Source organism: Pleurodeles waltl, chromosome 4_2, assembly GCF_031143425.1.
Source record: "Pleurodeles waltl isolate 20211129_DDA chromosome 4_2, aPleWal1.hap1.20221129, whole genome shotgun sequence".
Classification (NCBI taxonomy): domain Eukaryota; kingdom Metazoa; phylum Chordata; class Amphibia; order Caudata; family Salamandridae; genus Pleurodeles; species Pleurodeles waltl.
This window is the reverse complement of record NC_090443.1, coordinates 449,679,957-449,752,045: the sequence shown is the minus strand read 5'-3', so window position 1 is coordinate 449,752,045 and position 72,089 is coordinate 449,679,957. Positions and strand designations below refer to the sequence as shown.

At 43.7% G+C, this 72,089-nt stretch overlaps 1 protein-coding gene across 1 annotated transcript; it reads left to right on the top strand.

Moving 5' to 3' along the window:
- The first annotated feature begins 18,171 nt into the window (after positions 1–18,171).
- LOC138292906 (uncharacterized) lies at positions 18,172–55,616 on the top strand. The gene is made up of 3 exons (XM_069231779.1): positions 18,172–18,297; positions 42,616–43,728; positions 50,579–55,616. The coding sequence occupies exons 2-3, from the start codon at positions 42,697–42,699 to the stop codon at positions 50,594–50,596; spliced, it is 1,050 nt and encodes a 349-aa protein (XP_069087880.1). The 5' UTR covers positions 18,172–18,297; positions 42,616–42,696; the 3' UTR covers positions 50,597–55,616.
- The last annotated feature ends 16,473 nt before the right edge of the window (positions 55,617–72,089 follow it).

The window sequence follows — 72,089 nt, the reverse complement described above, 5'->3', positions numbered from 1 at the left end:
ATGACGTATGCGTGCCTTCCACTAATGAAAGCAAGCAGATTCTAACAGGCAAGCCCACTAACCAATGAAAGACACTAACGTGACATGGACGGGGCTCCGAGCCCTTTTCTAATTCCTAAAGCATCTCACTAGCGATACACATGCGCAAGCGCATGCGACGCAGGCTCGACCCTAAAAATAGTATATATATTTATTTAAATAGACACCAAAACAACAAAAATCTGATGAAGGGATTTTTGCAAGGTTTGATTTTTGCAAGGTTTTCATAAATAACCACAATTCACTCAAAATATTTAGAAATCACTCCTTTTTACTTTAGCAGGACACTATCAGCCTCAAATGTGAGAGTCTGGGCCAAAGTCAAAGTTTTAGGCTGACAGCGATGGAGTGCAGGTTGGATGCAGGGGCCAGTTGTTGCTTTGCACCTGGAACCTCTTCTGGTTCTTTTTCTTGTTGACAGACTCTTCATTGGGGTCCTCCATAACTTGAGTCCGGCATTGGGTTCGAGGTTGGTGGACAGGAGAAGTCATGCAGTCCAGTGGAAACCTTAGTTCTCAATGAGGGTTTGAGGCTACCTATGAACCAGCAAAGTATCTGTAGTTATTGAGCCTCTGATTCTGTGCCAAAATAAACAATTTTTAGTTTTAAGCTCACAAGTTGCAGCTCTGTTGGGAAAAAGTGTACTTTAGCACCAGCCAAGAGTCCAGGACCAGGAAGGCACCTATTGGGGGCTAGAACTCGATCTCACAGGCTGCAGTAGTTGAGTTGAGTGCAAGTCCAATGATAAGTAGTTAGATGGGCACCTTGCAGGGGCAGGATTTCTTCAGTCTTTGTGTCCCTGAAGCTCAACAGGAAGCTAGCCTACTACGCTTTGGGGTCCACTCACAGGTCCTTGGCACAAGTGGGGGCAGGTTGAGCCTAAAGGGTCTCTCTCTCAAAAAAGTCAATAACAGGAGCAGACCTTCTATTTCTGAAGTCCTGTCTTGGTTCAACATGTACAGTCTTTCTTGGTGCAGCCTTCCTTTCTAAGGTCCACAGGTTCAGCTGGTGCAGTCCTTCTATTTTTTCTAAATCCATTTCTGGTGATGGTAGCAGATTGGTGCCACTTTAGAGTTTGTGCATGGGGAGGACTCCCTAAACAATGGTTAACAAATTCCCCTCAGCATCCCTACCCATTCTTACATCCCTTATTGGGGGACAGGCACTAAACAATGCCAAAGTGAATCTTTGGCCAAATCCAGGATCTCAGATCCTTTCATCCTAGGGTCAGAGCTATGGGCACACCCCTGAAATGTGTTCAGTGTAATGAGCAGCTCCTCCTGGGAACCGGTTCTGGAACATATTTTCTCCTCTGGAAGAGATGCCAGCCTGTCTACCCACACAAAGGAGAGGGCAAGTTAAAGCATGACTCTCATTTGCTAGTGGCAGAAGGTTGAACCTAGGAAGCTTGGCCATCTGCAGTCACAGCCCTCTGGTCATCCTGTCAGGAGGAGGTCACACCGCCTTCCACCAACGGGCCTTGTGTTCCCCTTTCCTGGGAGCCATTCCACCTCCTGGCACTAGGGCAACAGGATGTCTTGGGTGGCAACTGCTGTAGTGAATCAGAAATGGCTACTAGAACTTTGGGAACAAGAAAGCTGTGACTTTCTAAAGACGCCTTTATATTAAACGTTACCTTAATTCTGACTTCAGCAATAAGTTGTGCTTAATATAACAATTATTTTAATACTTGAAGTACTATATTTGGGGGTCTCAAATGAAAGTTAGCACTTTGATGTCGGCCTAGTATGACCCCAAGCTAACCAATGCGACTACCAGCCTTGCAACAGTGAAAATGTTAAGGGCAAGTTTTCCTTGTGAAGACATGTAAAACATAAAAAAGCATGCCCTTCTTTTTCATATGCAGCACCCTGCCTTATGGAACCGTTGTTGCAACATATTATGGGCTACTAAGGCCTTACCTTTGTTTGGCCTATAAATATTAAAAGGGAAGGTTTGTACTTCGCAAAAATATTTATTTTATCAGCAGTTTAAATGTTGTTCAACTAGGATGCAGTGGCAGTCTTAGAGCTATGTTTTCACTTTGTCACTGCAGTGGTGGACCAATTAAGTGGTACAGGCCACTAGTAACATACATTTAACTTATCAGTCCTAGGTACACTTTGCACCATATACTTGTAGGCAAGTGAAAAATGCCAATAAGGTAACAGCCAATTGCACATACATTTTGAGTGTCAGGTCACATCTTTGAGGCCTGATCAGCAGGGCTCAGTGTGAGTCGAAAACCAGCAGCATCTAGTAAAACTAGGGGAAAATGTGAGGGGTCACCCTGCCAAAGGGCACTTTCTCACAGTGTGCATGAGTGAAAATAAGAGCGTGAGAAGGAGCGAGTGAGAATAATAGAGTGAGTGTCAGTGTAAATGAGTGAGAGTGGAACTGTGAATGTGTGAGTGCAAATGTATGACAATGAATCAGAATGAATGTGAGTGAGAATATGAATGAATGAGTAAATGCAAATAAACTTGAATGAAGGAGAGTGTGCGATTAAGTGTATTACCCTTGAAAGTTTGTTGCTGGCCCTGGCATATTGAAAGTAATCTTGGCTTGTGGAGGCACCCATGACAAAAAGATGGCATACTGGAGGTAATTCTTGGCAAAAGTGGCCCTCATGCAAATAAGCTGATGCCTACAAACTAGAGGTAATAGTTGGCATAAGGGGCACTTGTAATATAATGATGGAATATTGGAGATAATTTTTGCCGGCTGGGCATCATTGGCAAAATGTTGGCACTGGCACACTAGAGGTAATTCTTGGCAAATGGGATTAACATGGCAAAATGCTGACTCAGGTATATTTGAGGTAATTGTGCTTCAAAATGCACTATATGACCACAAGAAGTCGGGCTTGCTTACTTTGTTGGTTAGCTATAATTGGGGGCAAGTATTAAGTCACAACAATTTCAAAGATCACCGGCAGCTACTGTTTGGGAATGGACATCCGCAGTAGAAATCCTCCCTGTATGAATCACAACTGCACACCATGATCTATACAAAGCACAAGCAGCCAAGTATTTGTCCAATGCTGAATCTATAAATATGCAGTAATCTAACATATACTGTGCTATCTGGTGCTATTTCAATTACAAACTCCGCCTCATTTTCATATAATGGTTTTTGAAATCTGTTATGCTGTGGAGAAAATACCCCCATATGATTGCGTTGGTGCATGCATGTGTAATGGTATGTGCATGCATGCACCTGCCAGCATAATGATGTAGTCAGCATTATCTCTCTTTTTTTTATTTACCTATCCAAGATTGCAGGTGCCACTTGGAATGGTAATTAAAAACAAGCATTTGCAATGCAATGAGTCTCGCATTTGCTCGAGTTAGAGCTATTAACATTGTAAATTCCTAACCGGACTTTACTTGCCACTTAAATTGAAACTGAAAAGTAAAACAGTTGACATAAGCGAACCGATTTAAAGCACTACATCCCCCATGAGCATAAAGGAGAGACACAAAATGAAAACAAAGTTTGCTTGCAGTCAAACTTACCAACGAAAGTGCAAATATCCATGTAACAGCATTGGCATCCAAGACGGTGACAAAACCGCACCAAAGAGGGACAAATGGAAAGCATCTACCAATGATAACAAAGAACTATTGAAAGGCAAGCCCATGAACGAGTGATAGTGATGGGCGTGAGCTGGGTGTGGTTAAAAGTCCACATAAATAACAACATGTTTGAAAAGCAGCGCTTGTGTGCTGCTTTGCTCAACCTAAAAATGAAAACATGTCCCCTCAAAAGTACTTTGTGCATTGCAGAGTGTCTAAGCAGAAAATGGCAGCTACAGGGGCATCCAAGAATAAACAACACACATTTTTTTATAGTTCAGGGCAACAGAGAAGCGGGGTGTGGGGGTAACAGGGAGTGGGCGAGAGGGGGAAGCAACCAGAAATGAGCGAGAGGGGAGAAGCAACAGGGGATGCGGGGCAAGCAGAATACAAGGAAAAGAGCAGCACAGAGGTCAAGAGTTGTGGTGTAAATGTAAAAAATGTAAATTAGCACTTGTATAGCGCACTACTCACCCGTTAGGGTCTCAAGGCACTGTACTCATACCGCTATGGAACCCCTCCTGGCTTTTCCCTGTGAGGCGCCCACTCCTGAGCACCCCCAGGGTGAAGCCAGGCATCCAAGCGCCGTTGTGGAGATTAAGCAAGCTATTGCCCAGAGTTGCAGAGAGGGACCCATGAATTAGATTAGGCACTGAGGCAAGAATTATCTGGTCAAGGGGAATTGAGCCCAAGACCTGCCGAAGCAGGACTTGAACCCTGGTCTTGAGCCAGATCTCTGCTTCAGGGTCTGCCGCTCTAACCATTGAGCCACACTTCTCCACATGGTGGGCATGTGGCAGGGGGACAAATGCACTACAGAGAAAGAAAAAAGTAGTTGCCTACAGGTAAGCAGTAGAAGGATACAAGTCAGACAGTCAAAGGGATAGTAAAGAGGATATGCTCCAGCGGAAGGACAAACACAAGCAGGACAAGAAGGGTCAAGGCGAGCCACAGAATAAGAAGCAAATGGAAGTGACAATAATCCAACCAACAGAAAGCAAATGGGTGAGTTCAAAGCCCACTGTAATTTCTAAGTAGGCCAACAATAGGTATTTCACAAACAGACAGCTTGCGTTGTCTTGTAGTAGAGACATGAAAATGTACTCTGTAACATGCTTTGCTGTTCACTAGTGCCACGTCAGTATTATATCAAATATCTGGAAAAATGCACTCTTTGACGTCCCAAGCACCTCAACACTTTCTGGCAAATGAGGGTCTGTGCTAATAGAAGGATCCTGGCTAAGGGGTGAGGGCAGACATGCCATATACCTGCTACCCCTAATCAGTGGCCTGTGTGTGTCCAGCTGGGCAGCTGTGAAATTTGAAGAAATGATTGGTGATTCTGGAAATTGCACACTTGTATGGGCCGACGGTGGGGGTGGGACCCAGGGCCAATTTTCACATTGTGTGATGTAATGTGCTTCAACTTATTACACTTGTATGAGAGGCGCTGTAAAACAAATGAAATGCACACGAGAGAGGGGCAGTGGAGAGATGAGGGGGACTGTTGCAGAAGACAGTGAGGGAATCATAGAAGGGCCCCAACAAAGAGTCTTCTATCCTGGAGCACTGTAAGGTTATCATTTACTATGCTTTAAAACCTAATACAATTGAATATAGAATGAAAAAATGTTTGGTAGGATGCACTTGGGAGGAGAACTCATCCAATCCCCTCCCCACCCCCTCACAATGGCTGGTCTGACAACATTTGCCAGGGCTGTCCTGTGTTCACAATCTGGCCCTGGTGGGACAGTCATACTCATACTCACAAGACAGGAATCACTTGAGCTATCACACATGACAAAACATGAGAGGACTTCTGTGAGGAGAGAAGGAGGTCAGCTGCATTTTACAGACAGATCACGATTAAGCAATGTGACGGACTGAGGCCTACACCCGGGGCGGAAGAGGGGAGGCGAGGGGTTGATATTGTTTTAATTTCCTCCAGGATCCTTACATGTGCTTCAAAATTGTCTTATTTTCCACAAAATACTCGGATGTGTATTAATATACAGTGGTGGAAACAAGATGGAAGAAACAAAGTATTTAGCAGCGGCGTGGCAGGGAGTTTTGGCGCTTGGAAGTTGACGCTTTGCGAACGGTCTCCTCCCCCGCGCCCGCCCCCCCATCCCCCCCACCCCCACACATATCCACAGATCCTCTGCCACATTCTTACTATTTGAGGGTCTCTCGGCTACATACGACATCTCGATGAGATACGGAAATCGCTGTTCAACCGCACGTCACATATTCAAATCCAGCACGACAGGGACAGTCTTTTATCTTCCGTAGGTGGATAAAATATCCTTCTCATAAAGGTATTATGTGCAACTAAAAAATACTTCAGCTTGCATCGTGCACTGGATAAAAAGTCACTATAAATGTTAAATTTTCGTATACCTCTGGGGATTTTTGGCCATTAAATACCCACATCTTGTCTTTTAAAGTGGTATGGAGGCAAGTAACCTATGAGGCCGGAAGGGTATGATTTAAACAGCAAGTAGCAATGGAAGAATAACGGAATAATGGGGCAGAGGTTTTTAACAGCTACTAACGCCCGGTGCTCCTTCATTATCTTTAGCAGTTTTCTACCTTTCCAATGTTCTTATTAATTCATTATTACCGCATTCTACGCAAAGCAATCTTTAGATTTCGCAATCCATTTGCATCTATTTGAGTCCCGGTATTAACTAAAGTTCTTTTCTTAATTTGTATTTCTGTGGAAAGGTGAAATAGGAGAAAGAAGCTCATAGGGAAGACTGAAAGAAAGAACACATGGGGGATGAGTATTAGGGGACAAACATGGGAGTATCAAGGGCTGGAATGCAAGCAATGGAAACGGGCCCCATAGCCAAACCATCTGGCCAATATTAAAGGACAGGCATAACAGGGGTAACTTACACCTCTGGGCACCAGCTCTATTGCATCTTTTGCCCTAATGTTAGCTAATCCCTACTTAGGGATACCACAGACCCTCATTTGACTTTTCAATCTCCTCCGATTCTCTAGCACACTTTACTTTCAGCTCTTTCCTCCCATTTACAGTCGCCTCCATATTCCTTCCCAGTCTACCGCTCTCTCCCCTACTCTCTCCCTCATCTCGATATTCTTTCTCCTTTCCTTGCACCACTGTAACCTTGTAAAGAAATGCCTCTTTTTGCACGATCACCCAAAAAGGTTTGCATTGTTGCTGCTGGTTTTTCGACTCTCAGAGTGCATTGAGGCCTGTTAACCAGACCTCAGTGCCAGTGCTTTTGAGTCCTTAAAATTATATGTTTGGCTACACCCAATTGGTATAAGTTAATTTACTTAGAAGTCCCTAGTATATGGTACTAGCGGTACCCAAGGCCTGCAAGTTAAAGTGTCACACCTTGGCTGTAGCAAATATTGTGTCACCCTGGATGCAATAATGTGAAACCATACCTCCCAGCCTGTCACTGCAGACTAGCAGAGCAGTTTTAACTGTTAACTTGACTTTGCCATCCTCCCTTTTTAATATATGTTAACCTCTAAAGCTGGCCTATTACATTCTAAGGCAGGGTGATGTATATTTAAAATAAGGACATGTAGTTTTATATGATGCAACAGTAGAGAACTCAAATTGTTGCCTTTTCTGCATAAAAGCTAGTAGCCCTATTGGTGAGTGCTGGGTGACACAATAACTCAGCTATGCTATCTTCAGAATGGGTCTACTAAAGTTGGTAATTCAAGGTATCAAATTAATAGTCACATTAAACTTGCCTTGATGCCCAAGTCAAATATAATTTGGGCTTGTTCACATTTTTGAGTAAAAAGCTGGGATTTATGTTTTGTTAAAAAATCTATAGTTCTGAAAGCTTCTGGTAGATTTTGTTCATTTTGGTGTCTAAAAATCTATCAAATATAATCTATTTTCATAAATTGGTGTCAGATTTATTTTATGTTGCATAGCTTTCTTATTCTGTCGTTTTGCTACTTCTACCTGCTTTATACTTGTTCCTTTGTTTAAGCTTGACAGCTCGAAGCCACAGCTACCCAGGGTTGAGCCAAATATTAGCAAACAAACCTTGCTGGAACCAATTTGGTTTTGTGAGTGTATTCCACAGTGAGGTCACACAACTACACCATATAATACACCACAGTGTCTCACAATGGACTATTTTTTCCTCTTCTTTGCTATCACCCCAACATCCCAATGATCCTTTCTCCTTGCTCTAGTAGCTATGTACTACTGTTCCCTCTCAACAGCCTCTCTTTAATCTGATTGTCCTCAATCCCTTTCCTTTCTTTTTCTGTCACTTGCTTCCCTCTCTCCTATCTCCTTCCCCCACCTCTCATTGACAAGTGCATTTCTGCCTCCCTTCTCTGTCTCTTCCCTGCCCCCTTCTACTTAGGCTTATCTTCTTTCTTCCTTCCCTCATTTCCTGCCACCTTTCTCTCACTTTTCTTGACCCTGCTACATTTCTCTCTCTTTTTTCTCCCTTTCTTTATTTCTTACTCATCATCCCACCACATATTCTTTCCTCTTTTTCTTATAGTTTTCTCACCACTATAGTGTGCATTTTCCTTTTCTCTCTTTGCCGTCCCGATTTCTGCCCCGACCTTACTCCTCCATTAAATCACTACACTCCCTCTATTTCTCTTTCATATGTTCATGTTCCCTTTTTCTCTTTCCTCCCATCTTTTTATTATTTCTATTCTTCCAATGTTTACTCCTTCCTATTCTGTCCCCTCTGAGCTTCTAGTATCTGTATATTCCTCTTTTCTATCATGGTCTGTCTTTTGTATCCCCTTTGTTCCTTTCCTAACTCTTCCTACATCTTCCCTCCCTTTTCTCTCTCATGTTTCTATCACTTCTCTTCTATATCAACCTTCCTGGGCCCCATTCTCTTTTTGTCATATCCTAGCATCTCCACCTTCTCCTCTATTGCCTTCCTCTTCTATTAAGGCCCTCTTATTTTCACCTTCCTTGACTTCTTTCCTTTCTCTTCTATCACTCCTTCTTTTATTCTATATTTCATTCCTTTCATCTCTTCCTCTCTCGCTTGTCTATCGTCTTTCTCTTTTTTTTACTTTTATGTGTTCCCATCTGCTTTTTCCTCCTCTTCACCAATTTTTCATTAAGTCTTTCTGTTTCCTTTTTAATCTACAACTACACTCTTTTCTAATATCTCCCTGTCTCTGCCCGAGGCTGTTTCTCTCTGTCTCGCGCCCTCTCTCCTTCCTCACCTGTCCGTAAGGGAGTAATGACAAAACAAAAGGCTGATTTTTTAAGCAGAAGCGTTCTCCAAAGACTAAGAATCGCACTAGAAGGCTACAGGGTAGGAAGGCTTGGAATGGTGAATGCATGTAATATATGCTCAGCAGAAGAAGCGGAAATGAAAAACAAGAATTCCCAAATTAACAGAAGCACATTAGTAGAGTATGCAAGGTAAAACAGCAGACTGGATGGCCCAGCGGCTTTATATTTTGCATGTTGTGTTTTTGTGTAACAGTGGTGCTGTTAAAGAGTAATATTTATGAGACAACTTAATCTTCTAGAAAATAACGAGGATTGCAAGAGCTAATGACTTTGCCAATGTCTTTTAGACACGATGTAGAGCAGTGCAAGGGCGTTGCAGCATGGTAAAAAGCTATTTTAGAAAAGCGCCATGGTGCAACAATTGCTGACAGCATCATAGCGCTTTTATTTCTTATGGCAGGTGGTGGCTGAGTAACACAGGGAATGGGAGAGTGACGGGTAGGAGGGGAAGATGCAACACAGACAAGATGGGGAGGAACGTGGAGGATGCAACATGGGGATGGGAGAGGGAACAAGCAATGCAGGACAGCAGGGGGTTGTGGATGAGAGGGGAAGAGGAACACAGACCCCAGGGATTGAGGGTGGCAGGGCGGAAATGAAAAAATAAGAAGTATTAACTCTAGCAGAGCATGATCAGCGAAAGTACAGCAGTCAAGCTGAGCCAATCAGGCCTTGGTCCATGCTCCAGCCGAAAGAAGAAGTGAAGCCAGCACATGCAGCCCAAGTAGAAGAGAGCAAATAAAAAAGAAGGTGAATCTAAAGAATGGTCAGCTAATGATTGGCTGCAAGCCCCTTGTGTGTATACAATTCCTCTTGCAGTACATGCGCTGTTGCAGGCGAGACCTAAAAGTAAAAAGGTCAATTTAGCCTTTGCAGTTTTTACTCTGTCCTGGAGGGTGGCAGAGGACATTCCCTTTGCCTGAAATTCATGTGACTAGTATATTTTGAGTTCACCACCAGCTCAGCTGTGATCTCTGTGCATTCACAGAAGGTACTGCCATGGTGGCTTCCGTGAAGGCACTGAATGGTTGAAGAGTGGTGGCCTTGGTTTAGGTGGCTGCATGGGCGGCATACCAACCTTATTTGATTTTCAGAAACAAAGTCGCAAAGTGAGAGGTCACTTTTCGGTTCATGACAGAAAGAAAATACCTCAGACTATCTGCTCCAAATAGGCCGGACTGAACGTACCAGACTTCAGGTGTATCCCCAGGGGCTAGAAGGGTGAGGGGTTGCTTTTGTTACTGAGTGCTGGTTTTGTAGCAGCACAGCAGTTTTACAAGCGCTATGAGAGTTCTTTGTGTAGCCAACAGTTTTCAAGCAACAATAAAAGTGCCAAGATAACTCTGGTGAATTATGTACCTGCTGTAGAGAGATGGCTTTTATCTAGTGGAAACGTTGACTCATGTCAGGTAGCACAGAGGGTTAATATGCCTGCTGCAAAGAATGTGTACTCTGCAGATCGCACACCAGTATTTTATGTACATAGTTCAATGGGATACTGCTTTGCCACAAAACTCCTTTTGTTACTGTGCAGTTCATAAATTTATAATCATAATGTAGCACAGTAAACTATGAACTGCCATCAGAGAGCTGCATGCAAACTCCAAGGTACAGGTTAGAAAGTTATTTTTTTTTCTCAGCCTTTGATTATCATAATTTTGCTAAAAGGGTTTGTTTGGGTAGGAACATTATTTATTGGTAAAGTCAACCCTAACCACTGTGTTACATTCTTAATCCTGAGATTATGCTTCCCCAGACAAAGCATTCTTAAAAAATTCCTACTGCGTGGAAAACTTGTGAACCCTATACCATGTAGTCCCCTTTGTCAACATTTTCTATACATTTATACATTGAGTTACACACATTTATTGTCCCTGTATGTCTGTGTGTAATGTAAAGTGCTCCAACATCCTACTCTGGTAAGAGAGGCACTATGAAATAAATGAAATACATGTGAGGGAAGGCTATGGTGAGATGAGAGGCACTGTTAGAGGGTGATGGTGACAAAATGATTAAAGAACCCCAATAAAGATTGCTGTATACTGGTGCACTGTAAGGTCATCATTCACTATGCTTTAAAAACTAATAAATTGAATATATAATAAAAAATATGTTGTAGAATGCACAGTTTTTTTCCATTTTCCCCAAATTTTCTAGAGGGGGGACCTCCCAAGCCCAATTGTAGCTGTCAGACTCACTCACTATTTACCCTATGGGGGCTGGTCTGACATGATTTGTAAGGCCTGCTTTGGGTTCCCAGTCTGGCCCTGGGTGGATGATCTGATGCCCTTACTCCGACGGCCCCTTCTCCACTGTGGTCATCAGAGTAAGCTTCCCGATGCCAGAGCCAGCAGCTGCACAACCATCAGAAAACTGACCATCTGCCAGACTCAGAATAGACAGGGCAGACCAAGGGTTTGGTGAGCGAGTACCCCATCATGTTTATGACTGAATACTCTGTCCACCAATCTCTAAAGGAAGCCCTAAAACAGGGGCCTTCAACTAGGGACGGGCTCCCCTAGGGGGGCCTCAAGTGATCCAAGGGGCGTCACCAGGTTCTGGCCAAAAGAAGCATTATCCTAATAACATGGCATTGTTTTAAGATGATAAAACATGAGCAGCAGTAAACTGCTCTGTAATGGGCCATCACTAACATGGACCCAGTGTGTGTCAAACAGGAGGGCCTGCAAATACTCTTCCAAATCCCCACCCCCACTTCTAATGATCACACTGTGGATACTTTTACACGTTAGTAAGGCCTGCCTGAACAGAATAGTATTTTTGGCATAGTGAATTTGATTGCATTTTTAAAACAGTAACAGAACTTAACTTCAATTTTTAAATAAGTATAGACATATATAAGCATTGCCAATTTAATAAAATAATTGTGAAAAAATCGGAGGGGGCCCTGATGATTATTTTTTCACTGGGGGGCATTAAAAAGTTTGAAGACCACTGTCCTAAGACATATAGGGGCATATTTACAAGCCCCTTGCACCGCTTAGTGCTGCTGTAGCATAATTTTCTCACGCTACAACATATCTACAAAGTGGCGCAATGCTACCGTTGCACCACTCTGTAAACCTTGGCACCACAATATACCTGCGCCAGGTGTGATGCATGCAAGGGAGGCCCAAAAAACGATGCAGTGAAATTTAAAAAATGTCACCGAGCCATTCTAGTGTCATTTTTTACCGCCTGCCAAGGGCAGGCTGGGCAGTTTCCTAGGGGCCTCCCTGAGCTTTGATGGACTAGCATCAAAATGTTCTGTGCTAGTCCAGCAAAGTGCCACAATAGTGTCAAAAATGTTGACGCTATTTTGCTAACGTGTGACATGGTGTCATTAGGGGGGGTCCATGGCGATGTACGGAAATTGTCGCTTCCGAGCCTGTGTGCCAGTTCCTTGTATATATGCCCCATAGTTTCATACCCAGTAAAGGCCTTTTTCACTTTCCCAATTGTCTAGTCCTGGTACTGTTGACCATTCTTGGTCTCCAGATTGACACTTGTTTTCTAAGTCAAGTTTACCTGAGACAGAAACTGTCTCTGTCAAGTAAGCAGCAGAGTAAAGCATCATTAAAGTGTTGGCTACCAGTACATACAGTCTAGTGGCAGATATTGGGATCAGTTTAGAAAAGGGGTCTGTTTGAACCAATTCTGATATACAATCCTGACTTCTTCACCTGTGTAATTCTGGTCAAATTGCTCTATCCCTCAGTGCCTCAGTTCCTATAGGGGCTGATAATTACAAATATGCTAATGTACAGCATTAGGTACTGCATAAAGATAAAAACATTAACAAATTTTACTTTATTAATGTATCATCTTCAAGAAATGGAATGTAAATTTCTCATTTTTCCATATTTTGGAAAAGTAATGTGTTTTTGCATGCAACACCGTGAGGAAAATGAATATTTGTTTCCTGAATTAATTGTGGAATTAGAATTTTGAATACACATTCAACACACAAAAAAGATATATCTTTTTCTCCTAGTGCTAATTTATTTTGACACGGATTTAATGATGTCACGGGACATTACGTTAAATATGAGTACCTTTTTTTCACCGATATTACTTTTTCCATCAAATGTCCAGGCATTCCAGAGAGACTTGGCCAATTCCACTACATTCTCGGGTGCTTTAAATAGCGCGGTGGTGGTTTAATTGAATGTTGTTACAGGAGGGCAGCAACAAACCTCCAGAACTCACACGGCCCGTTAGGATGACAGACTCCATAGTTTCTAATTACACAGCACTGCAGCTCACTGGGAGCAGCAACCCTCCCCACATCGAGCCTCCGACTTGGGAGTAGCAATGCCTGCCTGGGGCTGGTCCTCTCTCGTACGTGGAAGCCTCCACGATCCCAATCCACGTGGCGCAGAGCAAATAGAACATGCACGCCCCAGGCAGGCACTCAAAAAATATTAAAAGTAAGCGGCTATCAAACTGCAGGCAGTGCAAGGCCTGCTGGCCCCCTTGCACCTCTGGGCCCAGTGCCCAGAACCACTGATATTTAAACTCCTGGACCGAGTGCAGAAATCTGGTAAAATGTCGCAGTTTTAAAACACTATCTCTTGACGACTTCTATGATTTTCAGGTCACAGGCTCGATCCCCGGGTAAGGCGACTCAGGCGTCCCTGTGTTTCTAAGACACATCGCAGAAGTGGCCGGACATTGCCCGCTGTTCATTTTTCTTGTTTTAATTATCAAGCCCTAGGTTCGGCTCGTCTCAGGGGCGGGCATGGAGCAGACCCTGAAGGATAACAAATTAAAAGCTATTACCGTCATCACGAAAGGGAAACCATGCTTAAATAAGACACTTACAAACCAAGTCATTCACACTAGGTGCTTGAAACTAGCCTTGGAATCACCCATCAAACAGTACTTATTTTACCATCTGCAAGGGTGTGATCTTCAGGTTGTGCAGATTTTTAAGGAGTTCTTAACCCACTTAGCTACCTGTACACCTGGATGTCAAATGCATGTCGTGTTTTTTGCATTGTAGCATTTCTGTAGCGCTTACTTCCCCTAAGAGCTTACCCAAACAGATAGCTACACTGTGTAGGGTGTTTGACTGGCATGGTGTTGTTTTTGTTTCAGGTCTATGTTGGAAGTGTTTTCATGGCTTGTGTGATAACCACTGAGGTGCAGTTATCATGTTATGGGATGAAGTGCCTGATGGTGTCATGGATGAGGCTATGTGAGAGGTAGACAAACAAATTATAATCATAATAACGACAGATGAGCTAAGCTAGAGGGTTAGTGGGATGCTGGGTGCCTGTACACCAAAAAAATGAAAGCCCACTGATCCACATGGCGACAAGCGCGAGGCAGAGATGTTGCTGAATGTGTAAAAGGCTACCAAATGAGCAATAATGGGAAATGGTGACATAAGCAGCAACCATGCACCATTTTATTTCATTTGTTTATTAAAAGGCAGGGATACTGCCCACTGCTGAATAAAGACTCCCCTTAAAGAAGGAAATAGAAGAGCAATCAAACCTGGCAAGCAGAGCAGAAACGTTACTGTCTCTAAAAGGTCAATATTATACATATTACTGCTAGATTGAAGAAAGCAAATATTGTGAACAGGGATTCACACTTTGAGCCCCTCTCAAGCTCCTGAAGGTTCTTGAAGACCGATGAGCACCAAACAGGTGAGACTTGATTGGGTTATGGCTCAGAGTCCAGCGAGACTGGCATCCTGCAAATGTGATTGTGAGAGATGAAGCGGCTGGTTTGCCACCCTGAACGCGTGAGAGCAAATTAGCCTACCTCGCATTACTCTGCGGTCCTGACCTCTTCATGTAAGCCCAATACTTCTCTTACATCCCAGAAACCCTGGTTCTTTCTAGTTTACATAAGGAGGTACCCTCCTTCCTTTCTAGAATTTCCTCCCAGAACAACTTCCACCTTTATTTTTAGTAGTAAATTACATTTCACCATAAAAAGAGGCAGTTTGGTGAAAGAACACTTGCCTTGGTTCCATTTGATTTAGTTAAGACAGCACCATGGAACCTATTTGGTAGTTCTCGATTTGTTCAATCTTAGGATAGTCCTTCTTTGACTTGCCAGCCTTGGGAAAAACACTTTTTATATGTCTCCACATTTTAATTTCCCTTCCGATCTCCTATATCTGGTCCTTTCCCACTATCCTCTTGCCCTGCCTCCCATTAACTCTGTTCTCACCTCTAGCATGAATCATTTGAACCAAAACAATAGTTGCCTATGGGTGTCATTTCCTTTCTTGGACAATACCTAAATCAACCTCTCTTGATTCTAGCTCCAGCCAGCAGAGTGTTTGATTGAGTCTGCAGGATACCTGGAGAGCAGAACATTTCTCTGCCTTGTTCATCTAGGAACTCTGGCCTTGGACCACACGTGCACATTGGAAAAAACAAATTGATGACCCCTTGCTACTTTAAGGCTAGTGGCAATGTTTGGGGCTAGCGGCACTGTTTGCAGGGCACTTGGCCACACAATGGTGACCCTTCGCATTGCAAAGATACGACCGACAAACAGCCTTAATCCGCATTAGAAGATGAAAGTATGCTGAGCCCTGCTAATCAGTAAAAATCAAACCACCCCCACCACATTAAGCTAGTCTCAATGTCACAGGCTCGTTTTGCTGAATCCTTGGCACTTGACCGCATCCTGCTGATTGAAAGTTTTAAAAAGATGGTAACAAATATATCCAATGTTTTCCTTAGGAGCCCGCCACCAGTGCTGCTGAATACAGAAGTTACTGAATAGCAAGGCTTCCTAGTCTTGATTCCACCTCATACCTCTTTCTTCCATCACCCTGCACTTCGTATCTCTATTTCAATCTTTTGACTTATTATTCATCCCTGCTTTACTTCTTTATCACTGCGTTCCAGTCTTTCTCTTTCTCCTTCTTTCTCCTTTTGCTGCCTTTCTCTAGCTATGTGTCAAAGTCTGTTGAAGAAAAATAAGTTCTGGTTCCCAAACAATGTTAGTGCCCACCACCTGCAGTCACTGGAACAAATTAAACATTTTTCCTGCCCCCTCCAATTGCTTCACGGAAATCCATCACATACTGGCACAGACTGACCTCTGCATGACTATGTAACATTTTGCTCACATCGCAGCATCTGAAGATTCACTACTCTCAGATTATCTGAAAACCACAAGTTGCAATTTCTAAGGCTGCTACTTGCGTATCTCGTTCTATCTCCAAGGACAGCTCACTATTTTTCCTGAATAGCAGCCCTCCAGCAGTCCAAAGAAAATCAAAGGCTGGTATAGCAAGTGAGCCTACCACACATTTATAAGAGATAGCAGTGTCAACCTATACTGTTACAAACTGTTAGTATGTCCAGTAAGTTACAATCTACACCGTTTACAGGAAAGAACAACCCAAAAGAAAAACAAGCAATGGCAAAATCAATAGTTTCACAGTTGGGAGCCAGCTTTAAGTTTAGTGAGTGTTTGTCATTTTCTTTGAAAAATATCTAGTGTCGGGGGTGCTGCTGGGCCTCCGGCATTATTTAAAAAAACAACAACAATAAAAACTTTAACTAAAAGCAAAAAATGGTTTTGGTCTAAAACAACAGGAATTGCCATAATAGTCCCTGACACTGAGCAGAACTGCTTTGTATGAGGATGTGCTCCTTGTGAAAGGGCAGAATACCATCACGCATAGTGAAGTTATCCAATGACAGTAGTAGGCAGACCCACTTCCTCATGCTCTGTGGGCAGACTAAAATCTATAAATGACACAAGAGAGCAACGGATGAAGAGGGTTGTCTGAAGGTCCCTGTAAATAGGTGTGTGTGTGTTATAAATGTTATATATATATATATATATATATATATATATATATATATATATATATATATATATATATATATATTAGGAAAATCGCAATGTCTTGGCTAGCATCAGACCTAAAAAAATAAATTAAAAAAACATTCTTGAAGTCCAGTCTACCCGTTTCATTGTGTGGAAGGGTAAGCCACAGAAAATTTTTGCTATCGACTCTGTACATACCAGAAACTGACTTACTTCTGAACAGTCAACTACAGCCCCGACATTTAAAGCATCCATAACACTGAAGCCATCTTTCACCGGTGCTGCATTCAGTTTATGGAGCTCCGTCCTGTCACTACTCGGAACTCAACCAGCTCTTCTCTACTTCATGAAGCAATTGAACCCACACCTATTCCAATTCCACCTGAAATGAAGGGCATCACTCCCCATACCCCGCTTTCTTTTCCTCCAATTCCGCTATTTGATTATACTTGATCATGTATTGATCCAGTTCCTTGTTTGCACTTTAATATGCTGTTAACATAAGTTAAGTAGGCATTTGGTATAGCAAACTGAAAACACACATTGTAGTGAGCCCACCCGATTGGTACCAGGTTTGCGGACCTCAGAAAGAAAAATCAGCCTTTCTCGATGCACGCACATCTCTACAGCAAGCAATCGACACTTTGGTAAATCAGCACTTAGGTAACGTCTTTCACTACCACAGTTGGCCCTTGTTATGAGTGGCCCAGTATCCAACTCTGTAATTCCGCCCCTAGGAGTCGCCGGTCCCGATGAAAGTGGTGCCTCTAGGGTGGTTGCTGGGGGCGGTTACAAGTGGTCCAATGGGAATCCCTGGGTAGGAGCTGATTCTGGGTCTAATTACCCTGGTCATTGTGCCCTAGAAATTCACTTAGTGACTTTATTGGAATTTCTGCGCCTACAATTTCCGGGTGAATCTAAACAGATGCACAGCGTTCACCAACAGTTTATGCTTCATTGGGACCAGGAGCTACTGCTGCTAGTCCCACCTGAACTAAACGGGACCTTATAATGAAGCCCCTTGTGTTTGGGAACTCTCAATAAAACATATTATTGTGAATTTATTAAAACGTGCTCGTGTCCTTAAGCGTGAACGTGTGAAACAGGCACCAGGCAGCATCAACTGTACACATTCCTTCAACTCGTCGACTCGACTTGTATCCGTAGGGGTGGAAGGGGTCCTCCTCCTCGCTCCACCCCTCACCTACAGATCGCAAAGGCCTCTTGTATCCACTCTGGCCCGCCGCCTTCCCGCGGCCAGCCCTCCCCACTTTACCCGGGGGCGGGGTGCGCCCAGAGGACAACAGACCTTTCACCAGCGGCTTCTTGGTATGCCGCAGCTATCGGGGCCTGCGGGGAAACCGGTGCCCTCTGCCAAGCAGCCCTGGCGCAGCCCGAGCCACCCCACCTTGGTCGAAGATATACGGTGTCATCTTGGCGTGGCCCCGCCCCCCTCCGACCCTCCCCTCAGTTTCGTTCAAAAGCCTCCCTCCGCCGCCTGTAAGTTTCTGCAGCAGAAGGGAGCTCTCGGCCAACTGGACAGCTGCCTTGGACCAGTGTGTACCCCACAGGCCCATCGCTGGAAAGGTACCGACGTTATGTTATGACGCTGTGTTATTGCTAATTAGCATTTGTACGACACAGCCTCCCATTAGTATAGCACCTAAGACGTTAAGTTATATGTTATAGTTTTTTATGTCACCTGTTAGGTTGTCTGAATGTGTTATACTATGTAATGCTATCTTATTTCATAAGTCAACATATATATTTCCGATACTTCAGGTAGCAAACAGAAAACGTTTATTCGTAGTCTATTTTTGGGCTAACAAAGTCAAATTACCTCTAGTGCAGAGGTCTTCAAACTGGGGGGCGGGCCCCCCTAGGGGGTCCTGAAGTGATCCCAGGGGGGGCCCCAGACTCTGACCAAAATAAATATTATACAGATAACAGGCTTTTGTTTTAAGCAGAAGCATGTTATTGCAGTTATAAAAAGGTAACAGTACTTAACTGCAATGTTTAAATAGGTTTAGACATATTTAAACATTTCCATGTTTATAGAATAATTGTGAAAAATTCTGAGGGGGGCCCAATGATTTTTATTTTTCAACTGGGGGGGGCGCGGCATTAAAAAGTTTGGAGACCTCTGCTCTAGTGTGTTTTATGGTATTTCCAAAAGCGTGTCCGTCTGCCCTCAGGAAGGACTTGTATGATTTCAAAAGCTAATGAATGCTACCATTTCAAAATTATGTTATTTGCTGATACAGTATAAAGTAGGTATTGTATTCACCTCATGCTTTTAATTCACGTATTTGATTTCTTAAAAAGAGGCTAAAACTTGCAACTTCCAGGCGCTGTTTCAGTGGTCCAACTCAATACTCAATTCCCTTGGTAATGTTTCCACGCCACTCCTGCTTCATGCATGCACTTTATTATACCCATAATATAACTGAAATGTGAACGGCTTAGACTGGAGGGTCCACACTGCTAGCATTGGAATATATATCCAAGCATTAAATTGGTTAGATGTAAAGTAAATAAGGGTGTTCACGTTTGTACTGCGAAATTGAGGAATGTGAAACAATTCAGTTCACACATGTGAGCAGGATGTTATAGGGTGGTCCCATGTCGCCAGGGATACCACAGTCATCCTTCATCAACAATTTTAACCTAAAACTTCACTTCAGTCCAATTTCTTCACCGAAGTGAACAAGCACTTTAACTCCTGGAATGCACCTGTGATAAACACACACGCACCTATTAACCAAACTATAACTTGTTTATCAGGAGACTGTTTAGTAGGGAGGAGTTCCATTTGCATGTGAAAAGCTGATCAACCAATTTTCCTCAGAGGGAAATTTGAAAGTGTTTGTCTAAGAAAAGAACTCTGTTTAATGTCTGTCTACAATGCTCAGACTTTGTGTGAAAACACAGGTTGTTGGGGGCTTGACAAGAATCTCCTGGCTGAGATGGTGGCCAGTGTTGATGTTGCATTAGGAAACCTTAGTTATCACAACGACCAACTGCCTCACCTCTTAACCATGATTACAATTACTTAGGGATTTCTGTACAAATAAAGCAGGTCTTTGTAAAAAGCAGCCCACTTTCCTATCTGCATAACATAAAACCCCGTGATCTTCATGTAAAACCCTGTAATCTTCATGTTACACATTATGCTTTGCATGAGACACATTGCTCTTCTGTGCTACTTTATGGATCAAAACTGTGTCTAAACAACACACAGATCTCACTAGATAGTGCATGAACCATCAGAGTTAATTTACTATTATTATTATTCCCAGAGATTTACGAGGAACAAGGGGCTGTCTGCAGCAGGTGCCTCAACCCCATAAGATATTTCGAAATGCAGTCCTTGCAATTCATTAAGGCAGAAGAGGTGTACTGTCACCCATCTCCTTGCTGTCGATTACTTTCTGGCAGAGGTTTTAAAAAATATAGTAGTATAATCTGTCAGGATGATTTTCATGACTGCGCCCGTTGTGACTCCGCCCCCTTTTTGTAGAAACAACCTTAGCCTACAGTGTGGGTTCCCGGCCTTCCAATTCCAGCACAGCTGCTTACTTCGATCCGAGTTAAACTATGATAGGCCCGCGAAGTAGCTTTCGTAAGGGAAGTGCCAGCGTTTCGCCACTAAAAAAGTAAAAGACTCATATTTACTCACTAAAAGGAAGACTAGTGGCGTAACAAAGGCACCCGCAGCCCCCGAGGGGCGGGAGGCGCACTCCGGTCCTCCTCCCCCTTCCCCAACAGGACAGCACGGGGCCATGTTCTGTCCAGTTCCGTTACCCAACTGAAGCAGACTGTCATGATTGTTCATTCTTTGCGATTTGGGCGTCCGAAACGGAGACGGTGAGGACAACAGAGGCCCAGCGTTGGGGACAAATTTAGGAGCGGACTTATTGGCATCTTACACTCAGCTCTTCTGGACTGGGAGAGTAGGGGAGCTCCACTATGGTCTCCTGGTTGGGTAAAGACGTTTGGCGACCATTATCTATGCTCGTTTACACCCAGCTGAGTACGAGTAAGAAAGACAGAGACAGAAGCGCAAGCAGCATTGACTGGATGTGATGAACTATGGCGCATGCGCTGCACGAGGAGCTTGGACGCCTGGGAAAGCGCGAGGAACTCGGCACGTGGATAAGTGTGAGGGGCACATGGAGAGTGTGTGGCGCTGGAAGCATCTGGACAGTGCCGGGTGCTTGCGGAGCATGGACTTACAGTGTAAGGAACTCCAAGGACATGGACACTTGTGCCTGGAGACACAGTGTGAGGAAGTCGAGCAAAGGGACAGTGCAAACAGCCGAGGACACGATGACTGAGGAGTTTGGGGCACATGGACAGCTCGCATTGCAAATATAGCGTCCTGTATTTGTTTGCTCTTTTTTATATACCACGAACTCGACCTGAAGATATCGGAGCGCTCTACATAGCTACCGGCTACATTATACAATAACTCATTCATGTTTGTAGCCAGGAAGAGATTACGTGATTTGCTCAGATGCACAAGATGCTGATCCGACGCCGAGACTCGACCCTGGTTCACAAGTTCCAAGGTCGCAGCCCTGGCCGTTATGCCACATCCAGCCCCCTACATCGGCTTGTGAGGTGGGGCTGGCTGTAAATTTGTTATCCAACCCCTGGCAGTTGAAGAGGGAGCCTGGTAGTTGTAAACGCGCTGTGTGTTGTGACTGTCAGTGACCACTATACTGGTGCACACCTGGGTATGGAGAAGGGAAAACCTTGGTGCTGAAGGACACTCTCGGGTGACGCTTCCACCCTCCCACACCCCAGCGACTCCTGGGTATAGGGCAGTGCTTAATTTGTGCTTGTTGTTTCCGGTGCTGAGCACCGGCACTTATTCTTCTGTCTCAAGCCTTTGCCGTGAGCAAAAGACACATACAGGAAAGACAGATGAAGGGAAAAACGAAAAAGCGTCACAAAGGGAGAAAGTAGAAAGCTGCTAGAGGGAGCTGAAGGGGCAGGGAGGGGCTTTATATGTATTGAAGAGGCACTAGATGGCTTCAGGATTACGCTGCCTCAGCATTCAGTGCTCGCACATTTAATTGCAGCAGCCGCGTGTTTAGAGGAGGGCTTTGGGCACCTGCACGTTTTTATGTACAAATTAAGCAGTGGTATAGGGAACCGAGACCAGTCTGAGCAGGTTGCCGAAACAGGATAGCGACCCAAGCCCTAGAGGCATTCCATCTCTCGGGGGCACAATGACTAGGAGAATCCGCTATTTGTTGTAAATTCACTTTATGCTGTACAGAGCCTCGACTCCACGAGATTCCAACAGTGCCATGCAAGTGTATTTTGTGGCTTCAAACATATAACACCGTTTTGTTTTCTTCTTAATTGGATGCAATTTATTTCTGGGATATCGTAACGAAGAACAGACATAGGTCACACCAATAGGTCTGAGTTTAATATACTGCCCTGTGCTCCCACAAACATACCTTCACTTCGCATTCACATGGGCACACTGTCATGCATCACGCGCCTCTTACCTTGCACTCACTAACTGAAGACACTGCACCCTGTACTCACACACAACATACCATTCACTCTCACACCACGCGCTCTGTACTCAACCACCACTCACCCACCTCTCACTGGGAACCACCCAACGCTAACCGTACACTCACACTGCTGACCCTGCACCCAAGCTACTTTCGCCCCAGGTGCAGGGTCCGCACTGTGCTTCTCACCCTGCACTCACAGTGCTCACATACATCTCACCCAGCACTCACAAACCACTGTCACAGCACTCACACTGATCACTCATTCTGCAGTGACAACCCACTCACACTGGACACTAACATAACACTCATCCTGCAGTCGGATACCGCTCACCCTGCTCTCCCTGGCACTTGATCACAAGGCACGCTCATCTTGCTATGACATCACTCTCCCTGCCCCGGCACTGACATACCTGGTATCCTGCATCCACACACCTCTCACCCTGCACTCACACTCCAGTCTCACACAGCTAACACCACTCATGCTGGCTGTTCAATCTACACTTACACGCGCCCAGCACGCATACACCTCTCACCCTGCACTTACACTCCAGTCTCACACAACTAACACCACTCATGCTGGCTGTTCAATCTACACTTACACACGCCCTGCACGCATACATCGCTCACCCCGCACTCAGTCTCCTCCCACATACCTCTTGCACTGCACTGACACACTGCTTGTCTTGCCCTCACTCACTACTCACTTTTCACTAACACATCACCCACCTGGCACTCATACACCACTCACCCTAAACCTGGACACCACTCAGCCATCTCTCACCATGCACTTCCACCAGTAAAACGCCACCCAAATTGACTGCTCACCCATCTCTCACCCCGCAGACTGGCATACCTCTCACCATCCGTTCACACACTGCTCACCCTACACACTCACACACACCTTACATACTCTACTGACACACTCCTCAACCTGAACTTACCCACCTCACATCATGCACCTTCCAACCTTTTACCCTGAGCTCATAATTGTCATTGTGCATTCACACTGCATGTACCACTAACCCTACACTCACACACAACTAACCCACCACTCATGCAGGCCACCCACCCACCTACATACCAGTCAACACTGCCTACAAGGCACACTCATCTTCCACTCAAACACCTCTCACACGCTTTTCACCCGTGACAGGTACACCTGCCATCCTTCATCCACACACCTGTCACACTGCATTCACATGCCTGCACTCACGCTGACTTGTCATCCCATAATCACACATCTTACCCTGCACACACACTCATCACTCACTGACGCACCAATCACCCTGCACTGGGACGTATGTCCTATACACTCACAGACTGCTCATCCTGCAAACGTAGACACCATGCACCCTGCACTGGGACATCTCTTATCCTGCACAATGATCCTCCTGTCAGACAGCACTCACCCAGCACTCATGCACCACACACTGCACAGACAGCACTCATGCTGCATTCACACTGCTCATCCTGGACTCATACCGCTTGCACCTCACTCATACACCACACCATGAACCCACACATTGCTCATATTCGGCTCACCTTTCACTTATATACCACTCACCCTGTTCTCATTAAACACTCACTCACCGCTCACCCTTCACTCACAAACTGCTTCCGCACCATTTACCCTGCAGTCACTCACACTGCACGGTCACGTAATGCTCATTCCGACATGGGACGTCGTTCAGTTTGCACTCGGACACCATCCACCCTTCAACCGGGCACCCCTCACCTTGCACTCACGACCCACTCAGATACTGTTTAACTTGCACTCTCACTCCGCAGCCTTCGCTGAGGCACCTTCGCCTTGCACTCACACACCTGCTGATCGGGGCAGCCTGCGGGTGACATCTGAGAGATGAATGGTGAGCGTGGCTTCCAGGAGAAGGAGTCTGTCCCAGAGAGGCAACGTTACCGACTGCACATTCCAGCCAGTACAGGCTCAGACGCATCTCAGCGTGCAACCTCCACGTGCATGATTGTGTCGTGTAGTAGGGGGGGGGGGGGCTGTAATTCGGCGTCTACCCCCGTTATCCAACTCCTGGCGCTTTACCTGTGAAGAGGGAGGCAGGTGGTTGTAAACGCGCTGCGTGGTGTGACTGCCAGTGGCCACTCTGTTGGTGTACACCTGGGTATGATTAGAAGGCAGTGAGCGGTGTAACGAAACTTGAGGGGTGGGACTGCAAAGTACTTGAAGGGCACCCCACCTGTCCCCCCAGACTCACTCAGGAGCTCTCAGGCCGGGGTACTGTGCTAAGGGGGGCCATTGGACCCACCCCCTCCCTCGCCCCCCCATTCCCGGCACCCCTCCCCAAGCAAAGCGGAGGCTGTGGGGCCCTTCTTTACGCCGCTGTTAAAGAAGAGGAAGCCGTGGTGTGAAGGACACTCTCGGGTGACGTCGCTCCCCCCACCCCAGCGCCTTCTGGATATAGGGAGCCGAGACCAGTCTAAGCCAGTTGGCTGCACAGGTAGCGCAACCCAAGCGCTAGAGCAATGGCTTAAGGAAACCCTGGGTGAGGGAGGGAGGATGACTGCTATTATTGATGAGGGGAGCCCCCCCCAATCCATACACCCTCGAGCTGACAAGCGGAAGGGGGTCCTCTTTATGTATGGCAGGCTGGGGGGACCCTCCCCACCTCCCCGGGGGGCTGTGGGGTATCCGTTACGCTAGAGGCATTTCATCTCACAGCCGGCATGATGCCCAGCACAATCCGCTGCTTGTTGTAGGTTCACTTTATGCTGTACAGCGCCTTGACACCTCCAGCTCGCAACCGCGTTATGCAACTGCGAAGAACAAACATTGACAATGGCATTAGGTCTGGCTTCAATATTCTGCTCCCTGTTCTCACAAAAGCACACCCTCACTCCGCCCTAGCAGGGGTACACTGCTGAGCATAGTCACACACAGGAGCACACTCATTGTGAAATCACACACCTCTTGCCATATACTCACTAACTGAACACACTATACTCATACTCTTCGCATCCATAGTTACTCTTAAGTTGCACCCCACACTTACCCACCTCTCACCCAGAACCACCCACCTCTCACCCTGCACTTATAATGTGCACCCTGATCACCTGCATCTCACCCTACACTCACATACCAATAGTAGACCACTCACACGGACTGCTCACTCTGCACTCACAAATCACTCACCCGGCACTCACCTAACACACAACTTATCCTGGACTCAGCCACTGTTCACACACCTCTCACCCAGCACTGTTACACCTGTCACCCTGTATTTACATACCTCTCACCCAGCATTCACACTCCTCACAGACCTTAGTCTGCACTCACACACGACTCACACTGACTGCTCACCTTACACCAGTGGTTTTCAAACTTGTTAATGCCGCGCCTCCCCCAGTGAGAAAAAAAAATTTACTGGGCCCCCCTTCAGATTTTTTTCACAGCTATTCTATTAAGCTGGCAATGTTTGAATACTACTAGACTTATTTAAGCATTGCAGTTAAATTCTATCACCTTTTTACAAATGCAATAAACATTTTTCTGCTTAAAACAAAGCCCTATTATATGCATAATCTTTCTTTTGGCCAAAGCCTGGAGCCCCCCTGGGATCACTTGAGCCCCCCCTAGGGGGGCTCGCCCCCTAGTTTGAAGACTCCTGCCTTACACTAATACACCTCTCACTCAGCACTCATGCATGGCTCACAAGCACCACAGATACTACTTATTCTGCACACACCATTCATGCTGCAGTCACGTATCACTAACCCTTTACTCACACCACTCACCCAATTCTAACCCAACACCCATACACTCTTACACTTCTTAACCAGCACTCACATACCTCTAACCTTGCAATCACACACCACTAAGACACCACTTATGCTCACAACTTTCATGCTGCGTACTCACACACCGTACACCCTGCACTCGACCACCACTCACCATATGGTAAGACTTTCACTCTGTACAATCATTCTGCACCCAGACACTGCTCACTCTGCACCAATGTACCAGTCATTCTGCACAGACAACACCAACTCTGTATTCAGACTGCTCTATCTGCACTCCTACTTGGCTTACACACTTCTCACCTTGCACTCTCACTGCTCACTTAGTACCCATATACCCTGAACTCACATATCCCTCACGTTGCATTCACACACTTCTCTCCTTGCCCTCATCCATTGCTCACACTGCACTCACCCACTGCTTACCCAGAACTCACACACCTCTCACATTGCGTTCACACACCACACCTTGCAATCACACATTGCTCACTTTTGCCTCACAGTGCTAACTCTGCTCTCACCTACTGCTCACCCTGATCTCATTCACTGCTTGCCAGTCATTCACATTTCGCTTACACTGTACTCAGTCACCACTCAACCACATCTAACCCTGCACTCTCATCTCTCTCTCTGCACTCACAACTCTTACTCTGCTTTCACACACCTAACACTGTGCACACATACACATGCTATTCTCCCTGCGTGCAGATACTTCACTCTACCTGCAAACACACACTGCTCACCGTGCACACTCATACACCATTCACTGTCTTCTCACACACCGCTTGCCCATACAATGCTACTCAGACACCAGTCACCCTGCACTCACCCATCACATACCTCTTACACTGTATACATATACTGCTCTCCTTGTGCTCACACACAGCTCACCTTGCTCTCACCGACTGCTAACCCTTCCCTAATACATCATTCACCCTGCACCTATATGCTGCTCAACCTGCATTCAGACGCCAGTCAACAACTTTTTACCATGCACTCACATACACGACTAAACCTCCACTCAAGTAGACTGCTGCCTTTTGCTCACCCACCTCTCACCCTGCAGACTCACACACCTCTCACTATGCATTCACACACTGCTCACCTTGTGCACTCACACCTCTCAGCCTCTACTCACATTCCACTCACTATGAATTCACCCACTCACACCCAGCACCTACCCACCTCTTACCCTGAACTCATAATTCTCAGTCAGTACTCACACTGCTCACGACTCACCCTGCACTCACATGACTAACACACCATTCACGAGGCTCCACACCCTGCACTCACACACCAATCATCCTGCTCTCTCCTGCACTGCTTACAAGGCACACACAGCCTGCACTGACATTGTTCCCTTCCGCTAAAACACTGCTCACACATCTCTCACCCAGCACAGATGCAACTGCCACCCTCTCACACCTCTCATGCTGCACTCACACTTCTCACATGCTTCTTAGCATGTACTCACACACCACTAAGACACCATTCACACTGACCGCTCACTGCTACGCTCACACACCTTTCACCGGGTAGACAGTCACATCCCTAATTGATGCACTGCTCACCCTGCACACACATGGCTCACCCGGAGCATTTACAAACCGCTAACCCTGCACAATAACACACCATGCACACTGGTGCAGCCTGGAGTAGTCGGCACTCAGATACCACACAGCCCGCAATCAGACACCTCTTATTCTGCACAATAATCCTGCATTCAGACACCACTCACCCAGCATTCATGCACCGCACAATATTCTAAAATGGCAGTAGTGGTATTAGAATCGCATCTCCGTATTCAGTTGGCAGGCAAAGTAATGAGCAAATTGATATGCAGCAAATCACACAGTTAATTCTGGGTGCAATTTGGAATAGAGGCCCCATTACTAAAGGCCTGGTGCTCAGTGTTGCCCAAGGATCCACTGCACAGAATACGTCCAGAAGGCACCAAATGCTCACTACACTGAGTCCAATAACTTGTCAAAACCCTCTGTGGTAAGGAAGTGTAGAAGCCAAAAAACATTCAATTCCTTTATTGTATGTATAGTAATCAATTCTTCCACTTCCTCCAGTTTTCAATACAACAGCCAACACGTGCTTAGTCACTACAGTGACCTCTTCAAGGCTGTAGAAGTAAATAAAAACACATAAAAACACACCAAATATAGTGAAAAAAACTAGATAACAGAGAACAATCCAATAGATACACGCTTGGCATGTCAACTAACCAAAGTCATACTTGAGGGTCCACCAAAAGTGCCATGCAGAACTGAAAACATAGATTCCAGGTAGTCAGAAAAACCCCTTAGGTGCAAACACAAGTAGGAACAATGCGAAGAGATCTATGACCATGCGGATCAGTCAGCATCGTGCACACATGCACATCCTAAAAATGTCACCAACTATATTGCCAAGGGAAAGTTAAGTAAAAACATTGGTGTGTAGCCATATCACCCAATAAATTGGAAAATATCAGATCCAACCAAGAATAGTTCAAATCCAAGTATGGACGAATGTGAACACTAGTAAAGGGAGTGCACCGCACACCCTGCACAGACTGCACTCATGTTGTGCTCACACTGCTCATCCTGGACTCATATACCTCTCAACCTGCACTCATACACCTCTCACCTTACATCCACACCTCTTTCACCTTGCATTCATACACTGCTCACCCTAAACTCATCCACTGCTCATTTTACAACCATTCATTGCTCATACACTTTTCACCCTACATTTCCATACCACTCATACATTTCTCACCTGCTACACACATGCATTTCATTCTGCACATGCACCTTACATACTTACACACTGCTCACACACTTTCCACCTTCCACTCACACATCGTTCACCTTGCACTCAGATACTCACCCAACTCTCACCCACTTCTCACTCTGCATTCACACTGCTTTCCCCGCACGTACCTCTCACCATGCACTTACACATATCAGTCTTGATTTACATACTTAACAGTGCACACGCACAAACACACATTGCCCTCACTGCACGCAAATGCACCACTCACCAGGCACACACACCGCTCACCTTGCATCTTGCACGTTCATAAGCGACTTGACTCATCTTCCACACTCATGCACCAGTAACTCTATATTCACAACTGTCACCCACCACTCTCACATTGATCATCCTGCACCCAGATACTCCACACTCTGACTCACCCCCCAATCCAATACCTCTTGCACTACTCTCACACACCATGCACACACTCAGTACTCACCTTGCTCTCACTTATCGTTTACCCTGTTTTCACCCACCACTCACCTTGCTGTTACCCGCCACTCACCTTTCACTCACACATTGTTCACACATCTCTCACTCTGAAGTTACTCATCATGCGCTCAGACACCACTCACACAGCACACGCACATACCATTTATCCTGCACCCTCAAGCACCACTAACCACGTTCTCAGCCCCCACTCACCATGCACGCTCACAGATGTTTTTTCCTGCACATTCATGCATTCACTGCTCATCCTGAAACTTCAAAGGCCACTGTTACAGATTGTGAATTCGAGCGGGTGTAGGCTCAGCCATAGATGTGTGACGCAGGACCCCATCCTGCAGCATACTGAGACAATCAGACCAGGGGCTTCAGGAGACCCCCAACTCTTCAGAGACGCCCCAGTTAGCCCTTGACCAATGAATATCTGTGAGTTATGGGAGACTAGGGGGCCCCTCTTCACGTTCAGAAGGAGGGCCCCATCATTTTACATTATGCCAATGCATCAGAGCCAACAAGGAGAGCAACTGAGTGAGGTATTTCACATCGAAACCGCTTGTGGATGTGCCTTATAGCACTGCTGTCCCATGTACCGCTGGACCACAGCTGTGCCACGTAAGATCATCACCGACGATTCCCGTCCCAGACCCACGGGCAGCAGTATATGCAGCAGCAGGAACGGTCTGCAACACCAGCCCTGGCTCCCACAGGACTTAGTGATCAGTCAAACACTTTCCACCCGTGGTGAGCCCTGATTCCGAGTGTCGCTACTGCAGTGCCACTCCCTCCTCACATCCAGAATATGCTTATCAGCAGCATCAGGGGCTGCCTGGCATCAGACTTGCTATGACAGCCAACCTCCAGTTTAGTGCCCGATTTAGTGTTCAGGCTTGACTTACCTTCAGTCACTGACAAGAGAAGTCTAGTCGCAGCTCGGTCTGAGAGAGGCCCTTGTAGACTCCACAACTAATTAGCACATCGAAATTCTGTGTCACTGCCAGGATTGCCTGGAGTTCTACTAATGCCAGTCCTAGGTCACTTCACTGACAGTGATCAATTCTTCTTCCAAACGTTTCCCAGAATATACCCAGCCGTGAGACTGATTGTCTAGAGAGATAGAAGTACTGACATTTTCAACAGTGTGCCTGTTAGTAGCAGACGTGTCCACTTTAAATTGCATGCACAGATAGACAAATACTATCCACAGTGCTGCATCTTGTGAGGGGAAATCAAGAGTAGAGCATTCAACCACAGTTTTAAATGGGATGAAAAAGTGAGGGGGGTCTCTAAAAGGGGTGGTGCCTATGTAATCAAGGGAATGGCCTACACACATAAACTACATTTCTGTGATTCCCATATTTTGCCATCCAACCGATATTTTGGCTCCTTTTTGACCTTTCTGTTATTGCATCCAGCTATGTAACACAACAACATAGATACATCTAAAACCAGCCAGTTCTATTGGCTTTGACAATATTTGGTAGGTGTTACAGGTAAATGAGCAACAATATTGATTTTGTTGTAGATAATTAACATTGGAAGAAATCAGTTCTGAAATTGTGAGACTGTGAATTAAACATAACTGAGGACTGTGGAAGGGATAGTGGTCTTCAGAGAGTCTCAACCACTCCATGTGAATTAAACATTACTAAGGACTTTGGAAGGGATAATGGTCTTCACAGAGTCTCAACCACTCCCGTTTTGTTCACTCAATGTTAGGCATGTAAGCCCTTTTTCTCTCTGTACCTTGTCCATCTTCATACCTTACACCTCATCCCTCTCTTCTTCAGCAGCCTTTTTTCACTCTTTCCTGAATGCACTTCCCCTTATCTCTTTCATTTCACCATCCCCCAAACACACAATGGACCCATTCACTTGTAAGTACTGCATTTTGTTTTACGTTCGCCTTGTCAATATTTTAACAAATGTGTATTTCTTTCACATGGGTCAGGCTAGCCTACAAGGCAGTCAGGCAGTGGCGTAGAGGCTGGTCCAACAGGTCAGTGTGTGGGCTTTTTTCGGTTATTTGTGAGCCTGTTTTATAGTCTACTGAGCCAGTTTCCCTTAGAATAAAACAAACATTGTCTGCAGCAAGCTCAAACCCAATGCGGTTTTCTTTATCTTGTAAAACGTTTATACTCTGTGTCTTTACAAGTAGAAATCTGCCCCGATTTACAAAAGTGGCATACTTTTTTAGATATCTGGTTCGCTAATAAGGGCCACTTTTATTTTGGTGCCCAGGCCTATTTTCTCTCCCGGTCCAACCATGTCTTTCACACACATTTGCACAGAATCACAATCCCAACTAGAATACATGACTATTGCTCTGTTTGCTCTGCAGAGAGGCCAATGATTGGATGACCTTGTATTCTGTACAGCTTTTTAAGCCACTGACCGGTACTTTGAGAAACTCACAGTGCCTTCAGCCTCTACATCAGTGTTCTAAATTGTGGCCCTTTATAAATACCTCAAGATGACTCAGTTCAAAGTATGGTATGCACTATAGAAGAGTAACATGTTACACAAGAAAAACATGGAAAAACAATATCCTGGACATAGCTAACAGTCTTTGGTGTTAAGAAAAATGTGTGAAGTATAAACATGAACTGAATCACTGACATGCTGACATGCTGTACTTTAACATTTTACACTTTAGTTTTTCATTCTTGGTTTTGCCAGTAAAGCTAAGGACATGAATATACAGCCCGACGGGAACTAATTCAAAGTCTGTTTTCAATTACTACCAGACCCAAGACCCAAATAACCTGGCCCACTTAAAGCCCTGCACCCGGAACTAGTGCAGCATGTTGGACAGCTCCCCACTACTCGCTGTTGCCTCATTATTTTTTAACATGGTGCCAACAGAAACGCAGTACAGGCACTGCTTCAGAGCAAGCATACACCTCCTGCCTATTGAAATGCTCTGCTCAACTTTGCAATGGAGACAAAGCCCCTCTCTCAGTAGTACTTCTAAAAGCTCTTTTCTGTTAACCACATAAGATCAACGACAGCTGCACTGTTTAGCCAGACCCGAAAAATGAATGAAGTGAGTAGCAAATAAATTAGTGAAAAATGATTTATGATTTGACCTTACATTTGCAGAATTCTCAAACTTTTTAGAGGCAAGTGTGCTAGAAAATTATAGAAAAGAGTGTGTACATTAATTTCCTTGTGTTGTCATTCAGCATCTTCAGTGTACTGAAAAAGCATAGGGAAAGTCAGGGTGCAAAGGAAGGTCATCTGCAGTGCTGTGCAGAGTTGTAGAAGTCATAACTGAAGTCTAATCCCCGGTTCTGGAGGAGGGATCTAGGGTGTTGTGTACAGTTTTGGAGGGCCCATATTGGGTTTTGTGCCCAGTTCTTGAAGAAACATTTGGAGTGCTAAGTCTAGTTCAGAAGGCCACTTCTTTGGTTTTGTGCCCAGTTGTTTGGGAACCATTTGGAGGGTCTAGTCAAGTTATGGGAGTCATATCATATGTGTTGTGTCTAGTTCAGCAGGCCACAGTATTGTGGCAAATTCTGAAGGACCCATCTCTAGGACTGTGTGCAGTTCTGAAGGTCATGTTTGAAGTCTGGTGCTACGTTCTGGAAACCACATCTCAAGACTAGCTTTGATAGCCATACCTGTTGTGTCTATTTCAGGAGAAAACATCTGGATTATTTCTATTGCTAGAGGTCACACTTGGAGCATTTCGTTCCATTTTGGGGAGCATTATGTGTATTTCTAGAGGCCACGTTGGAAATTTTGTGTACAGTTTCGGAAAGGACAGTGTCCAGATATCGAGGCCCTACCTGAAGTGTTTGTGCAATTCTATAGGGCTCACCCGAAGAGGTGTGTCTAGTTATGCAGGCCACCACTGTACTCTGCTGCTGAGTTCTGTAGGCCACTTGTGAAATTGTGTTTTCCGCTCTGAAGGTCTCCTCTCCCGATTGATACAGACAAATTATAGACAGTTTATAGAAGGGTGTCACAAGTAGAGCCTGGATTAAGGGGTAACTGACTTCGGTACATTCACACTGAAAGGAAGGACAGTGACAACAGTAAATACAATGCAAATGGCTGCTAGAGTACTCCTAGAACCATGGGCTACATCAGCTTGAAAGGGTGAAGTTCGGGAGTAAAATCATAGTCTGGGCTGCCTATCGTCTTTAATATCCACCTTTGGCATTTTTCAATAGTTTCCATGTCTTTCAGGTGTTAATCCAATCAAACACCAATGATACCCAGGTCTTTATATGGGTCTCACTTGATACATCACCAGACAGAGACTACTGGATAACGGTCAGACTTGGATGACCACATATTAGCTATGGCTTAATGGCTCTAAAACTGAGGCAATCATTTTCTGTACTAAAGGGACAAATACAGTAGCTGTACTCAAAACACCCCAAATTCTGTGTGCAGACCTGCCGTTTGGGGAAAAAATAAAAAAAAGTGTGTGTAGTGCATGATGCCAATTCCCACTACTTAAAGAAAACAATTTTTGGCAAAGCCAATAGGTTTCACCTATGTGTATTGGCTTAGAGTAGAGTGGGGTACAATGAGTGGGGTGGATTGGCATAGATTGGAGTGGAGTGGGTAGACTGGAGTGGGATAGATGGGAGTGGGGGAGTTGGGTAGACTGAAGTGGGATAGATTGAATTACGTTAGACTGGGTGGAGTGCAGTAGATTGGAGTGGAGTAGACTGGAATGGGGTATATTGGAGTGAGGGAGTGAGGTAGACTGAATTGGGGTAGATTGAGGTGAAGTGGAGTACATTGAGGTGGAGTGTGGTAGATTGGAGTGGGGTAGATTGGGTAGAGTGGAGTGGGATATAATGGGGTGGATTGGAGTGTGGTAAATTGGGGAAGAGTGGGGTGCAGTGGATTGGGGTAGAGTGGAGTGGGATAGATTGGAGTGGGATAGATTTGAGTGGAGTGGGGAGATTAGAGTGGAGTAGATTAGGATGGAGTGGGGTATCTTGGAGTGGGGAAGATTAAGTGGATTATCATAGGGTAGACTGGAGTGGAGCTTGCTAGACTGGAGTGAGATAGATAGGAGTGGAGTAGTTGGAGTGGGCTAGATTGGGGTAGATTGGAGAGGAGTATGGGAGATAGGAGTTACATTGGATAGAGTGGTGTGGGGCAGATTAGGATGGGTGGAGTAGTTAGAGGTGGGGTAGATTGGATTAGGGTACATTGGGTTTCAGTGGGGTTTATTGGAGTGGGTAGGTTGGAGTGGGGTGAATTTGATGGGGTAAATTAGAGAAGAGTAGGTTGGGGTAGAGTGGAATAGGAAAGACTGGAGTTGGCTGGATTGGGGTGGAGTGGGTTAGATTGGACTAAAGTGCGGTAGATTTGGGTAGCATGTGGTAGACTGGAGTGGCGTGGACTGGGTAGAGTGGAATGGAGTTTGATAGACTGGTGTCGAGTGGAGTGGCATAGATTAGGTAGCATGTATTAGGGTAGACTGGAGTAGAGTGGAGTGGGGTAAATTGGGTGGATTGCAGTGGGGAGACTGGATTGGGGTGGATTGGGGTAGAGTAGAGTGGGGTAGATTGGAGTTAAGTGGGTTGAGTTGGATAGATTGCAGTGGACTCAAGATAGGAGTGGAATGAGAGACTGGGTAGAGTGGAGTGAGGTAGATTGGAGTGAAGTTTAGTGTGGCAGATTAGGGTGGAAAGTAGTAGGTAGATTGGTGTATTTGAGTGGGGTAGATTGGAATGGAGCGGAGTAGATTGGAGTACGGTAGATTGGAAAAAGGATGATTGGAGTGGAGTAGTTTAGAGTGGGGTACATTATAGTTGAGTGGGATAGAGTGGATTGGAGTAGGGTGGGGAGAATGGAGTGGAGTTGAATTGGAGTGGGATGGGATGGGGTATTGTAGTGGGGTTGGGTGGAATGGGGTAGATTGGAGTGGATTAGATGTGGGCAGACTGGGATGTGGAGGATTAGGAATGGGTAAATTGAGGCGTAATAAAATAGAGTGGACTAGGTGGGGTAGATTGGAGTGGTGTTGGGTGGCTGGGTTGGGATGAAGTGGGTTAAATTAGGATCGGATGGTGTAGATTGGAGTGGGATCAATTTGAGTGGAGTGTGGTAGATTGGAGTTAAGCAGATTGTGATAGATTGGAGTGTGGTGTATTGTGGTGGAGTGAGGTAGATTAGAGTGGAGAAGAGTTGAATAGCTTGCAGTGGATTTTGGAATGAGATAAATTGGAATGGACTGAGGTACATTGGACTGAGGGGGATTGGGGAAGTGGAGGAGAGTGGAGTGGGGTAGATTGAAGTGGAGCCAGGTATGTTAGAGTGGGTTGGACTGGGGCACAATGGAGCAGAGTGGAGTAGATTTATGTGGAGTGCGGTAGGTCGGGTGGATTTGAGTAGACAGGAGTGGGCTAGCGCTAATTGGTTTAGACTGAGTGGGGCAGATTGGAGTGGAGTGGGGTGGAGTAGACTGTAGTGGAGTTGGATGAATTGGGGGTACAGTGTATTGGGGTAGAGAGGAATAGGGTAGATTGGAGTGGGGTAGATTGTAAGGAAGTGATGTAGATTGGATCATAGTGGAGTGCTTTGGGGTACACTGGAGTGGAGTGGTGTAGAGTGGATTAGAGTGGGGTAGATTAAAGTGGGGTAGACTGGAGTAGGGTGGGGAAGATTGGGGTGGTGTGGAGTGGGTGGGTAAATTAGGGTGGGATCGATTGGAGTGAGGTAGATTGGGTGGAGTGAAGTAGATTAAAATGGAGTAAAAACGGGTAGATTGTAGTGAAGATGTGTGGGGTAGATTGGGGTACAATGGAGTGGGTTAGATTAAAGTGGCATAGATTGGAGTGAGGTAGAGTGGAGTGGGGTAAGTTGTGTGGAATGAAGGTGTGTAAAGTGGAGTGGCATGTTGAGTGAGTGGTGTAGATTGGAGTGGCGTGTTGTAGAGTGGAGTGTCGTAGAATGGAAGGGCATAGAGTGGAGTAGAGTGGCATAGTGTGAAGGATGCATGGTGTTGTAGCACACTGCCTTTACAGACAACACATTTTCAATTGAAATGACCATTAAATTTGCACCGAAATACGGTTTACTGTACACAAACGATAATTTGTGCAAATGTCATCACCTAGTGTATTGATGTGTTTTGATTTTACTTACATATTTGTTTCTACCACACTTCAGAATTACAAAAACGTGCTTCATTTGTACTAATTCTGATATATTCTGAAACATCAGCACCGTTCATTTTTTTCTGCTGCGTGCCAGGAAAAAAACATTACGCACCCTTTCCTCTTACACGGATATTCAGCATGATTGTCATATAAATTCTCACTTTGAAGCCAGTGAAATGAAAGTAGATACCAAGCTATCTCTCTGTAGAAAGCTTGCAATTTACCTCTGTCTTTGAATGCGCAGCAAATATGATAAGCACAAGATGTAAAAGCCTGTTTACAGAAAGCAAGTTTGTGGAAGAATACAGTATACAAGTTTTAGGCAATGGGGGGACGAACTCAAGCTGGGCAGCCTAAAGCAAATAACATAAACCTAACAAATAGAGATCCAGAAAATGTGATTTACAAGCTATAAAGCCAATGGTAAGCAACAGGCAGACTACATTCCTAGGTCAGCTTTGTGAATGTCTCCAAAATGTCTTTGTGATGTGTATTCAAATGCAGCTGATACTTTTAGTTGTGCAGGGGGAAGCCTCTGTTTAATCATAATCTTTGTGTAAATAAAAAAAAGACTGTGGGTGAATCATTTGAGTCCAGACTTCTCTTTCCCTTATTTTGTCTGGTAGGATAGCTGACTAGATCCATGCATCTACCGCAGAGATGGGCGTGTGAAACTTTCAGATCACAATATGGAGCTTGGGTGGTCTCAGACTTTTATCCTTCTGAGAGTGTGAAAAGGTGTATCAAGTTTGTGGGGGTACAGTAGCTGTGTTACAGAATGTGTGATCTCCCCGACTTTTGGGACTGATGGGCAAAGTGTATAGGTCTGTCAAGCATTTGTAAAGCTAGAGGTGGGTGGTACAACAATTTAACAGGAACATTCGAGCCATGGTTCACCCATGGTTCACGGCTGGCTCTAACAGCCTGTGCAGGAGCTGAGCCTTGAAAATATTTGGCATGTAAATGATGAAACAGGCATCCTGTTAACTTCAAAATGCAAAAACAATTGTATTGAACGGGGAGAAGCATTCACTTTAGTACAACAGTACGTCTCCGCATTGAGAAATACTTATTAAAAGTGAAGCTTTCAAAACATTAATTGATAAACATGCCTGCCCCAACCCTAATGACAATGCTATTAATGAACCGCGAGGAAAGTCAGTTGTCATGTGCGCCCTATCTGTGGCCTAACTTCTAACTACAGATGGAGAAACATTATAGGCTATTAAACCAAACATAAGAGCAGGTTATGTACACTGCACATTCCAGACTCACTTATTTGCAGGTACTTTCTATGTGACCATGAATAAAAAGAAGGCTTGGCGATAGAGGTGGGCAAGCCACTGAAAGCGCGAGCCACAAGTCTGGCTCTTTCTCAGCTCGAGGTACTGCTGGAACCTCGAGCCCATAATGAGCAGAGCTTTCAAGTAGCCTCTGCTTGCCCTCTCCCTCTACACAGGATGTGGCGTTAGGGTCAGAGCTGGGGACCCAATTTTAAGTCTCAGTGGTGGCTCAACTTCCTGTTATTCTGAGCAAATTGCTTACTCTCTTGTATCTATACAAATGAATGTGACCTTGTGTAATGTAACTGATGCTTATGTAAAGTGCTACAATACTTTCTGGTCCACTTCCTGCTGTATAAAAACTGCACAAAAAGGTAAAAACAAAGTGGTAACATAAAAAAAAGGAAATGCAGATCCATGACACACATATGCAGGCATGGACCGGCCTGCAAAAGAACATGCCGGTGAGTGCTTAAAGCTAATTAGGGGGGCGAAATCAGTTGAATGGCAGGAGACAACTGAAAGATGCACTCCTTTTATTCCACGAAACACCAATAAGTCTTTCACGCCAGACTTGCTATAGAATGAAAAGGTATTGTGATCTAATATCAGAATAGAGTCCAGTAGATGATAAAACATTGATCTAATGCAAAGGCGAGCATGGTGCACGACGTGATCAGGTTTCCTACTTGGATACATTTGCTTAGCAGTAGCGTATATGTGTGTGTTTTTACGATACAATGACAGCATTACTGTGAGCGAGTGGGAGAACACAGTTGACTTCACAGTGTTGCACTTGTAAATTAGGGAGTGAATAAGTGAGCTGACAGAGTTTGGCACTTGAAGTAGCTGATTTGTACTAAGTGGAACCAGAAAACCTGGACAGAATGAGGCTTCTCTTCTTAAACTGTGTGATCTCAGGCAAATATTTTATTTCACCAAAATCCATTTTTCTTCCTTAACCAGCATGAAAGTGAATGTGAGTATAAGATGCCAGGTGGACAACTGTCGTTCGCTTTAATAGACTGTAATGTTGCTCTATTGTTGCTCTATGATAATCTGGGTCACATGCAGGGTTTACATGGCAACTGTCTTGCCTCTTATTTCACTCAACGTTTTAATTATTTTTGAGTGCAGGGCAATAATGTACTATATTAATGTCAAAACTTCCAAATGTTAAAGGTATACACTTTCTTGACTTTTGAAGAGACTTGATCATATTTTGCGCGATAATTGCTGTGTGATTTACATAGCAAACGCTTTTCAGAGCTTGGCTTGTCTATAGGCTCTGTGAGCCGAGCTAGACCCTTGGTTCGGCTGTCCCTAGTTATTTGTTGGTTCGCACACCTCTTCTCGAGAAAAATAAAGACGGGCGGGCCGGAGCCGGAAGGCGCGTGCGGCGAGTTCCATGGTGGGTACTGCAGGCTCAGTAAGTAGCGCCGAAGAAGGCTATGCGAGGAGGGAGTGGCATCCCTGGTGAGTGACATGCCGCTGCAAGGACCACAAAGAGATAGCAGGAGGCCGGGCACTGAACAGGGCTCGCAGAAGGTGGCACGTTCACAGTAGTGCTATAGTGAAGCAGCTGTCTAGCGACACTGAGACCAATAGACAGTGCTTTAAATGGGCCGGTACTGTCCGGTAGTGAGTACCGGTACTTTTCTTATTTTGAGAGGGAGAGTACCGGCATATTTCAAGAAAAACGTAATACTTTTAACTGGAGATTACCGGCACTTCTCAGAAACAAGCAGTTACTCTGGCTCAGAGTACCTGCACTTTAATTTTTCCATTTCAAGCACTGCCTATAGAGGTCCCGATTAACACTTAAAAACAAACATTGATAGAGCCAAACGACTTGGTGATGGCTATGTTGCCTCATTTTTTAAACCTTTACTGTAGGGGGTACTGCCGGACGCAAGCCAATATAAAATAGATTGCCCAAAAATCCTAAAAGCAAACATATTTTTTGGGTGCCATAAGGACACATTGCCTTTATAGCCTGCTACGTTAAATGGAGTGCTTGCTGTGGGTATGTGCTTCTTATGAAATAGAAGAATGCCACCACTCACAGATAAATTAGTGTTTAAAGTGGGCAGATCAGTTGCTCACTATACCGTGGCGACAAAGAAAAAAGGAAAAAAGTGAATGACACAAGAGACAAATGGATGAAGAGGGCTGTCTGAAAGCATACATATACACACACACACGCGCGCGCGCGCTATGGGGCATCGAATTGGAGTACTCGAGGAAAAAAAAAAACCTTCAAACTATTGAATAATTCCTTTACGTAAATTTAAAATCTGTTTTGATTCTAAATCTCGAGGTGCGATATTGGACACCCCTGCTGAACATGAATACCATATCTTCGTAGTTCTGTTGTTTACAGTGACCCTGCCACTGATTCACACGTACTCTAAGGTAATGCTGCCCTCTTCTGGTTAGATTAAGCGTTGTAACAATTTTGTAACGAACAAAACTATCTTAGTGTGCAGGTCATCGGCAGTGCTACATATAGTAAGGTCACTGTAAGCACCATGGCCCGAATTTATACTTTTTTAGCGCCGCATTTGCGTCACTTTTTGACGCCAAAGCGGCGCAAACTTGCAAAATCCAATTGTATTTTGTAAGTTTGCGCCGTTTTTGCGTCAAAAAGCGGCGCAAATGCGGCGCTAAAAAAGTATAAATACGGGCATATGTGCATGGCGGCGCAAACATCATGCTGCCGGAATTTTGTTTGCTGCTGCTTCTCCGCATCAGTAAATATGCATTTATTTTTTTACTTTCGTTTCCGTTTTTCTGATGCGGAACAGCATCGGCAAATAAGCACTGGTAAAGCTAGAAATTCGGGTAACACACTTGAAAGGTGATATTTAGTGGCTTTCACAGTGCTTGGCCGGGGACGAGGGGCTTTGAAAATTCTTCCACCACCCGAAATGCAAGTAACATATCGTCCCTCCTTTGTTTGTAGGTTTGTGGTGGCCTGTAGCACAAATCGCTGCGTTGGGGGAAAGACAATACAGCAGCATGCATCACATATGTTTACAGCAATTTTGTCTAATTATAACAAATCTTGAAAGTTAATATAAAGGCTGAACTGCATAGCTGTGGCCCTCGGTGTGGGATAATGATGAAAAACGTGGTTCTTATCGAGTGATTTACCTACCTGCAATAAGTTGGTGCCCATTTCTAGCGTTTTAAGATGACAACTCTTTGCAAACTAGAACCTGTAGCCCCACACTACTAATGGAAAATTCCAAAGCAAGTCTAAAATATACAGTGCAGCTGGCTCCGAGGCAGGATTGTCTAAACGTGTGACATGTCTGTGATGCTGGGACAAGTGGCAGCTATGGAGCTGTAGAAGCTAAGGCCCGAATTTATGGGGATGTAGCACAGGGCTGCGTCAAAGTGAAAGAGCAAGAATGCAGCGTATCTATGGCATATAGCACATTCTTGTCCTTTTCCTCTGTGCTGGCGGCATTTCGGCAGCCTAGCACCAAGGCAGGCAGCCTTGCACCTCCCTGCACAAAAACAACCCTGGGAGGCTGTTTCCTCTCTGTTTGAATGCAGAATGCATAAAAAGAGGAAAAACTAGGAGAAATAAAGATATTTCTCCTCTATGCACCTCCCATGAGGATACATAATGTTTTGCTGCATCCCCAGGTTTACATAGCCTTGCAAAACTGAGGATGCGTCAAAATCCATGGGTGTTGCATAGGAACACCCACCACAACAACCATGAAATGCCTTCCTTGTGCAGAATAAGGCAATGCAGCGATTTGTGCTGCCTTGCTCCATATCTATGACACCATTCATAGTCTAACAATGTGAGTTTACGTGGCCTCATAGATATGATTAAAAGGTTTGAGCCACTGCTGCGTATGGCTCTCATAATTATGCCCCTAAATGTGCAATCATGTCTCTGGTGCTGCAATGATGTAATCAAAGATCCAATGTTCTCACTGGTATATCATTCAGATGCAACAAAAAGTATCCCACCTTCTGTATCCCCAACGCCCCAGTTCGAATTCTTGCTAGAACGTTCTCTTCCTCAACATCATGTCCACAGCTCCCTTAGTTCGGTGTCACTACATCGATGTTTTAATTTTGACATGCAATAATATTGGCTGCAAAGTATCAACCTGCACTTTACTACCAAGGTTAGTAGATGTGGAATTAGCAATAGTAAAACTGTACTTCCCTATGTATGCTTACGGTATCGGGGAACTTCATATTCTGGAGTCAATATTTTTTGCAGGTCAATATTTTGATGGTCAACGTTGTGACGTACAAGACCGTTGAAAAAAAACCTTTGTACCTCACCCTCACCTTCACTACCTCAACTCTAGTCTCATGTGCTGTCAGCATATACTGCTGCTTTTTCTTGTACAGCCATTCAGTACTTTGCAGCTAGTTTTGCACTATATAAATCCACAATATGCCGTGTTCAGTATGGTGGAGAAGTCCCTGGTGGTAGGCATTTGCACTGAGAGCGCTGACCCACCAAGTACTTTATTTGATAACATTTTGGAGTTTTATTGTCTGCATCTCACATTATAACCAGTCTGCAATGGTAAGGTTTGCAAAATACCCACAGTGATAATGTCTGAAAAAATGCAACATATACAGCAGTATTAAATGTTTTATAGTTTCTTAATATTTACTTGCTATCTGAGCAACTATCCACACTATATTCTTCACCCTCTCACCAATATTTTTAAAATGCTTAATCCAGGAAATGTACAGGCTATGATATGAAAATGGTCAAAGTAACAAATATATACAAATATTTTTTAAATCACTACAAATATTCTAGGTACACTATCCCTACTTGAAAACTGAATCATATATAGTTTGCTGCATATGGTTTTCTTGTGAATCAAAACAGCATCTGATGGGGGGTTTATGCTTTCTAAATTTGTTTGTTTTCATTAGGTTTTAGGAAACCACAGCAAAAGACTCACCCTGTAAGGTTGAAAACTTCGACGACAAACAGTCACATTTCACAACCCACAAATGGAAGATTCCCACACAGTTACAATGCCACTAAATGTAGAGCATCAGGCAACTGAAAAGGAAACAATGGCATCAACAAAAGTGGAAGATGAGGGTTCACCATGCATGTACTTCCAAGCTCAAAGCACAGCTGATGTTACAGCAGAAGAGGACATAAAAAGTGTGGAGACTGTTGAGGCTGAAAGCACAGAAGACCACAGAAGTTCGGAAGAGGGGGTAGAACATGAAGATATATCAAGCAAGGAGAAAAATGAGAGTGTGGAGCTACCTGAAAACCCAGACAGTGAAGGCCAGGGGATCTCCACAGATAATATGGCAGAAGCTCTAACAGAAATACCTGGATCCTCCACTGAAGCTTGTGTGACTCCAGAGGAAGAAGCAATTTGTGACAAACATCCAGAGAGTACAGACCTACAAGGTGAATCCTCACAAGTGACTGATGATGCTGCAGAGAAAAAAATGGAAGATTATCCAGTAGAAGAGACAGTCCAACAGGAAGATGCAGCTAAACATGAACAAGTGCTGGAACATGGTGAGGGGGAAACATGTTCCTCCTCTACTTCAGAAGACCATAATTCCAAGGAAGACTCTCAGGGAAACCAAGAGGATTTGTCTTCACAGTCTAACATCGGTGAACCACAAGAAACAACAGACAGCACTCAGCAGGCAGAGGCAGATGTGGCTGCTGGGGATTCAAGTACCGATGTCCCAGTCATTACAGTGGAATCTATTGTTGCTACTCAGTCACACGATACTGAGTCACCCTCAAGTGATACGAAGGATGCACCCGATTGCCAAACTGACCACAACGAAAGCCAGCATCCTGCAGAAGACACAGAAGAAAAATCTCTTGAAGTGTCTGATCATGGTTCTCCTACAGCCGCACAGGAGGATGTGGTGAAGGCTGCTGATGACCCTGTTGAGGTCACCAGCTCTGAAGAACAAGGGAGTGCTGAAACAGCAGGGACGGAGAGCGAGGGTTGCAGTGGCTGCCATATAGAGGAACACACACACGTGGCCAAGGATGAGAAAGTAAGATTTTATATTTACATAAAAAGTCAAGTTTCGCTGTTGGGTAATGAAACAATTCATGTAAATCTCGTACATATCTTTATAGCCAGGCTTCTTTCATATTTTCCTGTTCAATTGAACATAAGTGAAAAAATAATGCAAACGTGAAAAAATATATTTGAGTAGGTGTTTGACTGAATTAAAACAAATGCATATTTTGAATTGCAAATCAAAAATTAAGAAGCGGAGAACTTAAAATACCCAACATTTGAAAATTAAAGTTAGTAATTAGTTTATTTTTAGGGGTAACATTACATCTTCAGTTCTCTGCTAGATGTAGAAGACAGAACTAACATAGTGGCGGGTTTTGGTTTAACCCCTTTCAACCTTTCTTGCTAGAAGTGTTAATCAAATTTTGTAGGACCCTACACAACAACAAGGACAGGGAGGTGCAATGAGTCAGCTCTCTTCTGCCAGTCCTATGTTAGAAGTATCATTCACAACTGGAATAAAGCCATAAGCCAGCCGTTCAGTGACTTGGGTGTTAGGTATCGTGACTGACTTCGGATTCTAAAGTGGCAAGGGTCTAGCATTAATTAAGTGGTGAAGATGGCACTTTAGCAATTAAAAGAGGTGAGTGGTAGTGGAACCTTAGGACTCGCTCTGCAATCCATCAAGTCACTTCCAGAATTTCAATTCACTAGAAAGCAACTCAATCGTGAATTCCCAGCACACACCATGTCCCCTCACTCTGCAGAGGCTGCTCCTCTCAAGCGCTTCGCAAAGCCAAACCGGTTGCTGGCGTTCTAGGGGAAAAATGTGACACAAAAAAGGCACAGATTTTTAGCGCATTTCAACACAGAACCAGGACTCTCTAGAATATACTAAAATATGTGCTGCATGTGTGCAGTCCCCTTCCGCCTCCTTTTCTTCCCCACAAATGTCACATTTCTTACATTTGTAAAAAATAGGTTTCATAAGATGTTTCTCTGGGCAATATGTACCAAATGGCAAATACAATTCTACCTCTTTGTGCCAAATACAGTCTTTGTTGCCATGCCAACACATTTTCCGGAACCAAAATGTGACTGGAATGAATGTTTCATACAGGAATCGTTTAAAGGTGGCATCAACTGGAAGACATAAATAAGGTATCTCATACGTACTTCGTTAGTCTACAAGATGCAAGGGTCCACTGCCCCATATGCGACTGCGTCACATGTCACAGTGGTGACTTTCAGAGACTACTGTTTCTTTCTGTCAACAGCCCTGATCATCATAGCCAGGCTGGCCATTGTGGCAATCTAGGAATTTCCTAGTGAGCCGCCTAACGACCCAAATCCATATGGCCTCATTCCAGGCGTGGCCTCGTACAGCGAGGGGCTGGTTTTGGTTTCCAGTGAGTGTTGGGGCATGTTATCACAGACGCACTTAGGGGCATATTTATACTCCGTTTGCGCCGAATTAGCGTCGTTTTTTTCGACGCAAATTCTGCGCAAAACCAACGCCATATTTATACTTTGGCGTCAGACGCGTCTAGCGCCAAAGTATGAGGAAAGAGCGTCATTTTTTTGCGTGAACGCCTTCCTTGCGTTAATGAGATGCAAGGTAGGCGTTCCCGTCCAAAAAAAATGACTGCGACACAAATGCGTCGTATTTATACTCCCGGGCAAAAATCACGCCCGGGAGTAGGCGGGGCAAAAAACCCCGCATTTGCGCCTCTTTTTAACGCCTGGGTCAGGGCAGGCGTTAAGGGACCTGTGGGCTCAAAATGAGCCCACAGCTGCCCTCCCATGCCCCCAGGGACCCCCCCTGCCACCCTTGCCCACCCCAGGAGGACACCCAAGGATGGAGGGACCCATCCCAGGGACATTCAGGTAAGTTCAGGTAAGTATACATTTTTATTTTTTTAATATTTTTTTGTGGCATAGGGGGGCCTGATTTGTGCCCCCCTACATGCCTCAATGCCCAATGACCATGCCCAGGGGACATAAGTCCCCTGGGCATGGCCATTGGGCAAGGGGGCATGACTCCTGTCTTTACTAAGACAGGAGTCATGTAAATGGCGTCTGGGCGTCGTTAAAAATGGCGCAAATCGGGTGGAGGTGATTTTTTAGCGTCAACCTGACTTGCACCATTTTTAAGACGCCCTAATGCCATTTTCCCCAACGCCGGCGCTGCCTGGTGTACGTGTTTTTTTTCCACGCACACCAGGCAGCGCCGGTCTGCTAGCGCCGGCTAACGCCATTCAATAAATACGGCGCCCGCATGGCGCTTCAGAATGGCGTTAGCCGGCGCTAAACTTTTTGACGCTAAACTGCGTTAGCGCAGTTTAGCGTCAAAAAGTATAAATACGGGCCTTAGTGTTGGCAGTAGCTTATTCTTTGCGACCCCCTGCCTCAGAAGTGGCAAAATCAGTATAAAGATCACAGGGTTGGCTCGCTCTTATGGATGTTGGAGTTCCACCCTCTTTGTGTTCTAGCCATTACTTATTATACTAATAATGAATAAAACAAATACTATTCACTGTGATTGTAAAAAAAAATGGAGCACCGGGGGCTCAAACGGGACCTACACTGGCATCGGAGGTAAGAAAAAAAGGACATTCTTTTAAATCTATGTTGTGTGCATGCGTTTGAGAGAGAACATATATGAGTGAATGTGTGTGTGAGTGAAAGTGAGACAGTGAATGACAGGTAGTGAGAATAAGATAAGTGAGACTGTGTCAGTAACCGTAGCATGATTGACAGCAAGTGAGTGAGAATGAATGAATGAGAGTGATTCAGTGACTTAGTGTAATTGAGATGGAATGAGTGAGTAGGTGAGAATGACTGATAGTAAATGACAGAATGAGCGAAAGACAGAATGAATGCCAGAGTAAGGTGTGAGTGCAAGTGAGTTAGTCTGAGTGAGGGGGAGTGAAAAGGCACAAGTGAGCGAGAATAAATGAGTTGACATGAAGGAGAATGAGCGAGAGTGAATGTGAGTGAGAATGTGGTGTTTTGCTACCACTGGCCCTTGAAGATAATTCATAGCTTATAGAGGAACCCATGGCCCAATACTGGCGCTAGCACATTGATGTCAATTCTTTGCATGATGGGCACCTGTGACAAAACTGGAAGTAGCATAATATAAGCACTACTTGGCATATGGGACACCTATGACAAAATGCTGGCACTGACATACTGGAAATAATTCTTTGCATAGGCGCACTCAGGGAAAAACACCGTGCTGTCATGCTAGAGGAAATGTTTGGCACAGGAAACTAGTGGGAAATTTTTGGCATGAGCATATTGTACACAAGGAATTGCACAGCTGTCCAAATGCTGACAGCGCCGATGGAAAAGAAAATATAATACTTACACGTGAGTGGGTGGGCTGTGTGTAGGCGGAACAGTGAATTAGAGGAGATTAAAAGAAGTACAGGAGATATTGAAAATATGGTGTGAAAGGGAAAGCGATGATGTGAGATACAGAGATGGACAATTTCAGATAAATGGGGAGAAAAAGATTGTAAGTGATAGACTGCAGAGTAATGCAATGTGAAGGTTAGAATAGTTAATTCAGTCTCATATTTTCAGAGAACTAATTTTTCACTTCTGATTATTCAGAACAAAATCATTTTTATTGCTCATGTATTTGATTCCCTTAACAAGTATTGTTAAAGCCAAAGGGTATGGCTTCTTTTAGGTGTATGGTCACTGCTGTGTTAAATATCTGGATGTAATAACAGAAAACTCCCAGAGGGGGTACCCAAATACTAGTCTGGTGGCATGGGGCTTGAAACACAGGATTTTAGTTGTCATCTTTTATGCCACGCCCTTAAATAGAAATGCCACACCTCTTGAAAGGATTCATAGTTACGTTTATTTGGCCCTGTCCCTTTTAGAGAACCCCCACCTTTTTCATTCCACTTGAAGCACTGGACACATCTGTCATGGGTGTCCAGTAGAGGTACTGATTATTCTTTGGTGCCCCTATCAGTTCCTATGCTAATCCTGCTTTTAAGGATGTGAAGGCAGCAATACGAACAAAATGTAAATAGGGCTGTCAGACTTCCACTCACTTCTCTTCCCTTAGAGACCATCAGCAGGACGATGTGGCGGGGCTAGGAATGAGACTAGAGGCCAAGCCTGTGTGACATCTTGTGGGTCAAGGGGTCTGTGTTGTCACTTTTGCTACTCTGCTATTTAGGTGAACTGATGGCCATTACCACTGTGCCGACAAATACCTCTTTTTAGGTTCAAGGGCACAAGCGCTCCGTCCATTTTGTAATCTCTCTTTGAGCTTTTAACCACGCCTGTCACTTTCATTGGTTTCTGGGCTTGACTTGTAAAATCCATTTGATTTCATTAGTGAAAGGCATGCATACGTTTAGCCCTCTTCGAGCTCACCAGCCAACTACTGAAAACATACGAGGCTCCATGTTTTCAGCATGGGGTCTGGAGTACTTTAGCTTTTTATTTTCCACGCGGCTCGATCGCGCTGGGTTTTACATAGCGCAATCGCGCTTGTTTTTTTCTGATTTTCAATTTCAGCGCGATCGCACTGCATTTTACATAGCACCATCGCGCTCGTTTTTTTTCTTTCAATTGGTGTGGCAAGAAAAGTCCAGTTAGGAGTTTACAATACTAATAAGCTCTAACTCGAGCAAACGCAAGACCGGTTGCATTGCAAATGCTTGTTTAAACATAGGACTAATTTCCTTGAATTTAGTGTAATTTACCTGTTTGGTTTTCTTTTACTTTGTCAGTCTTTTAAATTTCATTATTTGTATAAAACAAAATCCAATGAATTATTTTACTTATTGCTTTTTTCTGTTTGGGTTTTTTAAATTTCCATGTCAAACTTTTCACTTTTATAACTGAATACATTCAATTTTAGCTTCATTATGACAAGAAGATGTAGGAAAGCCAGTGAAAGGATTGTGGGGACCATCCTTAACAATCTCTAAAACCCCTGACCCCAAAGCATTAGTGAGGGTATGGCAGGAATCCAAAAAATGCGGGAGGGCTTTTCATTGGTGTGGTATGTAAGTATATTGGCTGTGGTGGAAAAGGCCTTAGTTTTTTTTTTTTTTGGAAGGAAAACTTTTATGGGATGAAAATAGAGTATTATCATCAAAATATGGCATTAAGAACTAGCACTGACAAAGCCTATAGATCTTGCCTTTGGAACCTATTTTCTTTGTCAATTGTCTTTAGTGATGCTATACAGCATCCACATTGCTGTACAGTGTGACAATTATTTTTTTTAAAGCCTATTGCATCTTTTGTGAGTGCATGCAATCTGCATGCCTATGAAATGATGCAGCTGCTTTATATTTATATTTATTTGCTGATCCAATTGGCAAATTGGAAGAAAAAAAAAACACACAAGTTTTTTTGGAAAGCGGATGGTGGTGCAACACAGGTGTGGAAGCAATTTAGGGGCAAAGCAGGTGGGTGGAGCAAGATCTGGGAGGTGGGACTAAAGCAAAAAGGAAGGCAAGGAGGGGAGAAAATGGGCAAGAGGGTGAGCAAGGTAAGCACAGAGGGTGGGCAAGAAAAGAAGCAAACAAGAGAAAAACAGCATTTGAAGCTGGTAGGGGGTAGAAGAACATGATTGCAAGCAACGTTTAGCACACTAGAGCACGCATATCATGGAGTGTGTGTGGGGGAAGCATACTAGTGAGAGTGAGCAGCACGGAGAGGGGAAGAGAAGCGCAGTAAGCACTCTAGAAGAGTACGTGTTGTTCAGCTCTCTCCTAAACAAACAACAAAAAAGTACAGTCTAATAAAGCAAAGGGTGTAAGGACACATTAACGTGTCCATGCTCCAGGGGAGGGATAAACACAAAAGGAAGGAAACCAACACACACTACCGAATAAGAAGCAAACAAATATGAGTGGCAGTGACGCCAACTATTTGTAAGAAATGGGCAGGCTCCAAGCCCAGTGTAAGCCAACAACATGTCTTGCAACAGAGTGGCATTTGGGGTCTAGTGGTGAGATCTAAAAATGAGCAACAGAGTCCTACAACTCCTTTGGTTAGTCAAAGCTTTGTGTCACTAAGGGTAGAAGTATCAATGTCATCTGTTAACAGGCCGCCTCAAAAACCCGAACTCTTGGCAAGTGTGAATTCTGGTATTTTTTTTAGATGTTGGTTTGTGTTAATCTATGCACTGAGCAGCAGATAGTGTATTACTGAAATGCTTTCTATTGGTCATCAGAAATTGATCACCCTTTCTCCCCTGAAGCTTCACAAACTCTATTCACCACTCGCACTACAATGTTAAGTTGTATATATGGTGTATGAAGAGTGGGCTAATTAGTTCACGGGCCAATAGTTTGAACGGTCCTCCCAGGCAAGTCAAGCGATGGTACAAATCCCAGACACACACTTGGAAGCATGGTACAGGTAACATCAGTTTCATGGCTTGGGGCTCACATGATTTTAAGGGGGCAACTGTTCCATGTCATGCAAATCACACAAAATGATGAGATGATAAGAACCTGGCTCTTTGTTTGAAGGTACTTTTGGTAAGACCTAAAAATTAAGTTGCACAAATTAAAGATTTCACCAGAATACCTGAATTTGGCTCGGGTGACCAAAACCAATGACAAATAATGGTGTCCCATTCTGCTGACAACATCATAGAACCCACTAGCCATACTATGTAAACAAATGCTCACACTTGGGCCAACTCAGTTAAAGAGTACAGTGAAGATTAGTTTCTTTGAAGTTGCTTGGTGTGTATAATATTTCCCTGAAGGTGTATCATAACTGCCCTTACCTTTAGTAGAGGCAGTGGACGACAAGCCATAGATCAAATACAACTGGCAATGGCTCGTAAAGTGCTTATTCTAACTTGTCTTTTTTTTTTCCTCTAGGAAGAATTGGGACTCTAGATTTCAGATCAAGAACTGCTCAAAATCCCCTGAATGATGGCAGAAGACCTTATCGCCAGCAAATCCCAACTCCATAATCTGATGAACATCATTTTCAGACAATTTTTTGACAGGGATTTTAACTTGGCAAATGCTCAAGTCTGCTTGGAGACGTGGTGGATGATGGGAGGCAGGGTGTCAAACTCATCTTGACCAGCTGAGGACTTTCAGATCATAACCTGCTAATTTGAACGTGGGGCTATGCTGAATTTATGTGGATTTGAAAGTATCCAACATCTCTGCACCCATTGGGGCTGTGCTTTAGATTGTGTATCAGGTTCTTCTAGAATTCTCGTCTGGGATCTTCAAGTTTGTCAGAACCAGTAATCACAGCTATATATAATCAGCATATAACTAGATTGCAAATTTTGGCATGTGAGACATTTGATATTGTGGACACGCATCTAACTTCGCATTTTCCACTAGATAAGACCCTTACCTACAGGTTTGTGAACCATGGTCCAGAGGAGTTCTTTGCCTGCTACCGAGATGTCACATTTCTGAGCTCACCAGAGATGTTGCATTGCACAGTTTACTCTGGGCTGCTTCACGTCAGCATTCCCCCATTCTTCCTCTTAGCCCATAGCTGAAATTCCCAATTCCATGTTATACTTGCCCTGAGATGATATATGCACAGTTTCCAGTGACCAAGCTCCCTGATTTTTCATTAACGCTTGCTCCTCACTGCCTAAAATGGTGTGAGGCCACCAAAAGGTGATAAGAAGCACTATGCAACCCTAGTGAAAAATTATATAAATACATTCTCTGTACACACTATCCCATGCTGCAAAAACAACCAGATTACCCGTTCATACTTTCAGAATATCCATGTTAGAATCCTCATTCGCTCTACCCCTTTCTGCCAGTGTTCCCAGTTCCAGGAAGAACATTTCACCAGAATTCTCTCTTCCATTTACTACGTAGCACCCGAATTGTTGGGTTCTCTAAAATCTTAAATGTGTGTGTATCCCCATGCCAGCATTCAAGCATTGCCAGTTCATCTACCCCACAGTAGAACCCCTTTCTCTCATATCATTCAGACAGAATCATTTTCCTTTTTCCCATTCTGCAAGAATTCCCAGTTCCCTTGTCCCCAAACTGGCAAAAATCCCATATCCGCTTGTAACACAAGTTGGAAAAATGTCCAGTTCCTGCGTTAAGCTGACAGTTTTTTCTGCCTGGTCAAAGATGCTGTATATCTTTGCCACATCCCAAGAGTTACATCTGCTACACTGCCTTATTTTCATTAGTATTTGTGTAGCACTTATCCCCACACCGGCCACATGCACCATTCTTGAATGAAGATGCTAACATTTTGTACCTCCACTCCGGGCTATCTGATTTCCATCTTCTGTACGGGCAAGCCAACAATTTTTGTGTTTCTCCCCCCCTGCCCTTACCTGCCAGATTTATATACTTCTGCATCTGAGCCAACAGATATGCGTGTTTCTTCAGAGTAACCGAATTAAGTACCCCATCAGCCTGTGCCTCTAGAGTTCTGATGACTGTGCGAGAAAGTGCACACACCGACAAGCGGCTATGTTTCTGATAAAACAAAATGGTTTAGCCAACCAAACAAACTTCAACAGCCACAAACAATTTGCTAGATTTATTTTTTATGTTTAAAACCTAGTCCCCTGGCTAGGTCTAGTTACTGGACATTTTAGATTTAAAAAGATAGCATTGTTTATATAACAGATTCCGATGTGTGCATAAATGTCAACTTTGAACCATTTAGTTGTCAGTTCATGTTGTTGTGGGTCTACTGAAGTTGTACTTTGCTCCATCCAACAATCCTCAAATCTTCCAAAAAGCAGTTCTGTCCTAGATAAGAATAGTATTTGGCTTTTATGTTAATAGTGAGTCAAAAACTAAATGCATGTACAGTGTGAGTCCAGGGTAAGCTTGTGGAACCCCATGCTGCATTTGGGTCACATGAAGAAAGTTAATTAATTAAGCACTGTCCAGAAGAGCTCCCGACCTTTAGCACTTACGTTGTATAACAAATGAAGTCAAACTTATAGGTTGTTGCAAAATAACTAAAAATTGTCAAATAATACTGATGCCAACAGAATTGAGGCTGTCAAGGCAAAGTAGTAGAGCAATAGTTGTGAATTAAATATTTCAAATGAGATGTCTACAACTAATCAAAAGTGTAGTTAATCACCCTGAAATCAAGAATTTAAGGACACACAAATATCCTAACACTGCACGCATCCAGGCTTTTTAGACATATCCTGGATGCTATCCACTGCAAAAGCAAATGAGTTGTGCCTCCTTTCAGGCTTGTGAATGTATTCATTTAACATACCGTACATTTCTCAATGAGGCCTATAAAACAAACAAAAACTGAAGAGGATGTAGCCGGTTTTACACACAAAAAAAAACCTGAAACACGGTAGCTTCTCAAAAGAATTGTCTACTTATAAGTAGACTAGGGGTTTCAGTACATATTAATTACTCGCCGTGAAATTGACTGTTACATTGATCAGTTTTGTGAGTACTCTGAAACAAAATTCAGAAATATTTATTTGAAGAATGTACACTCAGGGGCCAGAACCAACATCACAAATACAGAATGTGTTCCAGTCGTGCAGCAGCCTGCTTTAATGCCATTGGAGTAAAAAAGAAAAGCAACCTGAAAACCCCATGTCTCGACACAGGTTACCAAAACAAACTATTTTCACACAATTCTCAGTTCAATGAGACCAAGTTAGACAATTGTGACACTGGAATGTCGACAATCCATGCAGGACGGCAAACCAACTGCTGGTCCATCCCAAAGGCTACAGAGCAGGTCACTCAAAAAAATAAGCTGAATCAGTGAAAAAGGAAGGCGTGGAAACCATCTTCGCTATCACAGGTTAAGACACTTCTCGTGTTGTGCCAAGCTCTGGAAAATCGATCTGCAATACAGAATATTTTCTGGAAGCCTCTTTCGGATTGTGTGCAGTTCTGAAGGCCTCATCTGCGGTTTTGCAGCCTGCATCTGGAGAAATTGCACAGTTCTAGAAGCCATCTCTGGAGAAGTATGCATCATGATAAAACACGTTAGGTTCATTCAAACAGTTCATTATATTAGCACAGAAAAATACTGACAGATCTATTTGGCCAGTTAGTGTTCAGACAGTGGGCACTAACTTCTGTTATCCGCTGCATACAAAGCATTCCATGGTCTGCCGATCTCCACCATAAGCACAGAACGAGCCTGAAAAAGCTTCCCTATCCCACCACTAATTTCCTACTAACCCCCCGTGCTTGATTTCCAAAATGGTTGTGACCAGGTCCTGGAGATAGCAGGGTGTCAGTTGTCTAGTAGATGGTCGGTTCTACGGCCCACACTCAACAATAGTTAAATTGAAACTATTCCCCTGAATATGAAGTGCAGCACTAAAAAACGCTGCCATGGCTTGATGCTAGCTGCCCCCCAGTGCTTAATTTGTAAATAAAAAGGTGCCGTTGCTCAAAGCTCTCCTCTGAAACACGCGGTTGCTGCAATTAAATGTGCGAACACGGAATAAGAGTCAGAGTAACCTTGAAGACATCTCGGGCTTCTTTAATCTAGTTACAGACACACCCTGTCCCTCCAGCTCACTCTCGCAGCTTTCTAACTTTGTGACATTTTTTCACTTTTCTCTTCCTCAGTCTTTCACATATGTGTATTTTGCTACAAGATCTCGCAGCGAATGCTTGAGGCAGAAGAATAAGCCCCGGCTCGCACAAATAAGTGCCGGTGCTCAGCACCGGAAACAACAAGCACAAATTAAGCACTGCTGCCCCCTATGAAAATAAGTTATGTCAACTTCTTTCCAAAACTGACGTAGGGATCTGCAGCCCGTGGCAGAGTGGTTTGTTTGATTTTTCACCTGTTTGACATATTTTGCTTTTCAAATTTTCAATAATCAAAATATGCAAGGTATTAATCGAGCTAAGTATGTGATTGAGGGCAGTACAGGCCCCGGGTTGCTAAGATTTTGAGTAAATTGAGCCAGATTGAAGAGTGGCCTTGCATGATTTTCAAGCCAGTTATGGGTGGACTGGACTACGGATTGTTATGGATTGAAACACATTTTCCTTATGCCTGCACAAAAGTACAGAAATATTTGAGGACGAAATAAACACGACAGCTGACGAAATAAAGCATTAGTGGGCAATTAAGAAAGTAGAATGTGAACTACAAAAACATAAGCCAGAACTGCAGAGCACATTCCTTTAAGATTTTACATAAAGCTCAGTCACTGGCATTAGGGCACATTTAACACAGTTCCCATTTCTTCCTTTAAAACTCAATGTACCCATAGTCGTTTGACGTGCACACGTGACTGATGACGCAAATGGAGGGAAAATAAGACACTACGTAGGAAGAAGAGAGCCAGAATGGTAAATACAACTTGGTTGTAGTAGCTAAAGGAGATGCGATGGACGACTCTTCAAACATGAAACAATTACATCTCTAAACGTTCAATTATTGGGTTGAAAATGTTTTTTGTTCCCAGAAATATCCAGAATGTTTAAAGATCTACATAATTTATTGCATAATTTCATGTAAAACGTTTGAGTTCCAAGCAAGCAGCAAAACAGAAGTGCTGAATTTAATGGTATTGTTTCTGGGAAGTGCCCAAGGCATGACTGCACACACTGACCTGCGATGCCGCAGAATCCCAAGTCACAAGATAGTATGTTCTGCTCTTTCCTAAGGTGAAACAACATCAGACAGACATGGAGACCCGGTTTGCAGGCCAAGAGGTAATTTTTCAAAAGTATGCAAGGAAACTAGATAGGTTCTTAAAATTGACCGCAAAGAGTATTCCTCATATCAGACCAGCAAAAGCATGCACAAACGTATGTGAAAAATAAACTTACACTTGTGGAAAGGCTTGTAATGCAACATATACAATGGCTTAATTCGCAGTCTCTGTATTTGCAGAAAATTATATATATTTTTTGTTTTGCTTGCCCTTTAATAAATTTTCCTCTAACATTTAAAGTGTATTTATTTTCACGAATTACACCAGTCAGCAGTATTTTCCTACTGCGTTTTGGAATTAAACCGAACAGTGGAGCAATTGTTTTCTGTTAAATAGATGAAATGTCTCTTTCACCAATTTGCACTAACAGATGCGAAATCGTATGGCGGGTGTAAAAGTTTGCAGTAGACCAGAACGGAGACCACAAAGACAGAAAAGTAATCTAGGAAACAGCTTGTAAATAGGTTAGGAATAACTTCCTTTCCTTTGATATGGTCAATCACCAACAAGTTTTGGTCCAGGGCTGCACTGACTTCCTGGAATACTCCGCACTTGAGGCCCAGCACAAGAAAATTTACAATTTCACCAAGAATACTTGAGTTGTTAAATTAAATGCTACAAGATCCTAAATTGTAGTTATAAAATAAAATCAGATAAGTTCATTTCATTTAATACACACCCTTTCGAGAGTACTCCACTAAGTTGGAAGATAATGCCCATTATCAGACCCTGTCCTATTAGACCATATCATTACGAACCACACAGAAGAGATCATTAAACTCACTCAAACAAAAAACAATTTACCAAAAGAGATAGTAGACGACGAAGTTCTCCAAAGGTGCAGGGTAAATATAGCAAATTAGGATTAAAAAAAAAACGTAGAGTGCCAAGCATGGAAGATCCCAGCTCATAATATTTGCAGCTTTGTTACTAAACCATCGGACCAGCTAAGAGGTCTTTCGAGCTGTAATCTACTCTTTAGAGGGCGTCTCCTTAGACCGGGCTGCCTACAAAGCAATTAAAAAGGTTACATACAAAATAATGTCCACTTTTCTACCTCATAGGAGAAAAAGCACGCTTGAAAGAGGTCCCTATGTTTCCATACCTAGAGATGCTGATAATCTCAGAGATGGTTTGCAAGGAAATACAGCAACAAACTTAGAGGAAGACGTTTACAGGAATCACATAATAGCCTTTTATACCATTTCTTGAATAAGGATATCACCATCAAATTATCACTGGTGGAAAATAAAAAAACAAGATGGTGTTGGAGTAGCGGAGAGGCTCGGGAAGCCCTGCCCACCGGAACCAAGCACTGAGCTGCCTGCTGTCTACCTCGCGTCGGAGGAAACGCTGTGAATGCCGTGCTGCAGTAGCGAGGATTCCCCTCGTTAGAGGAACCCAGCCGCTGCTGCTTCCGAATAGATCCCCCTACTCCCTCGCTGGAGATTGCGGGGGGGAGCGGGGGACGCCTTGCTCTCTCGGATTGTTTATGGATCTGTGAGAGACACATCAGATGCTGTGGGCAGACGCTGTTAGCAAGGCTGAAACCACGCTTTGAAAGGGACTTGGGAACTGCCGTGTGTCTCGCTCCGGTAAGAGGGGAAGACGTGAATGGGCATTTTGGAAAGTGGACAATCTCACACACTCACTCGGAGGAAATAGGGATCAATGGATATTGTCGTACACACAGGGAAAATGCTGTGGAGTTATACTGTAAATGCTGCAATGTCAAAGCTGCACTAAAAGGGGGAAAAAAAAACATTACAAAAGAGAGCACAGTGAGTGCAATACAGTGCTTATTGTGCTTTTTTAAGCACATGGTGATCCCTGAACTTTGCTGCTGTTCCAGGAGGACCTTTTGGGGGGGGGGGGGGGGGGGGGGGGGGGGGGGGGGGAGGGGGCAGGGGGTAGACTCTTTTCCCTTGTTTGTATTTAAGGAAAATCTGACTATTTTGAGTAAACAGTGTGCATTCACGGTTGGCGGTCCTATCCGACTATTATTAAAGCACTCTGAAGGCAGGACTATGATCAGTGGCTAAATGTATCAAATGGCTAAACGTATCAGATCCCCACATTCGACAAAGCTCTCACGGAAAACTGAGGAGTGAGGCTAAAATAGTTAAAGTGTCAGGAGGGGTAATTGAAAAGCCTCAGGTGTGCATGGAGTGTAATGTAATGCAGCTTGGTATCAGTATACCCCCTCAAGGCTCTTTAAAGAGTGTTATTGAACGATCAATATCGGACGTACTAATTGCAGTGGCCGGAGTCACAAGATTTATCAGAGTATTATCTTACGCTGTCAAAATAAAAATGGCGCCTAAACCCATCCGGAATCTTGGAGATAAGAGTGGGGGGGCTAAGATGACACGTATCGGTAAGGACAAAGGAGAGGCAGCAGGGGCAAATAAACGCCTGACCTCAACAACTGGCAAAGCGTCTGGGAACGTGTCCGGATCGTCGAGAGACGCCAAGACGGGTGATAGCAATACCCCCCCATTGGAAGCAAGACCGATAGGTAAAAACCAGTCAACTATCACGGCCTTCCTTGCAAGCAGGGTGCAAAATAGTCTTCCTGCACGTATAACCCCCCCTTTGGAAAGCAGAGGGTCAGGGGTGGAAGTCCCTCTTCCATGCGCCGGTATGGCGGTTGAAGACAGTAATAAAGAGAAAATACCCGACATCTCTGGGCTCAGGCAATCCCAAAGACAACAACTTGATCAAAATGAAGAGTCGGAGCTTCAAAATAAGGTGGGAGCTATAAAAGCATTAGAAAAGGATGACTTAACTATCCCTCTAGGAAATGGGAAACAATGGGATAAACCAGCTGGAAAAGACCCCCAAACTCATGGACTGGGGGTAAAGACTGCAGTGATAAATTCTACTCTTTAACAGAAGAATCTGATCTCAGCAGTGGGGACCGCAGTTTTAGTGAATCAGAAGGGAGTGAGACATCGGAGGCTGACAAAAAATCTCCAAGTAATGAACTTACAGTGCGGCAATACAGACAACGGAAAATGGTCAGAACACGCCCTGGGTCTCAGGAGGGAGTTGAAAATGCAGCATCTATGAGCAGCAGGACTTTAAAGTGGGACTATTCTGGTATTGGTTTAATAGATGTTCCTACCAGTGGCTTCCAGGGTCCTGATAATGAGAAAGCAGAAATTGGAGTCTCTGCAGGCATTCCTGTCAACGCATCTGCGGTGTGCACTGAGGCAGGGATCCTGCAGTCAATATATAACTCAATTAAAGAACTGCAAACTGAGACCAGGATCGAAAGCTGGCGCGCAAGGATCGCTACTAAGAGACTGCAGGGGACGGTTCGCAAAGTCGCGAAATCGTGCACAGAGATTGAAGCCAAGCTATGCTCAATGGAAGAAAGGATTGTGGCGGTCGAGGAGGATGTGGACACTCTAAAAGAACAGAACGCCGAGAGAGACGGGCAACTGACGGATGTGATGTGGAAAATGGAAGATTTGGAAAATAGACAGAGAAGGAACAATCTTCGATTTCTGGGCATACTGAAGGGGCTAGAGGGAAATAATATACAGGCGTATATGGTCAATCTCCTACGTGGGGCCTTCCCAGAGCTTGGGAACTGGGACTGGCACAATGAGCTACAACGGGTCCATAGGTTTCCAATAAATCAACGGGAGGGGGGCCAGCTAGCAAAATCAAAATATCCAAGAGCAATCTTGGTCTATTTTGGGAATTATTTGTTACGACAAGAGATAGCTGACAAAACCCGTCCTAATACCCCACGTTCTTTGAACGGGGTCACTTTCTTTACCCGCCCCGATTTTTGCCATGCTACCGTGGAGCGGAGATGGCGGTTACGTCAACTTATTAAACCATTCTCAGACAAAGGAGGGGAAGCTTATTTGTTGGCCCCTGCCAGACTAAAAACAATAATGAATGGAAAAGTAAAAGTCTTCACCTCAGAAATTAAGGCAAAAGAATACCTGATGGGGGACAAGCAATAGAATATAGAAATATAGGGACGAAGTGGTGCTTGGGAGACGGATGGGTGGGTGAGCCGCTGTATGCACGACACCAATATCCAGGCCATAGGTGGTCTGATTGCCCAACAAGGTGGGGGGCAGTCTCGGGGGGGGGGTGGGAAGGAGATGAGGTGGGGGAGGGCGGAGACTGGCTCAGGGGAGCAGAGGGGGGGGACGGGGGAACAGGGAGGAGGGGAAGGGCATAGGGGGAGGGAGAGGGGAAAAACAACGGAAGAAAATGGAAAGGAAAGGTTTAAGAGAAGCGAGAGAAATGGAGTGGGAAAACAAGAAATGTCGAGCAGTCGGAATGGAGGACTCAAGAGAAAATGAAGCTAATTGTAAGGATCCTATCGAGTAGAAGGAGGGGAAGGGGAAGGAGGAAAAAGGGGGAATCAACCAAAATAATGAATGGCTAGGCTGAGAATTGTCTCAATAAATATATGTGGATTAAATGACCCCCGTAAAAGAAGGGGTGTGGCCAAGGAACTGAAAACGTTTAAGGCAGATATGTTCTGCTTGCAAGAGACACACGTGGAATATAAAAATTCTGGGATCCTTGGTTCACTTGGTATGAAAGTGATCGCCCGGACAGAACAAGAAGCCAGAGCCAAAGGAGTAGCAATATTAGACCGGACTAACAAATTAAATATTACCCGGCAGAAGGTAGATATAGGTGGAAGATGGGTAATAGTAGAATGTTGTTACGGGCATAGTAGTTTTACATTATGTTCTCTGTACGGGGTGGTCACGGACGATCCAGGAGTGGTAGACACTCTTGCCATTGAGTTAACAGACTGGGCCCCTCCCTATATTATATGCGGGGACTTCAACTTCAACGGATCTTGGGAGGGATTGCAGGATTTATTAGCACCTACAACCAAGATATATCGGGGGCGCAAACCCCGGGTATATAGGGCAATGGTTGCTTTCCAGCAAGAATTAGGATTGGTGGACGCTTGGGTGAAGCTGCGTAAGCCAGACCCTGGATATACCTATTATTCATTCCCTCATGCGAAACTAGCACGACTAGATAATTTTTTAATCTCTCCCGTACTTTTGAAGCAGGGTAAGATTGAGCTTATATCCACGGATCATATCGGATCATAACCCTTTAGTTCTAGATTTAGAACTTAGTGGGCTAGAGCCAAAGATTAGTAGATGGACATTTGAACGTGGGCTCCTTAAGGACCCGGGGTACTGTGAGCATATGAGAAAGTGGTTAGTGGAATTTCTGGGGTTTAACCAGGGGTCAGCTTCAGTAGAGATAATCTGGGACACTTTGAAAGGAGGAGTTCGAGGCGAAACATTGAGTTTTAGTATTAAAAGACAGAAGGATATTCAAGGGAGAATAAAAGAGCTCCAAGGGAAGCTGCAGGATGCAGAGAGGCAATTGATTATAGCTATAGAAGCTGGAGCCGATGTACGGAGTGTTCAAGAGGAGGTCGCTATAGTAAAAGCAGCAATGAACATGGATACGGCCCAAAGAATAGCGGAGAAATATCTAGCACAGCGTGCACAAGGGTTTGAATATGGAGAAAAAGTCGGGCGACTGCTAGCGATACGGGCAAGCCAGAAAATAGCATCTGGGGTCATCAGAGAGATTAAAGACTGGCAAGGCCAGACAGTAACTGAAGTAGATGAAATTAGAAAGGTGTTCCATAGATACTATCAGGAATTATATAATGATATATCTGGACATCCGGAGGAAGAGATCTCAGAGTTTTTACACCCCATTAGGGTTGAGAAATTAGCCAAGAGTGACATATTACGCTTGGGGGAGCAGATAGATATCTCAGAAATTGACAGGGCAATGAGCGATCTACCTACCGGGAAAGCTACAGGGCCTGATTCGATTCCTTTAGAATTTTTCAAAGTTTTTAAAGCATTTTTATTCCCTGTGATGGCAGAGCTGTTCATTCAGGTTTAGAACGGAGGGGAAATTCCCCCATCTTGGGATCTGGCCAATATAGTTATGTTTTTGAAGAAGGGGAAACCTTCGTCAAGCCCGGCCTCATATCGCCCGATCACATTAATAAATAGTGACGTCAAAATATACTCAAAGATACTGGCTGCTCGATTATCGCGGGTGATCAAGGAGCTTGTTTTCCCTAGGCAGCATGGGTTTGTCCCAGGAAGAGACACTACTAACCATATCCAGAGAGTCATAGCACTCTTGGATGCTATGGAGGTAGCAAAGGAGCCCATGGCGGTTGCTTTATTGGACGCAGAAAAGGCATTCGACCGGGTAAATTGGAATTATCTGTGGTATGTTATGGAATATTACGGGTTAGGGAAGAAATTTATTACAGCAGTAAGAGCTCTATATAGATCACCGGTCGTGAAAATACAGTTAATGGGAGGACAATCCGAGAATATTACAATCAGGAGAGGCACTAGGCAGGGATGCCCATGCTCCCCCCTCTTGTTTGCATTGTATATAGATCCTTTGCTCAGACAGTTGGAGGCAAATAGTAAGATTCCACCAGTACATAGGCAGGGATGGGATACAAAAGTATTAGCATATGCAGATGATATAGCCATTTTAACGCCCTCCCCCGACTTAGCACTGAGAGAGGTTGAAGAGGTGACTACAAAATTTGGAAAGTTCTCTGGATACTTGTTAAATAGTGCTAAAACGCAGCTGCTGGCTAATCAATACACAAACACCGAAGACAGTCGGAGGGTGGATCAGGCAATCTATTTAGGTATCAATATTACACCAATGATAAATGAAATTGTTAATCTGAATATAGATCCTATACTGAAGAAAACTAGAGAAGATATGTGCAGATGGAATAATTTACATCGGACTATTGTGGGAAGGTGTAATATGGTGAAAATGATCCTCCTTCCTAAATTGCTATATCTTTTTCGGGCCATACCATTGAGCTTTAATAATCTTATCTTTAAAGAGATAGAACGAGTGATTATGAGATTTATTTGGGCATATGGTAAGTGTAGAAGAGCAAGCACATTTTTGGCTCGCTCTCGAGAAAGGGGGGGGGTGGTCGTTACCGAATATAAAATTGTATCAAATTGCAGCAGCTTTTCAGTACATGCGTCCATTATGGGGCCCCAAGAAAGAAGGAAGTACAGAGGTAGACGGTCCTAGTATTTATGAGCTGCAGATAGGAGTAGATGCCAATGGGTGTCTTGTAACGTATCATGAACCTGGTGATTATAAGAAAACTAGATTTAAGGTTTTGGGAGCAGCATATAAGTGCTGGCGAGTATGGTATAAGAAGAAAGGATTTGGTAGATATAATTATTATACCAAGATTGAGAAGAATCCATTGCTCCCAGAGATCTTTCAGGATAGATATATGGTAAAATGGGTCTCTTTAGACATAAGTAGGCTAGGGAATCTCTTTGATAAGTTCGGGGTGAAGGCATTCGGAGATTTACAGGAGCAGTATGGTCTTGAGCAAAGGTATTTTTTTTAAATATTTACAGATACGAGATTTTTTATGGAAAAAAACAGGAGGTGCGCAGGGATTTAGAAGTAATCAACTGCTGAACGATATCCTGGCCAATCCTAATATAACTATCAGATCAATTTACCCTTTAATGCTGGCAGATCAGCCAGACGATCTAGAGAAGTATAAGGAGAAGTGGAATAAACTACTGGTGGATGGAAGTAATAATTTTTTGAGGTCATTGGAGTTGGGATGTACCATCTTATTATCTTCCTCCTTGCAAGCGCAGCATTATAAAACTATATTTGACCTGTATCATACTCCAGCTCACCTTGCCAAATGGGGGTGTACGGCAGGAACAAACTGTCCAAGATGTGGGAGGTATGGTACGGATATCGTACATATGATGGCTACATGTGGGGAACTGGCGGCCTCAAGGGAAGGTATTCAATCGGTCTTGAAGGAGGTTTTGGGATGTGATTTCGTCCTTACTCCCGAGATTATGGTTCTAGGGGTAGCTGGCGATCTGGATGGGTCACATAGAGCATTTATTTTTGTAGCCATGGCAGTGTATCGAATATGTATAACATCCGCATGGCTGAATGTACGACCCCCATCCTGGCAGCAATGGCTGGCCAGGTTGCTCGCTGTATATCATCTGGAGATGGCATTATATGAACGTAAGGGGAAACATGCCAGGCGGAAAGGGAAGGCAATATGGGAGCTACTTCAGGTCTGGATTCAGACTCACAGTGAATAGCGTATAAGTGAATAAATCCCCCCCTATCCTTTTTTTTTTTTTCTCCTTTTTCTCTTTCTCCCCTGTTTGTTTCTCTACTATCGGCTTAGAATGATACGTTCGCAATGTAAGAATATATTTGCTTTATGATTCTTTCCAATAAAATTTAAAAATAAAAATAAAAATAAAAAAAAAGGAAAATAAAAAAATACACAGATCTCCCAGCTAAATAAGAGCGGGTCCGAATGTGGAATGGCCGCCAGTGATGACATCACAAAAAATATCTGGCTGGCAGTGGCTTATAGGGGGAATCATATGAAGCGGAACATTGACACAAAACTAAATGGAGAGGAATAGTCAAACTTCATCATTAATATTTTTGATGAGCGATCTGGGTTTGAAAGGCTGACTTTCCGACTACAGATATGACAGCTTAATTTTGAATGGGACGCATCTATATTTACTAATCACATAGAGATTCATGTTATTTCCATCCACAGGACAGCAAGATTCATAAGGTTTTAATGTCAAACTTTTTGCATGTTCGGTAGGCTTATGAGAACTGGTAAAATGAAAATTATTTTGTTGTTTGATTCATTAAAATCTTACAATATACACAGAAATCACTTATGCTAACATCTTAAAAATGCCTGCTGCATAAATAAGGTCACAAAACTCGTAGAATAAATAACGTAAAATCAGGTCAACTGTGACAAATCAGCTAGAAAATAAAATAGGGCAAAGAAAGAATGCCTAAGAAGATTCCTTGAAAAAATACAAGTCCATAATTTCCTGACTCCTCTATAAAATCAGGTCTTTGTATTACCTGCGTGAATAAGGTCTGGGAGTACTTGTGCAAAATTAATCAGGTAATTTCAGGGCCATGCTTGCAATAAATAGGAAAACTGATAAAGTGAGAACAAGGCACAGTTTTGCTCGCCCCTACACGAATTAAAAGAGGCCTATATGTCTTTCACCATTGAATTCCTAAAGTGCGTGTATAAAGCTATGCAAGTAATTTCAGGAAGATTTACAGAGAAAGAGCAGTGTCCTGTTTTACTAGCCTCTCTGTGAACTAACCTGTGTGACTTACGCCACTGAATTCCAAAAGGGCATGTGCAAAGTTTTCAAGTAATTTCAGAATTGTGCAAACTTTGTATTGGAGGATTATTAAAATAAAAACTAGATCAGATTTTGCTGGCTCCCCAATGCAAAAAAGGGAGTGTACAGAGCTTCCGTAAAAGAATTCTGCACATGCATGTGCAGAATTGGACATGTTTCAAAATCATGCAAACAGAGGAGCAGCCAGTGGCAATAAAAAAAGAAGTATACATATAAAACAATGTACAGTTAAAAGCAATACATATGTGACCCACAAAACCGAAAACTACTGTTTGTGTAAATACCCCTGAAGAATTTTGTGGCATAATAAACACTGAAAATTCATCACATATTCTTAAAGTAGCAGTTTAGACAAAGGTGGATGGAATGAACAAATAAGAATATTTGTTTACCCAGTTAGATGCGTCCTTATAGTTTGAGCTTTTCAATTATAAAAAAAAAAAAAATGTGATGAACTGACATACAAGTTGAATATCCGCACATTTCTTCCTTCTCATCAAGTCATGTCTACACATGCATATTTGTAGAGAACTAAACAATGGTTTTAACATACAAATTCTCTCATCTTTGTATTCTGGACACGTACATAAAATATACTCAGCTGACAAATAGTGATAAGCACAAAAAAAGCATGACTTGGCTATGAGTGAACCTTCCCCTGACAAAAACATTATTTTGAAGGCAAGCACCCAGATCTGTAGAGCAGAAGTCTCCGTTTTTTAAACAAAGAATGACTGGCAAAGGTATTGCTGAGGATGCAATCACTTACAAGAGTTTATTACAAACAAGGCGCAGGATCTGAAGGCACTTTTTTCCTCAAGACATAATGCTTTTTGCCAGGAAATTAGCAACTTGTTTTAAACAGGGTGTAAGACATAGGTGCTAGACAGTAGCCCTGAAGCTCTAGCTGGTTTATTGAATCCATAAGAAGCTGCATTAATGGAATAACCTTGGCCTGGGAGCTGTTTGCAATTTCCTTCCAAATGTGGTGATAATGTATTTTGATGATTTTATTATATGGATTAATTTGATAAAGACCAATTTCCTTACCATGTGTAAATTACAAAGGCCGAATTCCAGTCTGATCTGGCATTGCACAGTGTGATGGGAGAGAGAACAAAATTATGTGGAAATTTGCTGTCAGTGTGTTCAAACAAGTTACCAGTCCAATCGGAAGTACAGTAACACTATAGGTTATTATGGCTTCGAGCTTACCTTGGATAACTTTCAGCAGAGGCTTGAATAACAGACCCTGCAGATTAGCATACATTTTTTTTTTTAATGAGCAGCAGCGAAAGCTATCACTTTTGATTCTAAAGGAGCTTTATTATCCTTAAATGAACCAAGGCTATCAACAACAGTGCCTAGATATTTAGAATTGCTGACAAGATCCATTTACTGGTAGTTTAAGAACCAGACACCTTTTTGCGTGGTCTTTTTGGGCCCGCTGTTACACCATTTGTTTTGCCCAGATTGATTTCCAGATCATTAGCTCTACAGTAAGACCATAAGGAGGCCAATCGATGGTGCAGGTCTTTGGGGGACTAACTCGTTAGCATAGTATTGTCTGTGTACTGCAAAATAGGCCAAGGGGTTTGGCCTATTTTGGGGGATCAATAGTTGTCGGTTCAAAAACATTTGCCAAATTGGACATAAGTTAAAAACGAATAAGAGTTAAAATGCAGCCTTGTTTAAGCATGGTAAAGATAAGGATTGATTTTTTTCAAACTTTGCCAACAATTACCAATCTTGATGGAAACCCAAGTGCCAGAATAAAGGAGTTGGATGCCTTTTAAAATGTGCGAGGGGATTTAAAATGTAATGAGTTTTGCCCATAATTTGGACAATGAAATTGTATTGAAAGCGGACTTAAACTTAATACAGCTGATACAAAGTTGCTGTTTTGTGTTAATTGCTTTGGTCCTCAATATTGATAAGGCCAGCATATTTTCTTCTGTTCCCATTGAATGAAAATAGGCACAATAATTAAACAACTGACTGAACCACCTTGTCCAGAAGGGCAAATTAGACTTAAACAGGGGGGCTGGAAGTCCACTGGGGCCAGAGGAACCCCCAAGATCTCCCTTTAAATAGAATTGTGCTCACATAGTGGTCATTTATCCACATTAATGTTTGCTGATTAGGCACAGGCTGAACAATAGCAGTCACAACTAGGAGGACTGAGCTAGAACTTACTCAATATTTGAGTTGTAGAGAGATAGCGGAAAATGAACCAATTTAATTTGCAATATGTTTTGAACCTCCAAGGGTCTGCTAATCTTCCCTTAATAGTTAATTAGAGACCTGAAATTTCTACTGTTCCCTGCTCTAGTGGCGTGGAGTAGAAATAATCAGTACTTATTCTGCATTGCTGTTATTGCTTCTTTCACTGCGTTTCTTTATTCTTTTTTTATTTTTAAAATGTCACACCATTTGGGGGTCACAAGATAATTTTCTAAGACGTCTTAGTTCGCTGCACAGATGTTTTTCCTTTATCTGGTAGAAATCTTTTTCAAACTATTCATATACCAGAGCCTTTTTTTGTTGTTGTTTAAACCGGAAGGGTTTACTCTGGTATGGGAGCCTCTAAACTACGTGTCGAGTGGACTCGCCTGAGGTATTCTTCCCAGTTCATGAGAGGCAACTGTGGCTCGATTATTAAGTGTGCAGCAGTCAAATTTGTCAGATGATGTTTGCCCTTACACACGTGGAATTAAGTGCCCCCTGACCATCTCGGCCTCTTCAAGTTGCTCAAGGGTGGGACGACACCTAAGGTAAGGAAGGTAAATTGGCCAAGGTACAATTCCGGTTTTAGATAGTTATGATTTGAGATCGGGGGTCACTTTCAGATCGTGACTCCCTTAAAAAAAATAATTATAAGCAACTATGTAAACAAATGAACATGTAGTCAAGGGTGGCTTCCTGAATGTAGAATCCTCCCATTAAGTGACCGAAGCCCCGCAGCTTCCTACGAGGACTTCTTCTTCTCACATTTTGTGGTGCGAATGGCCCATACCCCATTTTGGTAATCAATCACCCCCTATTCTTTGGATGTTTGCATTAGATTTAAATTAAACTTCCATGTGACCAAAAACTTAAGCTCTAAATAAAAGAGAAGTAAAGAAGGTAACGAACCAACTAATTCTCAAATATGTTTTTTTTGTTGTTTAAATGGGAAAGTTTGGTTTAGTGTATACCTTAAATATTTTAAAAAAAATATGAGGGAGGCGCATTCTTGGGTTGAACTTCTGCACAAATTGCCTGTAACGTGTAAGGCTAAGTATTTACATTAGTAAACTTCAGATTTAAATAAGCTTTTAATGTTATTGCCAGCCCTCTGTACGTCTATCGGGCCCCCCAGTTCTTATGGCCTTGCTGGAAAAGTTTCAAAGCCGTCAATTTGGGTTGATTCCAGGCTTCATGTCTCTTGCAGACCTAATATATCGATCGAATGAGGCGAAGAAATTTACCGCTTCCCGTGGTAGCCAAGCCCACCCTCACATGTTCCAAAGACATACCTTAATTTATGAAGGGGCCTGATCTATAGAGTTCATGCTCAGTCCCAGTCCTCCATGGAATGAGTTGAACGCAAGGTGCTCACCTGTCTAGATAGGCTAACTCGTAGGTCCAGAGCAGAGATACATAGATTATTTTTCAGACTGGTGTCTATGTCTGTTGTACAGGCTATATATTTTTTTAGATTTTAACCAAATTATTATGGCTAATTGGGAAACTATACTTTTCGGAGGGAAGCGCTCTACTAGATGTGCTTAGAGGGAGGGGGCAGGGTATGATTGCGTATTAGGCCTGCTGATGATGACGCCCCATTGTGAGAAAATTTGCTTTTGGGAAAAACAAAGCTGGCTATTTCGGCAGTTGCCCATGTAACCAGTCACCTGTCTTTGAAGTGGAACAGAAGGTTGGATAAACTGAATTGCTAAAATATCTTTGGATGATAGGTGCTGTAATTCAGAATGGGCAGCCGGAAACTTCACAATGTTTCCTCTGATTAAACTATGAAACCCAGTTTCCAGACAGGGCAAAATGGAATATCTTTCAGTCAATACTGGTATCATGCCAAGTTTTTGGTTAGTAATCCGCCTCTTCAACAGAAAGACCAAGAGTGATGCACCCTGGACTCGACAGCAGGGATCTTCACTCAGCTAACGTCAGCCTGCAAACCATACAGTCAGGTTGCGGCATTTGTGTTCTGGACAAGAGTGGGGCAGAGCAGATACAGATTGTGGATGCTGTGATCACCGAGTTACTGGCCTCACAGAATTTCTTTAAGTACTGGACAGAGGTCCAGTGAGCCGCAGATAGGAAAGGTTTAGATGTCCGGTTACTTCAATACTTGCTGCCATTGTTTTAACCAAGTACTTGGTTTAAGTAACACATGCATCATTATACAGATAGTCGTAGGATGAAATATAGCTGCATTCTTAACAAACAAAAAAAAAACGCTCATGCAATTTGCCTTTTGAAGAGCGCAAAGGAGCTACCTGGATGAGTGCATGTTGTTCTGGGAACTCAGCGGGGCCCACCTACAGGACATGAACTCCTGGGTGCACCTAATGGTGGACAGGGACAAAGAAGAAGCATGTGCTGTCCAGCAGGGGCCTCGGAGGGCAACTACTTCTAAATAAAGAAGAACAATAAAATGTTGGAGGTTTACTGCAAATACAGAATAGGGGGTATGCCACAGTGGGTCTGGAAATATAGGAGAGGTCATTTGGCTTGAAATAAATTGGGAGGCCGAGGACAGGCCTCAAAGTTGTTGTCTACAGAAGCAACTCCAGTGTGGGAATACGAAGTGGCCGTCCTAGTAAGAGAAGCAGGGCATGCAAAGCCTGTCACCAAATTAAGGTAACAGTGGAGAGAAGAGTAGCAGAGAGAAAGATTATGGCGGCCTACCTAGAAAGAATCTCAGAGCAGCACCCACTCAGAAGTGCCAAATTCAAAGGTGTGCCCTTGAGCTGTACTCAATTATGCAATAGTAAGGTAGACCCTTACAATACTGATCATGTGAGACGTGCATTCTGAAGTAGACACATTTTTCTTTTGGAGTGCCAATGTACCCCTGCTAATGGTAAACTGCCATGCGAGTTGTGAAACCCCTAAAACAGACACAGGTAGCTTTTACTAGGTACACCAGAAGAGGGCACATCTGTTATGTTGCTCTTCTGCTGGTGTGACATCCCTGAAAAGCGCGCCTGGAAAATCTGCACTGTCTGGATCTACTAACTGCAGAAAGGGTTTAGGCAAAATCTTTGCCAATTTCTGAAGTATGATGATGTAATCCCGAAGCACGGTGTTGACTGTTTAAAAAAAAATAAAAAAAATTACAAAAAAACTCAGTGCTTGATGCAACCCATGTGTCAACATCTTCAAGCTGTTGTTTTCAACGTTACAACAATCCAACTGTCTTAACTGCAGATTTAGAGTCAGCATGTAGCAACAGGAGCAGTCTTTTTCATCATGCAGAAGGCCAAAGAAGAGAAGACCCCGATCCATACCAGTACATAAGGGTCTGCAGAGTAAGATTTTTAACTAGCCACCTCTCCATGCCAAAACAGGGACAGATCTTAGAAGCTCGGCTCACCAGCTACATCTACACACTGGTGAATCCAGTATAGTGAGCTGGAAGGTTCAAATTTGATTCCAACTGAATGCTGATTACACCACCAGTAACATAATAGGAGAATACCCTTAATCTAGCTGTTGCACAATCAGTGAGAACTTTAATGTGCCCATCAGTTTGTAGCACCCATGCTATTAAGAAAGTTCACATTCAGACCGCGCAGTACTTCACCAGTTAATATTTATTATGTAGATGGCTCCCACACAGTCTATAACTTTAGAATGACCGTGGCCATGTTGAAAGTAAAAAATGGCCAACCTAGCTCTAAACAACCAAGGCAGAAAAGCTTGCTACTTAAACTACTCATGGCAATGAATCCACACGAAACTGTGGAGATCGTGGTAGTGATTACCTTGGGCTTTTACCAGTACTGATACGTTCCCAACATCAGGAGCGGCAGAACAGATTGGGAAGACTGGTACCGTCTCCATGGACATAAGTTTCTTCAGCTTAGCAAAGGGGTAGACCAAATGTATGGAGGTCTATACTTCAAAGTTTTTGGCCTACCTGTTGGCCAACAAAGTACTATATAACAAAAAGTATACTGTTCCAAGAATGTCTGCCTATGTTAATCATCACGGGCAATTAGTGTCATCAGGAGTACCCTCAAGCATCAATTACGATGCTGAGCATCATCATCGGGTTGACTCCTCGCCGGACCGGCACTGCAATATCCGACGGGCCACCACTCGAAGGTGGTAGGCTCTATGACCGAAAATGATGTTACTGATCAAGTAGAGTCAGTGAAATGTGATAATGTGTGGTGATAAGAAAGGAGAGTAAACGGTGTATTAAAATTGGCTCTGAACACCAAATGTCTTTAATACTATATGTAGGAGTCAGGCCAAGATTAAAAAATTGAATCAAGGAGTCTAAAGGGGAGTAATGTGCCCCACACTCCTTAACATAAAGTGAGGAAAGGAGGAGAACTACTCGATCCTAACATTAAGGGGTCGACATGTTTCACGCCTAAATGGTCTGTCAAAGATCCAGCGGCGTTTCTTCAGGACCTTAGAAAAGATAACTTCTCCTTAAAAACAAATAACAATAAGTGCTGGAATTTTTATTGTATTGATACTGGGCTTTTTGACTCACCTGTATATATCAATGCATATTTTGCTGTTCTCTATGTCTGTCTGTGTGTGTGTCTTCTTTATTTCAGGGCGACCTAATAGACGACTGACAGCGACTATTTAATGCATACACTGTAAGTGACCTTCCAGCACTTATTGTTATTTGTTTTTAAGGAGAAGTTATCTTTTCTAAGGTCCTGAAGAAACGCCGCTGGATCTTTGACAGACCATTTAGGCGTGAAACATGTCGACCCCTTAATGTTAGGATCGAGTAGTTCTCCTCCTTTCCTCACTTTATGTTAAGGAGTGTGGGGCACATTACTCCCCTTTAGACTCCTTGATTCAATTTTTTAATCTTGGCCTGACTCCTACATATAGTATTAAAGACATTTGGTGTTCAGAGCCAATTTTAATACACCGTTTACTCTCCTTTCTTATCACCACACATTATCACATTTCACTGACTCTACTTGATCAGTAACATCATTTTCGGTCATAGAGCCTACCACCTTCGAGTGGTGGCCCGTCGGATATTGCAGTGCCGGTCCGGCGAGGAGTCAACCCGATGATGATGCTCAGCATCGTAATTGATGCTTGAGGGTACTCCTGATGACACTAATTGCCCGTGATGATTAACATAGGCAGACATTCTTGGAACAGTATACTTTTTGTTATATAGGCTTATATGTAGGGAGCACGTATACTGGACCTTTA

Bases quoted from the DNA above. Each gene is read 5' to 3' on its own strand.
- LOC138292906 (XM_069231779.1), top strand. From the start codon at position 42,697: ATGGAAGATTCCCACACAGTTACAATGCCACTAAATGTAGAGCATCAG.